General features: G+C 45.4%; 1 protein-coding gene across 1 annotated transcript; it reads right to left on the bottom strand.

Moving 5' to 3' along the window:
• Nucleotides 1–18,700: 18,700 nt before the first annotated feature.
• On the bottom strand, nt 18,701–71,316 carry SMOX (spermine oxidase). Its single transcript, XM_058024709.1, has 7 exons — nt 71,211–71,316; nt 45,047–45,281; nt 39,476–39,702; nt 30,506–30,679; nt 26,980–27,679; nt 20,569–20,729; nt 18,701–19,195 (listed from the first exon to the last, which is right to left on the bottom strand). The coding sequence occupies exons 2-7, from the start codon at nt 45,252–45,254 to the stop codon at nt 19,058–19,060; spliced, it is 1,608 nt and encodes a 535-aa protein (XP_057880692.1). The 5' UTR covers nt 45,255–45,281; nt 71,211–71,316; the 3' UTR covers nt 18,701–19,057.
• Between the last annotated feature and the right edge of the window lie 773 nt (nt 71,317–72,089).

Genomic DNA, 72,089 nt, shown 5'->3' with positions numbered 1-72,089 from the left:
CAAAGGTTTGTGCAATTTTCTGGGACCCCCATCGGTGGAAGTAATGATGAATCTGACTCCATGTTCTTAGAAGGCCAATTTATTATTTTATGATACTATATTATATAAAAGAATACTATACTAAACCATACTAAAGAATACAAAAAGGATACAGACAGAAGGCTAAAAAGATAATAATGAAAACATACTCTTTCCAGAGTCCTGACACAGCTTGGTATTGACTGGGCATTAAATAGAAACGATTCACATGAAACCAATCAAACAATCACCTGTGGGTGAACAATCTCCAACCACATTCCACATGAGCACAACACAGGGGAAGCAAATGAGATAAGAATTGTTTTCCTTTTCTCTGAGGCTTCTCAGCTTCCCAGGAGAAGACCCTGGGCAAAGGGATTTTTCAGAAAATGCGAATGTGACAAAGGTTCCATTTTTTCTTTCCCCTTTCAGACCTCTAAGGGTCCCTCCCTGGGGACTCACAACACACAGAGAGACATCAAGGTCACTGACAAGAAGGTTTGGGGTTTTTTTTGGTACCTTCTGTGAGACTCAGCTCATGGATTAAAACCTCTCCATTCCAATGAGGTGTCTGTGAATGAGACATTGTAAATTCCATTGGAGAAAAAAATAATTTATTCTGGATTGAATATGAGCATTTCATGCCATTTGAGCCATTCTAGGTTATCCAAGACATCTGCACATGTCAGGAAATAGGACAGAAAACCTGATGTGCAAAAGTGGCTCAGGATCATGGCAGAAGGACCTGGGCTGGGAGCTGGGTAAGTAAATGTTGGGGAAAGAACAGAGAGCAACTGAAAGTCTGATCCCTCCTTTTCTCTTGGGAAGAGGACACAGGATATTCACTGTGGTTGAATGTATCCCCAAAAGTCAGTTCAGGATGGACACCCCCACCACCAGCCCCTGTGACATCCCAGGACACAGAGTCCTGCCAAGAGGCCAGGAAGGATAAATCAGAGACTGTAAATGACATTGAGGGCCCAGGAGGCCATTAAAAATAAAGGTTTATAGCAAAAATGTTCAGTTCTGTTCAGTTCAATAAACCAAACTTGCCCAGATTTAAAGATTTCCTGTGTGCAATGCGGGTGGGTCGCAGATGTCCTGGGGTTTGAGGGAAGGGTGTAGGCATCAAAAAGAGGTTTTATGCACTTTCTCAGAGCATTATCTGGCATTTATTGTGCCCGGATCTCCAATTTAACTTTTTATAATACAACCTCCAGCAGGACATTTTTTGGAGGTTGCTGGACTTTCTTCACTCCTCTCTTTTGCCTTCAAAACTGAGGCAATGAGGGCTCAGCCCATTTTAGTCCAGCTCACCATTGCTAAAACCCTCACTAAAAGAAAGCATTTGGGATTTTCACAAAAAAATCAAGGTCTGATCCAGCTCCTGTGCTGGAAATTTACTCTTCTTTCCTCCATAGCTGCTTTCAAGATGAAAAAAAAAAAAGAAAAATAATTTAAAATAATTAAAAATCATAAAAAATCATAAAAATCATAAAAAGGAAAAAATATATCCCTAAGGGCTATAGATGATTGATAAATCTCACTGAAATGTGACCATATTTAAGTGGCAGCAGCACTGCCTGCTCAAACCTCTCTGTTCTCCCCTGGCAGATCCATGGCTGCTTTAAAACCTGGCAGAGCAAGGGGTGGATCAGGAATTTGAGTTCAGCTGTGGCAGGAGAGTGGTTTTGGAAAGAGAAAATCCCAAATCTTAGCCCGATCCCTGGCCAGGAGGCTTCAGCTGGAATTATTAGGAGAGGAACACCATGGTCTTTTTCCTTGTCAATGGAGACTTCCCATTCCCAAAGCTCGGAGCAGGTGTTTGAAACACAAAACTCATAGAAACACATGAAAACACCCCCAAAAGCCCCAAACCCAGCAGAGAATGGTTTTCCAACAGGAACAAAAAACCAAAATTCACTTAGGCCGAGGTATCCCAAAAGCTCTTCCTCATTTGCAAGCTGGAAATTGGAATTTCTCCACACATCTCCTTGGGAGAAGGGAACCCCCCTCCTTGGGCAGCCCTGTTTTTCTCACAGCAAGGTGGTTTTATGGGTTTCAGAGGTTTGCTGCCCTGACAGCACAGTTGTTAATATGTGAGTAAATTGCCATTGTTTTATGTGTGTTTATTACTGCAGATGATTCACTGGGCAAATCCAATTTCACTTTGATTGCTGTGGGGCTCTCATTTCTCAGCTCTTTCAGAGCTTCCAGCTTAAATGCTGCTTCTAAAAGCTTCAGGGGGCAGGGGAGGGGGGTTGACAGGGTATAAATGTGATTTTATATAGGTGTATATTCATATATTTGTATTAATAGATATGTCTGTTCAGATCTGCACATTAACACAGATAAATATGTGTAGAATTTATCCTTCCAACATTTTTTCTGTGTTCTCTTTGCCAAAGCACTCATGGGCCTGGGTCCCATGTGCTCCTCAGACCACCCAAAATTCCATATGTTCACTGCTGAATCACCACAGAAGTGATGCAGAAATCAATAATGAATGTTCTGATATTCCGCTGCTGAAACCACTCGCCCTGCTGGGATGTGGGGATGGGGATTCTCCATCCCTGGACTCCAGGCAAATATTTATCACAGTATTTTTTTTATTTATTTATCATTTATTTTTCAGCTAGGATGGGGTTTGAGGTTTCTGAGGCTCCTGTGAGCTGCATAATTCCATGTTCTGTGCTGTTCCATGTGTTTGTTCTCACCTTTATGTTTTAAGGAGCTTGTTAAAAAGAGGGAGAGCAACTTTTTATATGCAGTGACAGGACGATGGGAAATAGCATTAAGCTGAAAAAGGGCAGGTTTTGATTGAATATTAGGAAGAAATTCTTCCCTGTGAGGATGCTGAGCCCTGGCACAGGATTTCCAGAGAAACTGTGGCTGCCCCTGGATCCCTGGAAGTGTCCAAGGCCAGGTTGGACAGGGCTTTATTCTTCACAGCACACTCCCAAGGAGTTAGAAACTGAAGGTTTTGTTTCAATTTTTGTGCCTTGGCCATCTATTTCTGGTTGCACAACAGGTATTTATCCCACCTCCAGCTTTTCAAACTGAGCAAAGATGAATAATTGTGCCAACAAATTGCCTGTGAAAAGGAATAAACACACCCCTGCTGATTAATGTACCAGGAGACATGATTTAACTTTGGTATTCAGTCTCCACTTTCTCCAATCAGCCTCTAAATTATAATTTTTGCTCTGGCACCGAGCTGTTCCTGAGAGTCTCACAGGCTCCAACTGATCTTGGGAAGCAGGATTCTGTCATTCAGCAGGCAAAGGAATAGAAAATCCACTTTTCTAGAAGGGAGATAGGAAAAAAAAAATTAAAAAATAATTAAAGATTTTAAAGTAATAAAATTCTAATTAAAATTTAAAGCAAAATTGACACGGGGAATTATTAACAAACAGAGCAAATCTTCTCAAAAATGTGAGGGCAGGGAGGTTGAAATGCAAAACTTGGGAGAAAAGAGAGAATTCTTTTGCAATGCATGATCTGCTTGAGGGAAAAGTAATGGGGTTAATGTAAAAATTTGTTCTCCTGCCCTGCTTATAAAGGAGGTCAGGCTCAATTATCAAAATGTGCTGTCTGCCCTTTAAAATAAAAGTTTTTCTGCCTGACTTGGCAAGTGCTGCTGAGCTTAAAGTATTGTCCAGAGATTGCACCTGTTTTGCAAAGAAGAAAATGATGTGCTGAGGGATCTGCCATGGCCCAAAGGAGCCTGAAGGGAAAGGTAAGGACTCCTCCTCTCCCTCTCCCTCTCCTCTTTTTCCAGAAATGTATTAAATTTTTACTTTATTTTTAGCACTTTATTTAATTTTTACTTTATTTTTTTATTTAATTTTTACTTTCTTTAAATTTATTTAATTTTTACCTAGTTTTTAGTAGTGGCCTTTTCCCATCATCAGAAGGGCCTTTGCATTACATTTTTCTACCAAGGGCCCCCTCAGCAATTTTTGCTGCTGGATATTGGCCAGATCAGTTTAATTTTTTACCCTTTTCACGTAGGTATTTATTTTTGAGGGATTTATTAGCAGAGAGGAGAGCCTGACGGACAGCCTGAGAAGTTTCTCTCACTCCAAGCTCTCTTTAAGAAATTGGATTTTGGCACTCAGGACATGCAAAGAAGGGGTCACCAATGGGCTTCAAATCACTGGGTATTTCTAATTCCTTTTTCATCCCACATCTGCTTTCAGGATCCAAGCTCTCCTGTGGCAATAATTGTTTCCCATCTGCTGTCCATGGATGTGTGTAATTAATCCACAAATTATAAACCATCATGTCCAGCCCCACAATCCCTTTTCCAATGAAGGAATCCTGTCCCAGAATCCCAGAGTTGTTTGTGTTGGGAGGGACCTTAAAAATCACTTCATTCCACCCCCTTGCCATGGGCAGGGACATTTTCCCTGTGCCAGGATGCTCCAAGTCCTGTCCAAGCTGGCCTGGAGCACCCTCAGGGATGCAGATCCCAGCCTACCTGAGCAGGAGGTTTTTCCAGACCTCTCCATTCCCTCCTTCCCTTGACTTTTTCTAGGTCTGTTCCCTCATTTTTAGGAGCACATGGCCGAAGATAACCTGGCTATTTCAGCAGCAGCTCCTCCAGGGATGTCACTACATCCACAACACCATCATGATATTTTTCTCTATTCACAATGATATTTTTCTTTATTCACAATTCCTTTCCAAGCAGTCCCTACCATTTTTTGACCACAGAGCTGAGGTTCCCATTCCAGCAGCCCTTCCCTGGGTGCTGCTGCCTTCTCCTGAGTGCTCGACCACCTCAGCATTGAATTCACCACCTGCTGATCCAACAATGAGACATCTCTAACGCAAATGTTCACAATGAGCATTAGCTTTGCCCTGAATAACAAAGCATTGTCACCAAACTTCATTATTCACATTTTTCCCAGGTCTTTTTGGAACACAGCAACAATTGTGGGATCTAATAAACTTTGTCCAGTGTCAGATATTACTTTAATCATACCTTTTTCTTCTTCTTCTCTTTTTATTCCCCCTGTTATCTAATATTTATTCCACCTTTTACCTTATCCTATTACAGCTTAGAGGGAAGGGAACTTTTTCAGGATAAACTGCTGAATGTAGAAACACAAATAAATCTTTACAAAAGAAGTCAATACTGACTATATGGGGAAAAAAGTGGAAGAGGAATGGGTAATAGAGAGGAAATAATATCACAGGAGAGGAATTTCAAAGACCATCAGGATTTGGATACTTTGGATACTTTCTACAGTATATCTCACATTCCAAATTCTCTAAATCAAATACATTTTTTCATTGGTGCAATGGCAATTAAACAGCAAAATCCAATGTGACAGGCAAGTGCAAAGTAAAAGAGTTTGTTTGTTCAGTTATTTTAAACAAGAAAATGGTGTTTGTGTCAATATATTTCTGAAATACATTGACACAAACACCATTTTCTTGTTTAAAATGAACAGGACTGAAATACACTGAAATACCACTGGCAACACAAGAAAAAAAAAGTCACAGGCAGACAGAATGAACAGACTTGAACAGAACAGAACTATAGACATGAACATACACAACTCAGAATTAGTTTATATATTTTAATAATGTAAGTGAATAGGGAAAATAAAACAACCAAAATCCATAATTACATTAGGTTAGAAATATCCAACAGAGCTCAAAAATATTCCGAACCCTAGGCTTCTACAAGAGGTAATATCTAATGGAGGGATAAAGTATCAAAATAACTGGAAAAGGATTATGAAATATCATTAAATGAAATTGGAATCTCTTGGCCAAGCACAGAACAAAAGGAGGAAAAGGCTCCCAGCTCTGGAGCTCATTCTGAGGCAGGTTGAAAGAGAATCTGGGTGAACCTCTTGCTTTGAAAGTCTCAGATCAAACAAAACAACCTGAATATCAGCATGAGTTGAAAAGAAAAGGGGACAAAAAATGAAAGGGAAAGAAAAAAGACCTTAGTGTTTGCATAGGCCATAAAAAATTAATCAATGAAAAGTTAAAGCATTATTATGCTTCCCCATCCAGGAGAGATATCTGGATTTCCATCCCTGTGGCATTCACATTTTCTGGAAAATCCCTTCACCCAGGGTTTTTCTCCTGAGAAGCTGAGAAGACTCGGAGAAAAGGAAAACAATTCTTATCTCATTTGCTTCTCCTGTGTTGTGCTCATGTGGAATGCGTTTGGAGATTGTTCACCCATAGGTGATTGTTCCATTGGATTCTGCTGGGAGTTGTTTTCACTCTTTGGCCAATCAGGGCCAAGCTGTGTCAAGGCTCTGGAAAGAGTCAGGAGTTTTCATTATTATCTTTTTAGCATTCTGTAAGTATCTTTTCTGTATTCTTTAGTACGATAATATAATATAATATAATATAATATAATATAATATAATATAATATAATATAATATAATATAATATAATCATAAATTATCCCTCTGAGAACATGGAGTCAGATTCATCATTCCTTCCTTCATCTGGGGGGAACACAAATACAATACATCCTGGAGATCAGCAGCTCTCCAGGAGATTTCCCTGGCATAGGGACAGTTTGGATAAGGATGCCACTTTGCTGGAAGGTGACCTGGACAAGGGAGCCCAGAGGCCACAGTGATGGCCAGGAGTTTGGAGGATGCATTCAAGGAGATGCAGAGGGAGCTGGGATTATCCACTCCACAGAAAAGAAGGTTTTAGGTGGATATCTGGCTGCACTGCTACAGTGGGGGTGCAGAGACAGAGCCAGGCTCCCCTCAAAGCTGATGGGATCAACATCCACCAAGGGGAATTCCAAATAAACAAATAAAAACTATTTCCTCTGAGTGCAGTGCAGCCCTGGGCCAGGGATCCAGAAGGACTTCGCAGCTACACCTTGGAGACACCTGAAACTACCCAGAACAAGAGACCCTGGGCAACTTGATCCTGGCTCAGTGTTGGGCAAAGAACTGAATTAGACACCTCCAATGTCATTAATTCCTCAGTGCTACAATCCTTTGGAAAACAGATCCCATCTGTGTGAGGCCTCCAGTTTTAGGAAATGGATTTTTCTGTGGGCCATCTCCTCCATCTTTAGGAGATGGGTTTTTCTGAAGGCCATCTCCTCAGCTTTAGGAGATGGGTTTTTCTCTAGGCCATCTCCTCCAGCTTCAGGAGATGAGTTTTTCTGTAGGCCACTTTTTGTCTTGGGTGAAATTCCTCTTAGTCCAGAGTGAGAAATACCAACTCTTCTTCCATGAGGTGCAGAGGGCAGAGCTTTACATTTTCTCCTGGAGAGAAACAACCAGATTTGAGGCTCTGAGGAGCCTCAGAAGCAGCAGCTCCTATCAGGCCTCAGAGCAGCTGCACTCCTCAAACAGCCGGACTTGGCTGGGCACAGTTTTAAAGACACATCATTGAGAAACACTGGCTGCCATCCAGGATATTAAAAAGATAATAAATAAAAAATAAAGAAGTAAAAGTGCTCTTCTGCCCTGCTGGTTTTGATTTGTTTACAAGCAGGGGGAGAAGGCAGTCCCTGTTGTTTGATTTCAGATGTGCTCTGGAGGTCGGCACGCCCTGCGCCCCAGCAGTGCTCATAAATCAGGGATGACCTAAGTTTTCACCACCCAAATTTGCTCTGGCTGGTCAGAGCTTTTTGTTACATCTTTCCCATCTTCAGAAGGGTCAACAACAGAAAGGGCACCAAGGTCGAGTGGTGTGTTTCCAAGGAAAACCCTCCCACCCTGAAATCCCAATATTTACGTTTAAGTCTCACCAAGGTGGGTGCCAGGAGAGAGGAGAGGAGTCCATGGAGTTAGTGTCACCACATGGATGACATCAAGCTCGCATTTCGAAATCAGCCTCAGCAGGGTATGGGGCCATTTGAGGGCACAAAGAGCATTTAACAAGGAAATGGATAAAGTTAACCAAAAATGCGGCTGGATTTTTCTCGCTTTCTCCAGAAAAACAACAAAATAAAACAACAACAAAAAAGTGTGTAAATATCATCAGCTAGGAAAAAAATGCTGGTGACTGGAAGTGAAATTTGCCATTGAAAGTGGAAAATAAATGTGGTGCACTCAGAAGCATCTAGACTTACAGACTGAGTCATTTTTATGCTAATACCTCCTCACCGCCTCCCCAGTGAATATGAAAAATGGTTTTATTTATTGTAATTGATGTTTATGATAAAAGCATTTCCATATCCTCTATGTACATACACAGTTACTCAGAAAGAAAATTTATTTTTTCTCCCCTTTTTGTTTTTGTTTTCCATAAATTCTTCCTTGTTTTCTCTTTGGAAAGTGTGGCTTTCATGCAAAGCAAACAGCAATATGTGCTCAGGTGTGTGAAGGCAGAGTTGACTCACACGGGGACTACACCTCCATCTCCCCTGTCCCTGGTCACCTGTGGCACCAATTGACTCTCACTGATGCACAATTTCATTTTTCATGTCCTTCTCCTCCTCTTTATCCTCCTCCTTAATGACTCCGAACTAAGAAGAAAATTGTTCCAGGTTCTGGAGGGCTCTGATCTCAGAGAGTTGCAATTCAACAGAGGCCCAAAATGCAGCACTGAGCTGCAGAAAAATCACCTCCAAAGGAAATAAATAAAAATCTGACAGTTGTTCTGATGTCTGGGAGGGCTGGTTGTGAGCATTCCCATATCAGAGCCCACTGATCCTGATCTCTCCCAGTGTTTGGTGTCTCAGTTGTGGCTGGCTCAGATCTCTCTAATTAGGAGTTTTGATCCACACCAGCCACACATTTCCTTCTCTCTCCACCTCCTTCCAAAACCTTGGTGGTGCTCACAACACTCTCCATTCATGCAGGGATTGGGAAATCCCACTCCCAAATTTCTTCCTCAGTATCCAATTTATCACTCATCTCCACAACAGAGCAACCATCCCTCCTCCACTCTCACACTAATGAGCTGGAAATCATTAAAATTTGCATGATTTGTGGTCTCCTTGCATCCAGAATTCCACAGTTTTTACCCTGGCACTGAGGTGGAATGCAGCCAGAGGATAAAGCAGAGCTAAGGATTGTAAAGATATCTTGTGTTTCCTGGCACTGAAGGACCTGCTGGAGAGCTCATGTGGCATGGACATCACAAAATCCCACCAGATTAAACCAGAGGCACCACAGAGGGGCCAGTTCCCTGCCAGGTACATCAGAGGGATTTCAACATTTTGATTGCATCCCACACAGAATCACAGAATATCTCCATTTGGAAGGGCTCCAGAATGATCATCGAGCCCAGCTCCCTGCCCAAACCCATCAGTGAAAAAAGCTGAATAATCACATGTGAAGGGACAAAATTGAGAGCAGATTCACCAGAAACTGCCTATGTCAGGAAAAAGAGAAAAAATCCAGCAAAGAATATCTTTGCCCTTCCATGAATGATTCAAACTATGCAGAGAAGCTGCCAAATGTTTCATATGGCTGATGCTACCAGGGGTTTTGACTGCCTGGAAAAGGGCCAGTGCTATGATTAAGCATCTAAAACTTGTGTTTGGTCAGAGCAGCAGCACTTGTGGCTCTCAAAAGCAAACAGCCTCTACCAGGCAGGCATGGGGCTCCAGAGGGGCTGACACCACCCACGTCCCCCTGGCCTTTGGAGATGACAGCCACTGGGAGGAAGGGATGCGAAATTAAAAAAGAAAAAACAATCTTTTTGACAGTGGGAGCAGGGGCTGTCATTCCATGGACCAGGAGGTGCTGCATTATTGAAGTAGTTAAAGGGAGCTTGTGAAAAAAATGAGAAGTTTTTTAAACAGACAGTGATAGAACAATAGGGATGGTATAAAAGTAAAAGAGGAGAGAATTAAATTCGATGTTAAGAGGGAATTGTTCCCTGTGAGGTTTGGCAGGCCCTGGCACAGGGTGCCCAGAGCAGCTGTGGCTGCCCCTGGATCCCTGGAAGTGCTCAAGGCCAGGTTGGACAGGGCTTGGAGCCACGTGGGCTAATGGAAAGTGTCCCTGCTCATGGCAGGGGGTTGGACTTGATGGGCTTTGAGGTCCCTTCCAACCCAAGCCCTTCTGTGATTCTTTGAAAATTTCTCACTGAAATGTGGAACAAGAACATCTGCCCAGTGAAAAATTGCATTTCTTCCTGGTGGTATTTCCATCCAGCAGCTCATGTGCCTGCCACTGTCTTCAGAGCCCCTGCCTCATGGAGATATCTCTTCCAAAATCCCTCTAAATTACCTTGTCATTTGCTCTCTCTTTCTCCTTACATTCAGTGGAACTCCTGCCTGTGCTCCCTGGGAGGACAGGGAGAGTGGGTTGGCATATCCATTGTGACCCAAATCCTCCAGGAAAAGGAAACCTTTCCCAGCCCAGGATGAGTTGAGGTGGATCCATGTCCCAGATTGCAGGGCAATGTGTGTATTCCATTCCCATCTGTCAGAGATGGGGCAGTTTTCTTCTGTTCATTGGGCGGTTGTCTTTATCTCTCCCACAACCAATCCTCCCTCCAGGAGATCTCTGCTGTTCATGGGCCATTAATTATTAATTATCTTCTGTTAATGGGCTAGTGAGTGTCCCTGCAGGGCTGATCCAATTCCACCATCCCATGGGGAGATGCTCCGCCCAGGGGAGGAGCCAAGCATTCCTACCTGGATCCAATCTGAGGTTTGGGACACCCCAGCAGCCTTTGCCCCCTGCATTGCCAGAGGAGCAGCTTTCTGCTGCCCTGCATGGCCAGAGGGAGCCCAGGCCCATCTGCAGCAGCCCTGGAGCTGCAGAGGAAAACTCCCACCTTGTGCAGGATCCCTGCTGCAGCAGAGCCACAGCTGGCACTGCAGGAGGGCTGAGCCCCCATGGGATGGGGCTGGGACACCGCCCTGGCACACAGGGGGCAGGGCATGGTCTGACTCTGGCAGTGTTGTTTTGTATTATTGCATTTTTATTTTATTTTTATTTTCTTCCCTAATAAAGAACTGTTATTCCTGCTCCTATATCTTTTCCTGAAAGCCCCTTAATTTCAAAATTATAATAATTTAGAGGGAAAGGGTTGGCATTTCCCATTTCAGGGAGGCTCCTGCCTTCCTTTGCAGACACCTCTCTTTTCAAATCAAAAACCATTTCTTTAGTCAAGAGGAACATGTCGAATGTCCCAGCTGTCCCCAGAGCAGGGGTGAGCAGTGCTGAGCCTCCTCAGCAAGGCTCCTTCTCTCCCACTCCTGCATTTCCCAGTGGAAATGTTTGTCCTGGAGCATCAGGCGTGGCTGCAGTGACGTGACTGCATAGCAAGGAGATGACACCGAGCACGGGCTGGGGCACGGGAGGAGCTGCAGGGCTGTGGGAAGGGACCCTGCTGCAGGCTCAGGACAGGACTGGCCTGGGAACTCCAGGTCATGTGGGCACTCTGAAAAGTTTACAGCAGGGGCAGCTCAAGAGAGCCCTGGCAGTGATATATTTATATTTTATATTTTATATATTCTATATTTGTATTGATATATTTATATTTTTGTTTACATTGATATGTATATTCATAATTTATTTATCGTTTATATTTATATTTTATATTTATATATTTATATCATTATATATTTATACATAAATATGTAAACTATATTTTAGCTATTTATATTTATGTGGCTATACATTTAAATATATAAATATAAACACTATTTTAGCTGTTTATATTTATATGTGCATTTGTGTGTGTATATAAAAATCTTATATTAAAATTTTGTTCTACTGAAATTTTGCATCAAATTCGACATATAATCTTTAAAATGTGTCTATATTTTAGATCAAAATATATTTATATATTTATAAATTATAAATTATTTATGTATTTATAAATATATACAATAATTATTTTTATATTTATATATTTTAGAATATGCATATATTTATATATAACTGTATCTTATTATAATATAATATAATATAATATAATATAATATAATATAATATAATATAATATTATATTATATTATATTATGTTATGTTATGTTATGTTATGTTATGTTATGTTATGTTATATTATGTTATGTTATGTTATGTTATGTTATGTTATGTTATGTTATGTTATATTATATTATATTACATTATATTATATTATATTATATTATATTATATTATATTTTAAAATAAATAAAGGATAGGACTGTATATATACATGAGGAGTGTATTTATATATATGTTTTTATATATTTATATATTTTCCAAAGAAAATTTACATCAAATTCTACATATAATCCTTAAAATATGTCCATATTTTGGATCAAAATATATTTATATATTAAAAATATATAAAGAATATGAGTGTATATAGTCATCAGGAGTGTATTTATATATATGTTTATATATATTTTTTTAATATTCTATAGAAATTTTACATCAAATTCTACATGTGTGTATATATATGTGTGTGTGTATAATAATCTTATATCAGAGTTTTATTCAATAGAAATTTTACATCAAATTCTACCTATAAGCCTTAAAATATGTCCATATTTTAGATCAAAATATATTTATATATTAAAAATATACAAAGAATTTGAGGCTGCCACAGCTCCTGGAGAGTTTGGGCAGCACTGCCAGGGATGCCCAGGGTGGGATTGCTGGGGGGGTGTGTGCAGGGACAAGAGCTGGATCAATGATCCTCCTTGTGTGTCCCAGCTCAGGATATTCCACAATTCCTGGCTTTTGCAGGAACCCTTTGCTCCTACCACACAGGAGCAAAAATTCAAACTTTGTCATCACAAAAATTCAACCCATTGGCCCAGGGAACAGGAGTGGGGCCAGGAACAAGCAAAGATTGCTGCCTGTATTTACCAGCACAAGCACATCCAGGGGTCACCAAGATGGTCTGAGAATATCAGGTCAGGAAGGAAGCATCCACTTGGATTTTGAAGCAGGAAAGAAGCATCCATTGGGACTTTGAAGCATCCATTGGGACTTTGAAGCGAGTTACCTGCAAGCAGGGATATTCGGGGTTTGCAGCTGTGCTGCAAATGAAGCGAGGCAGGGCAGGGAAGGGAAGTTTGATTTGCTGTCCCTGTGCTGGAGTTTCCTGGAGATTTACAGCCCTCAGCTGGTGACTCGGAGCACAGCCCCGCTGTTTTCCGCGTTCTCATCTCAGCATGGGTGAGAGCCCTCTCTCCTGGCTAAGCCAGCATCTGCACCCATCCACATCACCCACGACAGCCCATAATCCTCCCCTGAGCGTCCCAAATCCCCTCCCAGTTCCTGGCATCTGCCAGCTCAGCCCTCACCCCTTGCCCAGCCAAACATGACATGTTTAGGTCCACTGTTTTATTTTTATTTTGATCTCTCTCCTTATAAATCAGCTTCTCCAGCCCCTGCCTCTGCTGTTGTCTTTTCTCTTGGCAGTGCTCAGTTGCCAAATGCCTGACAAATGGCCCTCAGGCAGCCACCCTGGCCATGAGAAAAGAGACACTGTTCCTCCTTCTCCAAGCATAATTCCCCCTTTTTTTCTTATATTTTTGCTGTTCTCCCACTCATGTCACTCATCTTACAGGCGCTCACAGCAAACCACCCACTGTGAACCCACCAGGATAACTGGGGCTGGGAAATCTCTGCCTGTGCTTCACAGAAGGATTTTGTAGGGAGTTTTGCATTGGATCAGGTTGTGGCTGCTATCAGATTTATCAGGTTGTAGCTGCTATCAGAGCCCTTTGTTTGGAAAAGTTCGACACCAGTTTCTCACCCCTTGTGGTTTGTCCTGTGGAAGGTTGTCGAGTCTTAACTTCTTTGTTGCCAGGGTTGGGATTAAATGTGTGAGATGGGATTTCTTGTTTGGACTCAGATCTTTATTTGTTCTTATCTATGTCACAGTCTCACAAACCCTGAGTTCTGCAGCACTTCAACAAACTAAAAATGGAGCCCCATCTCTCTCTCTACAAGGCCTTTTAAGGATAAAATGTTCCATTAAGAAATGACACCTAAATTATTTTTAGTTTGAAACTAATAACCAACCACCCATGCCCTACAATGTGGACTTTTTTATCCAAAACACCCAAACCCATGGAGAACAAGGTGAAGAAGGACCAGGACCAGCCTCTGCCCTAAAACCTCCATCTTGCTTTATATATATATTATATATATATATATATATATATATATAAAGCATCTTGATATATATATATATATATATATATATATATATATATATATATATATATATATTAGTAGATTCTAGAACTTTAAACTCTTAAGTTCCCCACCCTGTGATATCACACACTTCTATTCAAACTCCACACCCACAATCCCGGTTCTATAATTTAATTTTGGAATCCTTCTCCACAACCTCAGGTTAAATTCAGTGTTCTCCTGGGGGTCAGAGTCTGTCAGCACAGAAAGTCTGAAATTGTCAGCATCCAGGGTCCCAACAGGAGGGGTCCATGCTCATGGCAGGGGGTGGAATGAGATGAGCCTTAAGGTCCCTCCCAACCCAAAACATTCCATGATTCTATATCCCCCCTCCACATCACAGCAGGATCTCACACAGAACCTGATTAATCAGTTATTTCTCCAAAAGAACACCCGAATGCCCTGGGGGATTCCTGAGCCAGCCAGACACCAAGCCCTGGGCTCTGGGTGTCCCAGGGGGCTGCAGGGTGGCCAAAACCTCACACACGTGGGCTCTGAGAGCTGGGAGATGTCACAGACATCTTTTATGAAAAATCCTTTCCTTAGGATTTTTCCTCCTGAGAAGCTGGGAGGCCTCAGGAACAAAATGACAACGATAATTATCTGCTGCCGTGGAATGCAACAGGTGATTGGCCCATGTTGGATGTTTCTAATTAATGGCCAATTACAGTGAGATGGCTTGGACAGAGAGCTGAGCCAAAAACCTTTGTTATCAGTCTTTCTTTTTCTATTCTTATCTAGCCTTCTGATGAAATCCTTTCTTCTATAATTTTGGTATAGTTTTAATATAATATATATCATAAAATAACAAATGAGCCTTCTGAAACATGGAGTCAGACCCTTGTCCCTTCCCTCATCCTAAGACCCCTGTGAACACCACCACAGGGAGATCATCCAGCTTCTTCCATCCACCTTCCACAGCTCCTGCCAGCCCTGCAGGGATTTCTCAGGCACTCCAGGAATGGAAACAGAACCCACTGATAAAGGATCATATCTGTGCTCACCCCTCTGGGCTCCCACTGCTCTTCCCTCACATCCTCCTGCCTCAGTTTGCAGGTATTTCCTGGGAATAGTCCAATTCTTACAATTTCTAGAAAATATTTTAGTGCCACGAGATGGCAGCACAAAATCACCTTTCCCGGGGTGTGCTCAGCTTGCAGAAGCTGCTCCAAACCCTGCACCATGGAGAACTCAGTGGTCTCACCCCAGGGGCCACTCCAGGAGGAGAAAATATCCAAGTGCAGAGCCAGAACCCACCTTTTCCATCCCTTGAACCACCTGCAGATCCAGCACCCACTCACTGCCAGTCCTGCTGTTCCACTGGGTTTGTCTCAGCATCTCCCAGTGGCTCCCAGTCTCCTTTTCTGCTCTGGGTCTGGGTTTGCAAATAAATCAGCACCAGGGGAATTCCCTGGCCACTAAGCCCCATCCTTTACCTTATAATCAGAATCCCCTGAATATAAAATCAGAATCAGGGGATCCTGATTATAAAATAAAGCCTGGCTGGCTGGTGCCCACTTGCACGGTTCAGAGCCCAGTGAGGATCCTGGGACACTCCTGTCAGGGGGAAAGGGTCAAACCCTGCAAAATCCTGCTGGAGCCCTTAAATCTGCTGCTGCAGAATCCTCATGGTGCCCTCTGTGCATGGACAGCCAAGATCACTTTGTGCCACCAACCAGGCTGGTCGAGCCCAGCTCAACCTTAATTCCGTGATTCTGGGATTGGCCACACGGTGACACTAACGGGGGTCTCTGCTCTCCACGGATTTGGGCAAGGAGGGGCGTGAAGGCAGAAGCCAGGACCTGCCCCGCGATTCCACCACTCTCCTGGTGGAATGAGGGCTCTGAGCATCTACTTCAGCTTTTTAGAAAAACCTCTTTTTTAAAGCATTTCTTGCTGTCACCCTGATTTTTTAAGTTTTTCTAAGCCTTCTGAGGTTTGCATTCTTGTAACGAACTATCTCGCACAGTTTATGTAAATAATTCATTGTTTTGCAGTGTTTTAGAAAGGAGGAGAAATTTGATAGACTGTTGGTTTGTCCAGGGTCATGGGAGAGGTGGCACTGTCACCCTCCAATCCACTGTCACTTTTGGAAATCTATAAATGTTGGAGTCAGAAATTAAAACTTCTCTTTTTGCCTTGGAAGAGCTGCGTGTCCGTGTTGTGTTGTTTTGTGTCCTATAGTGGCATCTTGCTAGGGAGTTCAAGGAGCAGAACCACAGAATCGTTTAGTTTGGGAAATTCTGAGACCATTGAGTTCAACCGTTCCCCCAGCACTGCCAACACCACCACTGACCGTGTCCCCAAGTGCCACATTCACATGGCTTCTAAATCCCTCCAGGGACAGAGACACCACTCTGGGCAGCTATGCCAGGGCTGGAGAACCCTTTCCATGATGACATTTTCCTTAATAATTTTCTAAGTAAAATTTTGTGGACTATTTTTTTCCTGCATCACCCAGGAAAGGGACAGCCAGGGACAGTCATGCCCATTTCTCCCTGGCATCATCACCCACGGGAGTTTGGATCCCCACCTCTGCCAGCACCCTGCTGCCCTCCCCACACAGCCATCCAGGAGGAGCAATCCCTAATTAATTCTGAGTAATTAGGTGACTCTTACCTTCCCAGCACCCACCAACCTTCATCACTGAGCTCTTGGAATGAAGATGTCACAGGTCTTGAATGAGGAGCAGTGTGGAGGGTCACAGAGCCCCGTGATGACAGCACCTCTCCTTGTCACATGCTCAGGGTGGCCTCTGCTGCTAATTTTAAATCCCTCTGAGTAAACAGCTGCTAAATTTAGTGTCTCTGGAACATGAGCATCATTTTCAAGGCTGGACTGCTGGTGAGTGATGGCAGCAGAGAGAGGGGGATTGGCCTGACCCAGATCCCTGCTCAGCACAGCCAGACACCATCATCCTTCTGTCTGCACAGAGCAGATAAAGGAGCTCTCAAACCCTGGCCATCAACACAGCAGCTTTCCTTGGATGTCCTGTGATAAAGAAGCCACAGGAATCACAGAATCATTTAGGTCAGAAAAGACATCCCAGGTCATCAAGTCCAGCTTTGACTGATCCCCACCTGGTCACCCAGCCCAGAGCACTGAGTGCTCCTTGGGGACTCCACCACCTCCCTGGGCAGCCCCTACCGTGTCTGACCATCCTTTCACTGAGAATTTCTTCCTAAATTTCTTCACTGAAGAGAAAAAGCAACTCCTTGTTTGTTCCTGTGTCATAGCCTCACATGCCCAAAGGATTTGGTTTTCTCCTCAGATTCCACTTTGCAACAGATCTGGCTGCTGGGAAATCAGCTCTGGTTCCTTGAGCCTGAGTTCTGAGGGATTGAAGCTGGGCTGAGTTTTTATCTTTCTTCAGTCAAGTGTGCTGCACTCTCCTCCCTCAGCCCAACTCCTTCTCAACTCAGTAACAGCATGAAAAGAGATAAAAATGGTAGAAAAACAGCCATAAATTCAACATACCACCATCCTTCCCAGCTCTCCAGCAGCCAGGAAGGCATCCCACCTCCACACTACAGCAGGGAATCAGCAGAGCTCAGCCGAACTTGGAGAGAACCAGACAGAGCTGGTGCCTCCTCTGCAGACATTTATCTTGGGATGCACTGACTCACCCTCTGGAGGGGGATTTTTCCCTCTCTCTGTCCCTTTTCCTCCCCTCTGTGACTAATTTATCAGCACAGCTCCCACCCCACACACGCACAGAGGGAGGGGAGGCTTCACATGGGGCAGCAGATGCTGAAGCAGACACATCCCTCACTCCTCACATGCAGCTCTGGCCAGCAGCCAGCCAGATGGAGAAATGGAATGCAGGGAGATAAGGCAGTGGCTGAACGCCCATGGTCTTCACCCTGAAAACTTTTATTTTTGGAAACTGTTTAGATATCTTTAAACTGTGCTGATGGCTACATTGTGTGTTCACTTGACTTTAAAGAAGCACATGATTTATCTCACTGAGGAAGTTAAAAAAAAAAAAAGGTTTTTTCTCATTCCTGATGGTAATTTCCACATGATGCAGACAAAACCTTGGGAGTCACAAACACCTGGACTTAGTGACTAAGTGACATCTAACATCTGGACTTAGTGACACACATCTGCACAGTCCAGGGGCTGCTTGGATGGGGTCAGTGCTCCTGTTACACAAGCATAAGGAAACAAAAGAATACCCTGAGTTGGGAGGGACCCACAAGAATCATCAAATCCCACTTCTGGCCCTGCACAGAGCATCCCAAGAATCCCACCCTGTGCTGAGAGCATTGTCCAAACACTCCGTGAGCTCTGGCAGCCTTGGGGCAGTGACCACACTGACCACAGCACTGTCAGCTCTGCCCCAACCAGACCCTTTTTGGTCAGGATTGCAATGCTGGCAGAGGAAATCTCCAGCATGGATACATTATTATACAAACACCATTTCTGTAATGTGTTTCTGACCTATTTTCAACCCGTTTTCCTCCCACTCCAAATTTTATAGGAAGAGAAAAAAAAATCCTATTTTTGTAATGTTGAATAAAAGAGTTGGAAGTTACCAAGTGGAGTGTCCAGGAAGTACCACAGCACTCAGTCTTTTTATTACAACATTTATTTTAGTATAGAAGGCACTTACAATACAGAAAGAAAAAAGAAACAAAAGGAACATGATAGGCACCAAAAGTGAAATTAGAATTAAAATGACAGAGAAACAGTTTACCAGACCAAAAGGAGCACCCTTCCCTGTTAACAATACAGCACATGGAAATGAAGCTATTGATGACTAACTTTTTTTTTTTAACAATTAGAGCTTTTTATTTTTTAATTTCTTTTTAATAGAAAAGATAAAAGGCTGTTCTACTGCGAACTGAAATAAAAGAGAACCTCCTCCAGAGAGCTGCAGGAGGATGTGGGAGGTGGTGGTGGTGGTGGTCAGGCAGGGCTCCCTCAGGGTGGGCACTGCAGCAGGTCCTGGTACATCTCGATGAGCCGAGCAGCCTCCCTCTGCCCCGAGAGCACAGCACCGTGCGTGGTGGAGTAATACTTCCTGTGGGTGGCCTCCCCTGAGAACATCACCTGCATGGGCTGCAGGGCACAGCACAGGGGCACACATCAGCACAGATTCACGGGGGGCAGCTGGGAGCATCACAGGAGACAAACTTTCTGTGCCCTCCCACACTGGATGGTTCGGGTTGGAAGGGACCTCAAAGATCACCCAGTGCCACCCCCCTTTCTCTACCCCAGATTGCTCCACCTTTCTCTGCCCCAGATTGCTCCACCTTTCTCTACCCCAGATTGCTCCACCTTTCTCTGCCCCAGATTGCTCCACCTTTCTCTTCCCCAGATTACTCCAAGCCTCTCCAACCTGGCCTGGGGCACTTTCAGGGATCCAGGAGCTTTCATCTGTTTTGGAGGGCTGGTTCTCAAAACCTCTACAAGATGCCAGCTCCAGAAACCTTCACAAACCTGCAGGAGGCACAGAGCACCTGCTCGGTACCTTCTCCTCCCTTTGCTCCCCTAAATTACACTTCAGCCTTTGAGGCATTAAGGGAATTTTTCTACAGGACAGCAGCTTCAGAAGAATAACAGCCATGTCTCAAAACCCACAGCATTGTATCTCTTATACCAATAGTGAGGTGCTTGCTAGAACTGCAACTCAGATTTGAGGCAGGAATTTCTGGGAGGTTTTCCCTGGGAACTACACAGAAAGATTCCTCCTAAAGCTCCTGCTGGGTTTTCTTAAGTAGATTTCTGCACTGAATAAAATTATTTCTGCTGGGGCCAAGCTCTGGTGGAGGAAATGCACTGGGCAGCTGCTTGAATTTTGCATTTTCATCAGCCTTTGGATTTGGACACATAACCCTGAGTGATGGGGTGAGTTTGGCTTAATGTGATCCTGAGCTGTGTAACCGCCTCCATGTGTGCTCCAGCTCTCCTTGCTAAATTCAGAAAGCCAAAGCAGTGCCTGGGGAGAAAACTCATCATGCCCTGCCAAGGACTGGGCCTCCCTCACTGTGCACTGCCAGCACAGAAAGATTTCCTAATATGCACCCCCAACATATTCAGACTTAGACATTAGCAGGGTAATAATAATAATAATATTTGAAACAAATTAGCATGAGCTTTCCTGAGGAATTCTGAACTGGACAATAGGGCTGATGGTCATTAAATGACAACATCACAATTCCAAAAGTCACACACGTGAGCAGCTCTTGATAAGTTCAGGGAGAGATGAGGGAATCCCTGAGACATTGGTATTCCAAATGTTAAAGAGGTAAAATCCTACACACATCATTTGTCCATAGAGGCATCATTTGTACAAAAGAAAAGAAAAAAGGGGGAAATACACTACTGGAGGCAAAAGCAGGGATTTTCTCTTCCCACCTCCCTCCCCAAAAAGCCACTGCCCAGTGTCCCATCAGTTTTACTGCCCCAGCCCTGCTCTGGGCCATACTCACAGGAGATTTGGAGCTCTCAGCATAAGGCAGTGGCTTTGCCAGCTTCTCCACGTCGGCCCCACTGGACCCAACCTGGGTGTAGGAGTAGGATCCACGGAAGTGGGGATTGCTGCCCCAGGAGGACCGCAGGATCCGGCGAGGTTTCGGAATGTTTGGATTCCCTGCGTGGAAAGGGGAAGGCAGAAAGTCAGACTGTGCCCAAGAGGGAAGAGGGCAGCGCCTGAGCAAGGTGTGGGTGACAGGGATTCCATCTTATTTATTCAACATCCAGCCTAGCACAGGCCCCAAACCAGATCTCTCTTCCATCACTGAGTTCTAGCTATTTAACTAAGAGAAATTGCCTCTCTTTTTATCTCAGCTCTTCCATTTTCCAGGGTGTTGGGGGAGTCCCCACCCCTGGAGGTGTCCAAGGAACAACTGGATGAGGCACTAAGTGCCCTGGCCTGCTTGATAAGGTGAGGAATTGGTCACAGGTTGGACCCCGTGACCTTGGAGGTTTTTTCCTACTTAAACGATTCTCTGGTTTGTTTTGGAATGGTGCATTAAAATGTTTAGGTTCCTAAAACACTGGGGAGCTTCAGGGAGCCTTGGAGACAGCCTGGTTTGGAAATACAAAGCATCTTCTGGTCACATTTGCAGTGAATAGACTGGTGGTAATCAAGCATATGATTGATCTCATCAAAATTTAGCTATTAAATTGAGTGCCCTGTCTAAATTGGATGTTTAGGTAGCCTTGTGAGAGAGGAGTGCCCCCAAAAAGAAAAGAAGGCAAATCTTCCTTATGTGGGGGCATTGAAAAACCTGTCAGGAAATTCTCAAAATCTGTATTAACTGGGGCCTGGTGGTAATCAAGCATGTGATTGATCTCACCAAAATTTAGGTATTGAATTGGGTGCCCTGTCTAAATTGGATATTTAGGTAGCCTTGTGAGAGAGGAGTGCCTCCAAAGAGGAAAGAATACAAATCTTTGTTGTGAGGGGGCATTGAAAAACCTGTCAGGAAGTTCTTAAAACCTGTATTAACTCATTCCAATAGCTTCCCATACAGCTGGCCCTCTAAATGAAGCTAAAATCCAGGAGACTCTCTTTATTTAATGAACAAGGCATGGAAAGAAGGCCTTTGAGGCTGGAAGCAGGATTTCTAGATTGCTGTAGGATTTCCACTGCTAAGAGGATGTAGGAGCTAGAGGTGAAGAATGCACCAAGACAGGGTCATCAGCCATTGTCCCCATCCCAAAGACTTTGGAGAACATGAGGTCCAGGATTGCAGCCACCAGCTGGTGGCACAAGAGCCTCAGGTACAAGCAGGGAGAGTCACACTTTGGAGATCTCTTGCTGGGCTGGTTTTGGACCACCTCAGTGCCACTGCTTTTGTTTGAGTCCCATGATCATATCTGGCATGGCAGGAGAGGAACAGAGAGACATGGAGAATTCCAGTGAAGAGAAATTCCCTCTGCAGGAGCCAAGATCCACCCTTGAGGCAACATCACATACCCAGGCAAGGTTCAGCTACCTGAACTTTGAGTTGAATCTAAACCTTCCACAGCAAGGGGACTGGAACTGGATGATCATAAAGGTCCCTTCCTACCCAAACCATTCTATGATTCTTCATGGAAAGGGCTGTCCAGCCCTGGCACAGCTGCCCAGGACAGTGATATAGTCCCCATTCCTGGAGAGATTTAAAAGCCATGTGGATGTGGCACCTGGGGACATGGTCAGTGGTGGCCTTGGCAGTGGTGGGGGAATGGTTGGGATGGATGATTTTAAAGAGCTTTTCCAACTCAAGTAATTCTGTGATTCCAGAAGATAGTCGGCATAAAAGGCAGGAGTTTTGAGATGTTTACATCCTATGCCTGCTTCAGACCCTGACTCTGTGACAACTCAAGATGTTCATCCGCCATGAGACAACTCAAATTCCTCCACTTTTTTGATCCCAGTTTAGAGGGAGACACCCAAATGTAAACCCTGGCTGGGTACTGTATTATTTAGCTCTCATAAACTATTATTTAGCTGTGCCTTCAATTCCCTAAAATCAAGAGCAGGTCCTGGTTCAGCTTCTGCTTTCAGGAGTATCCTGTCAGCCAGAGCTATGGAATAAGGGGATGGAACAAAGCAGAGGATGGCCTGCCCAGAATACTCTGTGAGCACTTTAAAACCAGGCCCCAGATCAAAATATAGCACAGACTAGCAAATAAATATATCCCACAAACAAAACACATCCTACAAAGCAATGTTGTTTCAGGAGTAAGAGCTTTGCATAACAAAGGCCTCTAAAATATGTTCCTGCAAGACTCTTCAAAGCAGAAATGCCTGGAAGTGGAAAGCCCAAGGGAGTCTGAGATCTGGGAGCTCTCAGATGTGTCAAGGAAATAAGTGATCATGTTTTATTTTAGAGTGCTGTGGAAAGCCCAGGAGAACACACCATGGAAGCTGCCAGAGAACTATCCCCAAGCAGGGCCAAGGCAGCCACCCATCCCACTGCACTGCACAAAAACAGCACACAAGGAGTTTTCAAACAAAAGGAGCCTCTGCAGCGGCCTGGTGGTGCCTCTTCCAGAGCTGGTGCACGTTTCCATACCCACATCCATCCACATGAGCTCCTTCCAAGATCTCCAGAACATCAGGCCACCTTAGCAAGACCCAACTGTGCCCCTGCAATTCTGCAATTCTGCACCTTTTAATGCAAGCAGCTGTTTCTAAGAGGAAAATCAGGAGACCCAGAGGGGGTTTGGTTGAAGGTCAGACAGGAGCACGCAGCACAAGCCCTGATTCTGAGCTGTTGTTTGAAGACAGAAACTACAAAGTCTGAGAGCCACAGTCCTTCAAGCAACATCCCTCACTGGACTTTCTCATTCTGCTTTTGAACAGGGTAAACAGCCTTTGTCTGCAGATAAAAGTAACAACACAGATGTGGAAACTTCTCAGTTTCCACCATCCAAAGAGATTAAATGGCTAAAGAAAGGATGCTGGCCTTCACTAAAAAAGGAAGGCACATATCTTCATGCCACAGATTTCCACTTTTGAAGCTATGCAAGACAACTCCCTGGGCCTCACACAATCCCATTTTTCTTCAGCTCCTGGGAGGTGTGGATACAGAGGTTTGCTGGTTATAGGGCTGACTGAATTACCATAAAATCAACTCACCAATCTAAATTAAGGCACCCAAATTTATTTGCCTACCTGAGAGCAGGGTGTAAGATTCCACCAAGGGAGATCTGTGGTACTGCCCCTATACCAGTGACTACAACCACCAGAGTGGCTACCCCAGACACCCACATGGGACTGGGAGATGTAATGCAGAACCTGAAACAGATCTGTTCCCCCCCTGGAGGTCAGGGAGGAAAACTCAGGGCATCTCCAGCTGCAGCCTGCCAGGCTCCAGTGATCCCTTCAGCAGGGAGCCTCTGGCTTCCTACTCTGGGAGCTAATCCAACAAAGAAGGCAGAGCAAGGCTCCTAATTGCTCAGAGGTATTCCATTTAATCAGATTGGGAGGACACTGCTTTTCACCATCCAGTTGTGAAAAGCAGTAATTGCTGGTGGTTCTTAGGTTAGAACAATCCTCAGCGCTTTTCACAGCAAAGCCAGATAATCCCCAACGCCGACCTGAGAGTAAAATTCAAGGTCAGTTCTCAGAGAGACTCTCAGTGTGAGCCTAAAAGAATGGATTTCACTTAAAAGATGGATTTCACTGGTATAACATACTCTGAAGCCAAAGAAAAGGCCACCAAGAGCAACAGACTGGGAAAACACAGTGAAAGATGGGAACCTAGCTGGTAATGCATGAATTCTTTCTCAGAGGAGTAAGAGCATGGGGCATTTCATACCCAGCACATGAAAGGCAAAGGGAACATTAAAAGGCTCACAGTATCTGCTTCATTACTGAATATAAGGCTCCCTCTCTACTCAGCAGAGAAAAGCTGCTTCAGAAGATGTCACAGAGCACCAGGTGAGCAAGATCTGAGCTGCCTCATGGAAGATCCAGGCTTTCCACAGAGGTGAGGATCCTGGCAGGAGTAGTCTCCTACCTTGGTTAGCTGACCTGTGTGAGCTTGAGTGGTGGGAAAGGCTTTCAGAGCTGGGTTTGGTGGTGCTAACTGGACCAGAGGAGTGCAGCCATGCTCAGAAGTGGCTGTAGGTGTGTCACGGGCTGCTGGTCTAACCCCTCTCACACTCCCCCTGAAACAGATCAGCAGGGAAGAAGGGAGCTGCACAGAGAGCTGAGCACACTTCTGTTATTTCAGCCAGCCTGGCACCTGGCCCAGATCTGCCCTGAGGTATTGCTCCTTCTGGGAACCTCTGGGAAACAGGAGCAAGGGAAACTGGATAAACTCAGCTCCCTTAGCCAGGGAATCCTGCAAGAGAATGAAAAGTGAAAAGGTTTTCTACCAACAAGGGGATTGGGGGCAGAAAGTGGAACAGGTCATGCTGGGTAATGGGTGCTCCAAGAACAGGTTTTGTTCTCCTCACACAGTTTTGAGCAGCTGCAAGGCCACTTCTCAGCTGATGCACAAAATGCTCAGTGCAGGGCAAGGCCCTGGTAAATGCAGTCTGGAATTCTCCAAGGAGAGCTAACCTGGGATTAGCTGTGTGGAAGAGCCTGATGGACAGTGACCAGGTGCAGCATCAGCTGGAACAGCAACTGCAGCACGGACCCAGGGCCCAGAGCCACATATTTCCATGCTGGGAGGAGAGGAACATCCAACACACGTAAACAGTCACTGGGAAAAAGCTCAAGAAGGAAGAGGGAGAGCAAACTCCCACGTGCCAAACTACAACAGACCCAAACAGCCAAATTCCCACTGATGAACTGAAGTGGGTTTTGGAATTTTATTTTATTTTTTTAAATAGACCTTAAGCAAGAAAAGCTCCAACAAACAAGGTTGTTTGTGCATTCGGCACTGCAAACTTGGCCTGTGAGAGAAGAGACTCCTTCTAAGCCTGGGTAGAGCAGCAGTTCCCTGCTTGGGTCAGGGGAAAGATGGCACATGGGGACTGATGTGACATGGGGACACCCAACATCCCTGAACACCACCAGCTCAGGAGGCACAGCTGAAACAAGGATGAAAGCTTGGGCACTGAATTAGAGATTTTGAATCCAGAGTCTCTACCCTACAGCTCCTGCAGAGAGTGGTAAAACCTATTTTGGCTGTAGTCAGTAATGCAGGAAGTCCTCAGATTCCAGGGTCCTTTCAAGAAAAGGGTTCTTCACCCAGAGGTGCTGGAACAGGCTCCCCAAGGAACGGTCACAGCACCAAGCTCAAGAAGCATTTGGACAATGCTCTGAGGCACAGAGGGATTGTTGGAGTGTCCTGAGCAGGGCCAGCAGCTGGACAGGATGATCCTGATGGGCCCCTTCCAACTCAGGATATTCTGTGATTCTGTGACTCTCTGGATATCCATGTTGCTGGTAGCAAATGGTCAGAAAGGACTGGGGAGAGGTGCACTTGGGAAGGCAAATGTCTCCAGTTAGCTGGAGCTCCATGGACAAGAGGTAAGGTTGGAAACCCCGAGTGCTGAGACTAGGCCAAAACCAGTTGGCAGGAAGATATAAATCATTTAATCACAGAAGCGATGCTCCTCTTATAACTGCCTGCAATTCTGTATCAATTCAAAACCCTTATTTCAAAACTGCTATCAAGTCCACCACTATTTCTTTCAGTGTTACTGCCTTACACCTGCACTTGCACAGTGTCTCCCGTCAGAGGATGTCCAAGACTCTCAGATACAAAAATCCCTTTTCTTGGGAAGGTGTGTGACCTCTAGAGAAGTGACTGTGGACACTTCCAGCATCCAGCCCAGCATCCAAGTACTATTGCATTAGGTGATTTTATTTGGATTTTCTCATTGTAATACACCTAAGATTTGCCTCAGTCCAACTGCTCCCTTAAAGTGATGTGCAATCACAGAACATGAAATCTGTGAAGTCCAGAAAGGTTTCAGTGATGCACCCAGAAAATGCAAACTCTCAAGATCAATGAATTTTTTGAAATTTAGGTCTTGGAGATTATTTCCATCAATCTGATACTGAATGCAAGTCAGGGGTGTGATTCAACCACATCTCAGCTGATCTAAACAGGTTCAGTTTCTGAAGGGGCCCTGCTGCTCTCCACAGCTGAGATCAGCCCTCAGAGCCCAACAGCTTCAGCTGCTGAAGAGTTATTTGTGATTCAACAAAGCAGAGGATGTGGAATCCTCCAGCACTTCTGCCCATCGCTTCCTGAGCTGGTTTATCAGCCCCCCTGTATAAATAGCTCTCAGGCACACCCAAGCAGGAGCTATGCTGGAAGCACACGCACATTCAAAGGGACACAAAATGCCAAAGAACTAAAAATGACTTTAAAGCATTTCCTTCCTCGTGGTTATTTGAATCCCCAGCCCCACGCTCCCTCTCCCACCAGAGCACAGCTGACCTGTAAATTTACGTAGCATTTCGGTGCAGGTTTCTGCCACAGTTTCATCATCACACTTCTCCATAATCAAAGCCTCTTCTCCACAGATCCAGCCACTGAGGACATGGCCATACCTCTCAGGTGGGTACAGCACATCAAAGCTGCAGATCTTCTTGTACCACAGCTCCTCAGGGTAAGTCAAGCTCTCGCTCTCCGCCTCGTCTTCCCAGACAAACTGGATGCTGTTGCACTCAGAGCTCCAGAAAGGCTCTTCAAACTCCAGGAAGATCTTGTCAGTGGTATTGATCCCCAGTTTCTCAATGGCCATCACCTTCTCCTCAGGCAGGCGGGGATGGAACAGGCTCTCGTGGCGCTTCTTCAAGACTCCCAGGGACACAGTCACAATGACGTGGTCGGCTGGGATGAACTCACAGTCCTCGCACTCTACGAAGACATTGGAGCCCTTGTTCTCCTCGGGGAGGTCACTGTTGTGGTCAGCCACCCTCTCAATCTCCTGGCTGACCGACTGGTTCCAGTGGATGCACTTGACCGGCTTGCGGAGCTGAATGACAGACTTGGGAATGGAGCGGGCCAGGATCTCCACGATTTTAATGAAACCACAAGGAATGACATGATGAGCCCCGGGGATTTCGGTCCATTCCCCAAATTCACTCAGCGACACTTCATCCATGCTGTGGGAGCTGCTCTCACAACTCTCTACCTAAGGAAAAGCAACACAAAAGCAACATTGCCACAGAGCAACTCCTTCAGCCACGGCACAGCTCTGCAAGGGCACAGAGGAGCTGCATGAGATGACTGAATTCCACTCATGAAAGCACTGAATTCCACTCTGAAAACAGGTTAGTTTTGCTAGTAAAGAAGTGCTTGGCCATAGGATCTGACAAAAATCACTCCTCAGCCTTTCTTGCAACCAGAGAAACCATTTTGTCATGGTAAAGAGTTGGAGTTGCATCATCCAGAGTTCAGAGACCAGAGGGCTGGAGCCCCTCTGATCTGAAGAAAAATTGAGAGCAGAGGCTGTTCATCCTAGAGAAGAGAAAGCTCTGGCAAGACCTCCTGACCCCTTTCAATACCTAAAGGTGCTACAAAAGAGCGGGAGAGGGACTTTGGACAAGGCCACGGAGTGACAGGAGAAAGAGTAATGGCTTTAAACTGATGGGCAACTTAAATTAGATATGAGGAATAAATTCTTCCTTGTAAGGGTGGTAAGGCCCTGGCACAGGGTGCCCAGAGAAGCTGTGGCTGCCACAGCCCTGGAAGTGTTTTCAAGGCAGGCTGGACAGGAATTGGAACAACCTGGGATAGTGGAAGGTGCCCTGCCCACAGCAGGGGATGGAACTGAATGGTCCCTTCCAACCTAAACCATTCTGTGAATCTGTAATTCCATTATGTCTTTGCTTCTGCACAATTCTGGGTTAAAGTTCTGGTTTTTATCCTTTAAACCCTTTGCAGTGGCCAGGACCTGCTGCCTGGTGCTCCTACAGCAGAACCTGGAGTTGTGTTAATCAGATGCTCATTCCAAGGCTAATAAATGTTCCCGCGAGGAGCCACAAAAAACTTCTGGCAGCTCTTTGTGCTGTCTGCAGCTTTCAGCATGCTGTCAAACAGTCAGCAATCAGCCAGCTAACAATCTGCCAGAGGTGAGAGGACCCAGCACAGGAGGAACCGAAGGAGACGGAAAAGGGAAATGCCAAGATGCGAGCCACGTGTGTTTGATGTGATTACCAAAGCTTTAGATCCATTAACCTGTTGGTTAATGTTTGTAGGAGTATTAAGCATAGCTGTAGCTCCCAACAATCCCTGGAACAAAGGCAGGATGTTTGGCCTGTCTTGTGATAAGCTTCTAATGATAATCCTGATGCACGGGACACGGTGATCTTAAAATCTTCACATCACCGGAGTCACAATCACTCGCACACTGTAATTCTCTAAGCATTTTAAGGAATATTACAATTCCTTGCCTCAACTTTGACCCATTTTCCAGACTTTTCCACACTTTAATGACTGTGCTTGGAAGCCTGACAAGCCTAGACCGTCTCCCTGTGGAACACCCTGGTGCAGGGCAGGAATCTGTGCTGGGACAAAGCCAGTAAGTCAGGGTTGTACCAGCAGCTCCCAGGCTGCTCCTATGCCTGCAGGGACCAACAGGTGCCTTCCCTGTCCTGGTCACTACCTGATGATTCCAGTGGGGACTGAGTGAAGACCCATCTTTGGACTCCGCTGTAGTTCCACCTACCCAAGCACTTCCCAGACCTCCCCCAGGGTGACAACACAAAACCCGTGGCACACAGCAGGATCCTCACCCTGCCTGGATGCTCCAACAGCACACTCCTCATTATGAAGTTAAACACTGGTGGCTGTTTGTTTGATTCTTTCAGCCATGAAGGCAAAATGCCAGGGGGGAAAAACAAGCAACTAGAAAGACTCTAACCCAAGACAGGTTAATCCCCACTCTGTCATCTGATAGTCTAAAAGTATGAGAAGCTTTGTTGTTCTCAGTTATTTGCATGAGAAGGGATTTGCAAGACTTGCAGAAACAGCTCTGACTGTGGCAGCCTGGAGCAAGCACAGGAAAAACCACCAGGAAACCCAGATCTGTATCCAATGACTTAACCCTGTCTGCATGGGTGCTGCTATTTGGGTAACACTATAAATAACTGAGCTTTACACAGCAGCTGTGGAGACACCCTGTGAGAAGAGGTTTTGGGTGAGGATGCTGAGATATCAGGCTCAGGACACCAGGGTTCAAACCTCAGCTTTATGTCAAATCTCCTGTGAGACTCTTTAGGTCTTTATTCCTCTTTGGTTTAGCTTCCCACCTGAAAACAGTGAACTCATTACAAAGTGCTGCTTGCCTCCCCTGCCTCATTTCAGAAGCTTTTAAGTCATCCTAATTGAAATAAAAATTACTGATACACTTTACTCGTGGAGTGCTTGATGCAGCATTAAGTCCTCATCCCACAGAGAACTCATTTAGCCAAGGCACCAAGGAGATAAAAAGAACTATGGAAGCCACGTGGAAAGCTGGTTTTATACACTCTGTCTTGGATTTTATTGCTTTACCTTCAAAATGCTTTCTGGGGATTTCTTCAGCAAATTACTAGCATCAAAGTTACATTTCTTCTGGTCTCTGAGAGGTAAAAAAACACTCAGGCAGGATCAGGGGACGCAGGTGGAAGTCACAAGATAAAACACTACTAAAAGAACCTGACAATAGAGTAGCTTCAGGTGGCAAAAAAAAACCTAAATCACACCAGAAAATTTAACAAGGCCTAGGAAACCCTCTTCTATTAAAACAACTGGGGTTTTAAGGTAAGAAAAAAAAAGAGTAAAGGCATTATTCCTTGCAGCCCACTGTCCTTAGATCTGCATCAGGAGGGAAAGTTGTCAATAGAAACACAAACTGCAAGAGAGCGCAGAAAGCAATTTCCAGGGCTGGGCAGGGCTCAGCCAGGTGCCTGAGGTTGAGGATTTGTTTGCTCCCAGTTTACAGCAAAACAAAACACCCAGCGATGAGCACACCTACCTTCAGGTACTGCTGGATCATGGCCAGTTTCAGCCTCTTGACGGCCTCCGTGTCATCCGGGTCGGCCTTGACGCGTTTGCGCACGACGTCCCGCGTGAAAACGCCCACGCTGTTCTGGCTCTCAGCATTGACTGGTTTACCTCGTTGGAAGAACTCCTGAGTCAGGTTATAGACCTGCCAGAGACAGGACACAAGGATGGCATCATCCAGCAGGATGCTCCTTCAGCTGTCCCATCCCAGCACATTCATCTTCTCCTCCCGGCAGAAGCCACCTCTGATAAAAAGCACCGGCTCTTCTCCCACCTCTGTGTCCCAGCTTGATACCAGCCCTTCCACCCTCTCCATTATTTAGAAGGAATCCACCAGAGTGGGTGAATTCAGTTTCACAGTCGTTTTTCTGTTGTTCCATTTATGGGGATTTTTGAAGGAATTTTGAATGAGTTAGAGATGGGATTTTGGAGTTTTTTTAGATGATGTGATTTATTTTTCTTATTTTCTGCATAGACAGGAAGGGTGAGCTTGGCTCACATCTTTTTTGTATGGTCTAGTTGTAAGTCCTTTTAAGGATTTATTGATTAATAAAACACTGTTAATAGGATATTTATGTTTTTGACTTAACCCTTAAATATTTAGTTTTATGGACTTATGCTACAGTGTAAGCTTTCTTAGTTAATTATGTTATGATACGTAAGTAGTACTGTATTCTGTATACTGTAAGTAGTACTGCAGTACTGTATTCTAAACTTGTTTACCTTTGTAACTACTTTTATTTTTTTCTATATCTTAAATTCTAAAACTCTAAACTTTCCTCTTTTTAACTTACCATGTTTCTGCTTTGAACTATAAATCCATATTCTCACTTCCAGTACTTTAGTTTGGAAGCCTTTTCCAAGGTCTCAGATCAAATCCTGTGTTCAATTCTAAGCTTTGGCTTCCAGGCCCAAAGTTCTCAGAATTCCCTGCATTTTGGATTCCAACATCCCATGAAATCAGGAAGCAACAAACAGCAAAGGAATTCTATATGCACACACTTTTTACTTGAGCACAGGATGGGCAGAAATCCATGGAAAACAGTGACATGTCTAGTTCCCCTCACCAGGAGCCACAGTAAAAATCCCTTGTAACAAATTGCTCTTCTTTTTTAACCCCAGTTTTCCATACAAGCTACATAAAGGCAAGGAAACAACATCCACCTCAGCCCTCTGCTTGTGGCTGTCTGGAAAAACTTATATTTCTATCTACAATATTGCCAGAAGAGCCTGAAATTGCATCATGGTTCTTCCTTTCTACAGAAAAAAAACCCCCAAAACTCAAGAGGAATCTTTTATCACAGGAAAGCTTTCAAAAGATGCCTCTCATAAATGCAGCACATCCCATTAATGATTTGTTTGTCCAGAATGTGTTCCCTTCTCATTCACATCATGCCACAGGGTGAACAATACTCTTACATCTCTGTTTGGGGAGTTTTTCCTGTCAAAGATGGTTTGATTACAGCTTATGATCATTTTTTGGAGACAGATGATTTAGATATGTCAAGAAGTTGAAAGCTACAGTAAATATCTGGTACAAAGCTGGTAAAAAACTGGCAGCCTTGCCTTCCAAAAGCTCCTGGAGCTTCCCATTCCCTGCTGATAGGGATAATCCACTATGGTTTATTTTCTTCTCACTCCCATTTTCCCCAAGAGCTTGATTTTATCTTGGGTTTTAGGAATAAAGTGAAATTGAGGAGGCAAAATAGAGGGAAGAGGAGGAAAAGGAGAAGGATAAACACATTGCAGTGGTAGGAGTGAGAAAGAGAAGGTCTGTGAGCAAATGGAGGAAGGTGAGCTGACAGGGATGAGGAGGAAACTGAGGAAAATAAGTGAAAAAATGACAAAAAAAGGGGGGTTAAAATAAATTATAAAAATAGAGAAGAAAGAATCACAAGGAAAATGAGTGGGACTGGTAAAGACAGAAGAGAATTGCAGACACTGCCTGGGACAGGACCATTCCAAGGAGACTCCCAGACAAGAAAGGTGGGGCCCAACGTCCTGTATGGAACAAAGGCTCCCAGCAAAGGAAACTTTGGCAGCTCCAGCATCCCCTGGTTCTCAGGTCCCTGGATTTCTGAGGCCACAAGCACTTGCAGCAGGTCTGGGCTGCACAGACCTTGCGTCAGCACAATCAGCTCGGCTTTCATAAGCTGATTGAGCTCAGTAAGCAGATCACAAACTCACAGGACAAGCAAAGCCCTGCTAAAACCCAGCCACCACTTGGCCCACAGGAGAAGTGAGCCTGACTCTGTTTTTGTTAACCATTCTATTATTCTTCACTGCCCCACAGGGAGCAGAGCAGGAAGGCACAAGTTCTCTGCGCTGTAACCATCAAGGAAAGTCTTTCCTGGAGGTGCCATCCCATTGATCAGACAGCAGGTAAGTTAAATCACACCAGGATTTCTTATTTCTCCTGTTATTTTCTTCCTTTTCAAGTTCAAGAAGTATTTGGACAACATCCCCAGACACAAGGTGTGACTTTGGGGGTTCTCCTGTGCAGACCCAGGAGCTGAACTTGATGATCCTCCTAAGTCACTTCCAACTCAGGATATTTTGATTTTTGGGGATGCTGAACCATCTGAGGAAGAACAGGAGGCAAAGCTGTTGTAGGCAAGAAGCAAAAGGAGAAACAACAGCAGGTCCTACATTGAGAGATATATGGTCAGAATAAATGAATGAAAAAGATGCTTGAAATGTGTGTTTTAATGAACATGAGCAGCAAACACATCCTGTGTAAGAAACTATGGAAAAGCTTCACTAGGACACCTCATTTAAGGTAGATTTCCAATGAAGCAGGAGCAAAATTGTGCTGTCTGGAGTTGGAATTATCCAGGCTTTCCCTCCCCAGATGAGGAAAGCGTTGTCATTCCTATGGGAGCACCCCTGGAGTCACTGGGAACAGGCACTTGTGATATCTGAAAACCCATACTCCTCCAATCATTTCAGCAATTCAGCAGCAGGGTTCCTGAGAGAGTAGAAATGGGCTTTCCCTCAAAAATCCTGGGAAAAGATAACAACAAGGATGACCTGAAAGATTTTGATATTCTAGTTAACCCTATAAAATCTCCCTGCATCCAAACCAGAGCTCCATGTCCAGCAAGGAGAGCTACACCACAGACAGTCCAGCCAACCTTTGCTTTTCTATTATCACACACCTGATACAAGCAGGGAGCAAAATCAAAGGATAAACTGCATCAACTGCCCTCTCTTACCACTGGCAATCTCACATCCCAGCAGGACAACCTAAACATTTCTCACTCTAAAGTTCCCCTGAGCAGGGACAGAACAAGTGGCACTGGAAGCCTGACTGAAAAAACAGAAGTAAAAAACCAGAAATCTCAAGTAACCATTCATTCTAAGCATTCTTCCTTCCCTCATTCTGAAAGCTTATACACAATCCTCCAGGGAATTCACAGAATCATGGAATGGTTTGGGCTGGAAGGGACCTTAAAGCCATCCAGTGCCACCCTCTGCCATGTTCAGGGACACTTTCCATGATCCCAGGGTGCTCCAAGCCCCATCCAACCTGGCCTTGGACACTTCCAGGGATCCAGGGGCAGCCACAGCTTCTCTGGGAAATCCATTCCAGGGCCTCACCACCCTCACAGGGAACAATTCCTTCCCAAAATCCCATCCATCCCTGCCCTCTGGCAGTGGGAAGCCATTCCCCTTGTCCTGTCCCTCCATCCTTTGTCCAAAGTCCCCCTCCAGCTCTCCTGGAGCCCCTTCAGGCCCTGGAAGATGCTGGAAGGTCTCCCTGGTTGTCATGCTGAACAACCCCAGCTCCCTGGGTTTGCAAGACAGAAGGGGTTGAAGGTAAGAAATTAAAACAAGTTAATTGAATGTCCACAGTCCTAGAACAGTTTCACTTCAGCTTCCATCTTCTGTCTTCTTTCTGACCAGCTTTGGGGCATCCCACAAGCAGGGTCTGTGCAGGGAACGTGGATTCCAGCAGGGATGTCCCCTCTGTCACCTACAGGCTTCCTCCTCCATGTGTTTATTTACTACCTACGTGCTCCTCCACCACAGGAAAAAGCAGTTGCTTAGGAAGAACAAAGCTAAATAAAGAAGTTTCTCCTCACTGAAGGAGGTCAGGAAAGCACATCCCCATCCACACTCCTTCCTGTCAGCGCCGCTGACGATGCCCAGCATTGTCTTTTGCTCACTTGGCTTAAAAACTGCTGTGACTTAATCCCTGTCCAGTGAAAAGCCCTGATGGAGATAGGGCTGTGCTGTTCCCAGGCCAGACATCTGTCAGTGCAATAGAGGCAGGGAGGGAACGGTGACTCTCGGTGGCCCTTTGGTCCTGCTGTCCATGATAACTGCGAGGCAAGGCACTGGAGCTTAATTGGGGATGGCAGGAAGCCCAGCACGGGGTGGGGGTGTGGAGGATGAAAAACGCTGTCATTCTTTGGCTGCATCCCTCCCCCAGAAGCTGTTGCAGCACACAGGAGAAAGCTGACAGATAACAAGGCCATTAATTAGCTGATTGTTAAAGGGAGGGTTCCAGGGAAGCAGCTCTTTAGGGACCACATCCTTGCTGAAAAGCTGTAAATGGAAAAGCTGAAAAGAAGTATAAGCAGGCACTTCTCCTAAATCAGGCTGGTGATGCACTGTGATTTTTCAGCTGCATTTAACCTGTCCAGCACACCACTTCCCACTTCTCACTAATACCTGGGAATCAGCTTTAAACACATCTCTAGAAAGGGAAATGAGGACTTAGCAGGGACAGAAGAACAACTCTGAGATAAATTGTCCCTGATCACATTTTCTGAGTAGTTAATCACACACACAGACCCCAAAGATGCAGACATTACCCTCAGAGGTCCCACTCTGGTCATTTTCCTGAGAGTCATACAGATGTAGTATAAGCAAGAAGAGCCAAAATCCTCTCCCAGCCTCAGGATTTCCCTCAGTTATCCTCGAAGGAATTGAGAGGAAGGTGGGAAGATGACAAATACATGATGTGGGCATCACAACCTGGGGAAACTCTTTCCTTTTGGAGACTGACCAAACGGAGTGACAATGACCCTGAGCAATGCCAGCCCCACACAGCACACCATCTCAGGAGGACAATCCTAAAAGTCCTGCCCTGTCTCAGGGTGCTTCCCTTGGCCATGTGTGGTTGGGAATCCAGGTGGATGCTCTGCAGGACTGGAGACTTTCCTTGAAGGCATTGCCCTCTTTCCACGAGAAGAATTCAGGTCACCTTGGTCACAAGTTCATGACAGATCCTGACTGAGCCCAGTGAAGGGCAACAGCCTCTCCCAAGGAACTTTCTGCTGGAGAAATGAAGAGCTGAGCAGCCCTCAAGCAGTCCGACTGCTCCACTTCCTCGTAACCAAATAAAGGCTCCTGTGAGACATCCCTACAGCTATTAAAAATTCAGGCTACTGCAAACAAAAATGCAGCAAAACTTGTATTGAGGTAGAAGAAGGCAGCCAAAAAAGATTGGATAAGTGCCTGGAAAAAGCCTAAGGACTTTCCAGATGAATTAGTGAGGCAAAGCTCTGGAGGTACAGGGGTGCTTTATCTTTCACTCCAGGAAAATTCAGCACAAAGAGACCTTGCCTTGCTAAAATGCAGTTTCAGAGACTCCACATGGCCCAGTGAAACTCAAGGGAGACGCCCTGCACTTTGAATTCCCTAGAATTTGGTGTCCAAATGACAAGGTAAATGGGGTTAGAGAGACCCAGCTGGAGGAGAAGAACTGAAGGCACAATCTGGAGCCCCAGCAGCAGCTGCAGGCAAAGCCAGGCAGGGTGCGAGTGAGGGGGAGGGTGACAAATTTAGCCCTGCTCATTCAGGGATACTTTTTCCACTGTTCATGCCAGTCCTGCATCCCTGATTAGGCTTTGCATCCATCACGGGTTGCTGGCTGTTTTGTGGGGGGGTTCTTTCTTTTCAGCTCAGGACAGGGCGTGTCACAGCCTTTGCTATCTCAGTCTCTGAAGGGATGAGATGACATGATGGAGGGATTGTAATAAAAACCTGAGGAAGGCCTGGGAGCTCCTGTGAGACAAAGGAAGATCCTGACCCTCAGGATTTTGTGATCTGAAAGATGAATTTTTATCCTGGATAACTTCAAAATCAATCAACTTTAACAAAATCAATCAACTTTAACAAAACCAATCATAAAACCTGCCTCCCAAAAAAAACCCCAAAAACTAGAGATGCAGAACTGAAAATTCTTGCTGTTCCTCCCCAGCACCGCATGTTAAAGCAACAGAACTTTGACCAAAAAAAAATATTAAATAATCTCTAATGAACATGCAAAAAAACCCTCATAAAATCACAGAATGGTTGGGTTGGAAGGGACATGGAGGATTGCATTGGTCCAACTGCCCTGCAATGGACAGGGACATCTTCCATTAAACCAAGTTGATCCAAGCCACATCCAACCTGACCTTGGACACTTCCAGGGATCTGAGAGTCTCACAGCTTTCTCTGGGGAGCCTGTGCCAGGTTCTCACCCCTCTCACAGTAAGGCTGGGGAAGTGTGGGACACCCCAAAACACAAACCAGAAACCCCCTGCCACACTCAGCATGCGTGGAACACCCTCTGCACTTTATGCCAGAGGAAAATGTCCCCAAAGCCACAGGCCTGCTCCTGGCTGCCCTCCCTCCAGGGCACTTGTATTGCTTACAGCCATTTAAACTGGGTGTTTTTATGAGCTTGCCTGAATTCCCACTTTTCCTAGGTAGGGCAGGGAATAAAAAAACACAGCTAAATGCCTCAAATCAGCACAGATCCTCCAGCCTGGCACCCCGAAGAGGCTGAGACGAGCAGCTCAACAAAACCATGAGCTGCTCCTGCAAGAAATTCCAGCAGGCTTTGGAGGAAGGCAGGGAAAGCCCCTCCCAGCAAGAGCAATTAAGGGGCTGGCTGAGGTCCCCTGCTTGCCTCCAGCTGTCCCTTAAGTATTTTTTATCACCACGAGTGGCTGCAGACATTTTTACAAGCCATAAATGCGAAAGCCTTTTCTGTCTCCTAGTGATAAAGATATCCTGTGGCAATGATAAGCTAATTAGGTGTTGTGTAAAGAAGATTAACTTTTAATGTGCTGTTCTCTCATGTCACTGGCTGCCCCTTTCTCTCCCCTTTAAAAGAAAGGGTAGATTTACCAAATTAATCATTTCTAAAGCACTGGTACCTTGTTATGGCCTTTATCTTACTGGGTTTATCTCAAAGCTAAGTGGCTCTCATCTCTGTATTCCCTTCTCATTCTGGACTCTGCCCTCCCTTTGCTGGAGATTTTCCTATCATCTTCCAGACAGGATGATCACCAAGCCCTGCATGCAGTTTGGCAGAGTTCCATTTACATAAATAATGCTGCTCACTGCAGTATTTTCATTTACTCTTTCTAGCCCCAGTTGCCGTTAATCTTCCTCCACACACATCTCACCTGTCTTTTTTTTTTTCCCGCCTGGAAAAAAAGTCTCACTTGTTTTTTTTTAACCCAGTAAAATGAAAAATTGTTCAGATGAATTATATCCACCTGCATTTGTCCAAGACGTTGTCCACAGGTTGACAAATCCTTCCCAAAATGAAATTTCTTTGAAATTCCTACTACTCCTCTCTGAAACTGAAATGATTTTGTGCCATCCCAGCACTGATTCCAGTTCAGAAACACAGGACAGTGCCAAAAACATTTTCAAATGAAAAAAATATCCTTTTTCTGCTCCCCACCCAATTCTTGATAATTCTCTACAGGCTACAGTGACTTTTCTAATGCTCCCAGACATATTTTTAAACAAAGTATGCAAGAGTAACCTGAATCCTGTGAGTGCTCAGCCAAGAGTCAAATACTGAAGTTTGCTGTCAGATGAAAATCTGAAGGTTTTAGGCACGGTTACAGCCTGATGAAAATATTCATGTTTTGTTCCATTTTCCACAGCCCACTGAGAGATCACATTACCTGGAGGGCCAGACAGTCTGCACTGACCCGTCTAAATGTACTTCACAAGCAGCATTAAAAAAATGTGGGGAATAATTATAATTAACTTTGGCAAGCAAAAGAGTTTAAATAACCTTCAACTGAAGTCCATGCCGGTTTAATCTCCCAGAAAAGATATTCCTTTCCTTTTGATGCAAAAAAACTTTCAATTCCTACAAAACTGCACTCACTTTGGCACACCACACAGCATTTCATAGTATTTATAACCAATAAAAAGTGACAGGGATACAATATTTAGCTGGTTGTTGCTAAGGTTTTGCATTCTGCTTTGTTTAGCAATTTGATCCCTCCATGTCACAGACATATTTGATGAAAAATCCTTTAATTAAGATCTTTTCTCCTGAGAAGCTGAGAAGCTCCAGCTTCTCCATGTTTTGATGCTTTAGAATGTGATTTATAGAATTGTTTACCCAGCATGTGAAATTGTTTTTACTTGATGACCAATGACAGCCACCTGTGTCGAGGCTGTGAGCAGTCACAAGATTTTATTATCATTCCATTCCTTTCCTTCCTAGCCTTCTGATGAAATCCTTTCTTCTGTTCTTTTAGTATAGTTTTAATGTATCATTTTCTTTTAATATCATATATATCATAAGATAATAAATCAGCCTTCTGAAACAGTGTCAAGATTCTCATCTCTTCCCTTGTCCTGGGACGCTAGCGAACACCACCACAGCTCCACTACTCTTTTAATTAAGTGCAGGATTAATTACTGGATCTCCCCAGAAATAGTTGCTGGAAGTGATTAAAATGATTACAAACATGGAAACATGGAAAGATTGTTATTCCTCACCACAGAGAGTTAATCCCACATCAGAGAAATACGATACAGTGAAGCAGATGAGAGAAACCTTAGCACTGATTTTTTTTTTTCCCCCGATTTCTACCTTTGTCCTGGAATGTTCTAACCGGGAACTGAGACCAAAGAGTCTCAATGTTCCAGGCAAATCTAGCACTTGCCAAAGCAGCTGGACACCAACCTCGTTGTATAAATCACTGAATTCTTCAACCACATCTTTCGGGATCCTCTGCCCGCTGTTGGTGAGGTGATAAGCCACCCCATTCTTGGAGTAAAGGCTGATCCGCCCAACGCTCCTCTCGCTGTCTGTGGTCTCTTCCAGCAAACCATTGTCTTCTGCTAGATGATAGACTGGGTTTCCATGTGAACCATGAATCCACGTAGCTCCCAGCTCAAAAGTGGCATGCCCTGCAGGAGAGGAAGCCAAGCAAACTGGTTATGGAAGCCTGTTTTCCTGGGAGCTTCTCGCAAAATGTGCAAAAGCAGAATTGCCCAAGGACGGCATATGTTTGAACATCCCTTAAGGGAGTTTTTCTGTGTTAGACACAATGCCAGCATTCTTCAAATTGGTCCTTTGGGATACAGGTTTGGGTATTGCCCAGAAGGATGGGATGTTGCAATAAAGATCCCTCACACTGAGACACCTCTGATACTTAAGGAGAAATTCAGCCCTTCTCAGTTCCCAGCTCTCACCATGTAGGAAAGCGTGGATTGCAACATTGGCGTGAGCACTGAACCTCGTCCTGTGACTCAAGTGGTTGTTATTTACAAATACACCTCAGATTAACTGCAATAAAACATGCATTTCCATTCCCCAAATGAGTAAACAGACAGTAATTTATTACTATGCCTTTGGATATTTCTGTATTAGCTTCTTTAAAAAGAGGCACTGTCAGGCTAAACACCAAAAGCATTTTGTTTTCATCACCTGTACTCTCTCTGCTTGAAAAACACAAAGAGTTTGGTCAGGCCCACTCTCCCCATCCCTTACAACCATCAGGATTTGCACGAGGGCTTTGTCCCCCCCAAATCCAGCACTGCCAGACTGGGCTGAGAGCACAGGGGGATGCTCAGCAGCTGAAAGGAGGTGCTAAAAAAAGGCTTGGGTCATGTATCCCCCTATATTTTAACTTTGATTCTCAGAAGGCCAAAGCTAGTTTAAAGTCTGACAGAGCTGGGCATCTCCCAGCACCCCTGCAGCAGTGTGGGAATGCCTGATTAAGCAGGATAATTAATAGGATCCTGCTTGCTGAAGAAAGGATGGTGCAGTTCCCAGCTATCATTTGCTGTTTAACATGTAAATGTATGCTCAGACAGAGAGGCACTGCAGCACTGAGCTGTGCTGCAGTCAGGTTTCAAGGGTGAGAGCTCCAAGGAAGGCTGTTCCCTGGCTGAGCCCCTGCCTCTGAGGGAAGCTCCACAGATCTCATTTTCCAAGCAGCCCCTTTGTCAGCGAGAGCTGTGCTGACTGCCCTTCAAAAGCTGCACTACAGCAGGAGGTTTGGTTTTTACACCTGCTCCAGAGAGCAACACAACACACAGACCTGAACACTTCAGGTGCCACTGACTCCAACACACCCCAGAGCACCCAGCCAGGTGGAAATGACTGAACACTGGCAGCCAAAGGTAGAGAGCTCATCAATATTGCAAGTGGCAGCCCCCTGGTTAATGCAATCCTCCTGCAACTCAGGCTGAGCCAAGCAACAGCAGGAATGCTCCTGCCTCCTGCTCTAGGGCAGGAGTTTGGTCTCTGCTGCACAGCAATCCTGATTTTTGCAAAGAAAACAAATTGCCAGCAGGTCCTGCTTGCTGCCTTAGTGCTTGGTGACAGTGATGGTGTGCTCCAAGCTCTCCTGTTGAGCTGTGTGGAACATAATCAAATAGCAACAAATTAAAAACTCATTCTTGCCTGTAATATTCGTGCTCACTATCATCACTACCACATAAGCCAGGTTTTACCAGGTGTAAGTTAAACAATTAGTTATTTTAAAGTGTAAAATTAAATAAAATTCTTTTAAACAGAGACAGCCAATTTACTTTCAGAGCCTTAAAGGATTTTAGGTTTAATATTAATCTACTTGAAATGCATCATCCCATACAACAAAACAAAAAGCCCAGAGAAACACACAGATTGTGCATCAAGCCTCCTGGATAGGGACGGCAACTTTCACATTTCCCTTTGCAGCCCTGGCTATTTTTTGGGTATCCTGTTGTGAGATAGCTGCAGTGGATAGAGATGTAATAGGTCATGTGCAGGAAACATAGTGCACAAACACACAAACCCTCTACCTCACCTGTGCTAGAATCAAACCTCTGAATATCCAGATTACTCCCCTGGGTGGAAAAGCTGCACAGTCTGTGCACTTGAGGGAAAATACTGTCCCCTGCAAGATGGGGCTCACTGAGGGGGAAGGATTCAGATATAACCCTGAGAAGGTGCCACAATGCCACAGAATGGTTTGGGGTTTTGAAGGGACCATAAAGATCATCCCATTCCCACCCCTGCCATGGGCAAGGACATCTTCCACTAAACTAAACTGATCCAAACTCCATCCAACCTGGCTTTGGACACTTCCAGGGATCCAGGGGCAGCCCCAGATTCTATGGGGAGCCTGTGTCAGGGCCTCCCCACCCTCACAACAGGAAAGAATTTCTTCCTAATTAGTAGGTCTGCTGAAATTTAAATCAGATCTTTAGGCAAGTGTGCAGACAGGAGAGGCCAGAGCCAGAACACAGATCCACCTTGGCAGAGAACTGCAGCCCACACCCACACAGGGCAACCTTGAGAGCTGGCATATGAGGAGATAAGACAAAGATAAGAAAAGACAGTTTGGAATTTTAAAACATTAACAAAAGACTAAGACTTTGGATGCCAGCCTCTGCTCTGCAACTAACAGCTACATCTACAAACTCTTGAGATTGCCTCCAGACTGAAACACCTGCTCTCCTCTCCTGTTAATTAAGAGGTGTTAATGAGGAGGAGGTGGATTCCCAGAGAAGATGTTACTGGCGAAGGTGGGCAAAGATGAGAGATTCAGGCTCGGTACTAAAACACCAGAACTATTTCACAGGTGCACTGGCAGAATGATCTGTGGCTCCCCAAAGATTCCAGCTCTTTCACACTTCCCTCCTCTCACAGGCATCACATCCAGGATATTTTTAATGCAGCGGATTGTGTGTAAAGGACACACTTCCCATCCTAACCTCTATGCCAAGTCTCAGCAGAATGTAAAGTGCCCTACTCAAACCTCTAGAGATTAGATTTTTCCAACTGCCTTTCCATTGGTTTCCCTTCTGCAAGTTCACAGGAGGCTGCTGTTTATTTACTGTGGTGAGTTTACCAAGCAAAACACAGTAAGTGATGTAAGCACCTAACAAATAAAAATAAAGCAGGGTAGCAAGAGGGAAAAGGCAACATCCAGAGTGGGATCAGAACTAGAATTAGTTAATTGAAATCAGGAAAGCAATTCAGGAAAAGCAGAGAGCTTTATGCCTTCTGCAGAGAAGAAACAGGCAATGTCCCTCTGGATACCAGGAACAGCTTCAGTGACTCCTGTGCTACAAAGGACAATGTTTGTTCCAGGAGCTTTGCCTGTAGAGATTTTTAAATTGACCTGGCATTCAAATATTCAGTCTGCACCTTTATTACACACAAAGAAAGGAGACTGCAGAGGTAGGAAAGCTGAAAATCAGGATAAAGGGATACACTGAAGATGTTTTTCCAGCAGCCTGATTCCCAGTGGGTAGCGCCCTAGACAGTAAATTAGTTCTAGGGAAATGAATGGGGTTGTTTGTGAAGCAGAACAGCTCGGGGTTTCCCCTTTCCAAGGGCTTTAAGCCCTGAGAAACAACCCTTCAACAGCCTGGAGATTTACTGGCTGCTCCTGGGAACGAGTCAAGCTGGAAAACCTGGGTGGAAAGAGTCTGGGTACAGTTACTCAGTCACAGACCTGTTACACAGAGCTCTTCCTGTGAAAGAGAAAACAATCACCCAAATCATTTATTTCATGGAAACACAGGTTTGGAGCAGCCCTGGGTCACAACTGGTCACAACTGAGAACCACCCATCCACCTTGAGAGGCACCCAAGGGTTTAAATATTTACTCTCCTGACACCACCACACCTCAAACCATTTTGCACATGCATATAACCCCATTTCCAAAGTTCATCAGACCTCATGGCCACACAAACCCCACCATCAGCCCTCTGCAGGTGCTGATGCCATTTCCAGGTGTCTCACTGTCCCTTCGTGGTTGCCTTAAACAGCTGGAACAGAGGCTAGACAGAGTTAAGGGGAATAAAAGGATATTTATTGAAGGGCCTTCAAAGGCCACACCCTGGCAGTACCAGAGCCACAGCTTTGGCTCTGCCTGGATGGCTCCAAGATGGAAGCAAAAAGAGGGCTTGGTCACAAGATCTCACATTTTTATAAGTTTTGGTCCTTTAGCATATTGGAGCTAATAATCCCATTACAGCCCCAGCCCATGAAGTCCCATCCTTCTCATTTTTTCTCTCTTCAGTCCATGTTGTTTATACTGTTGTCCCTGAGATCTGGATCCAGGTGCCTTTGGGTCCCCCAGCTAGAGAAGGCATTGTTGTGTCTCCCTACTCTGTGAAGAGAGTTCACCATCTCCTTATATGAAACCCAGACCTGTCAGAACCCAGGACATTCCTCTGACTGCCCTGGAGGACTCCAGACCCTGGCAGGGGGCTCAGAGACCTTGGCACAGAGTCACAAACACCTGTGCCTTTGGTCTTAGCCCATGGAAACAATTATCAACTTTGTGTGAAGAGTTACAAGCCACAGGGGTTTGAGTAGAATGATAGTGAATTTATCACAGGGTGGAAAAGCAGAATTTTGGTGTGTCGCAGGCATCTTCTATGAAAAATCCTTTTTTTAGGATTTCTCCTCTTGAGAAGCTGAGAGGCTTCAAGAAAAAAATGTAAACATAGATTATTTGCTGCTATGGAATGCAACAACTAGGTTTTTTATTAGCTTATGTTAGTTGTTTCTGATTAATGGCTAATCACAGCCCAGCTACCTCAGACAAAGAGTCTGAGCCACAAGCCTTTGTTATCATTCTTTCCTATTCTATTCTTAGCTAGCCTTCTGATAAAATCCTTTCTTCTATTCTTTTAGTACAGTTGTAATATAATATATATCATAAAATAATAAATCAAGCCTTCTGAAACATAAAGTCAAATCCTTGTCTCCTCCCTCATCCTAAAAGCCCTGTGAACACCATCACATTGGGGTTTTTAGAATGGGGGTTCAAGAGGAAAGATGAAGGTATCTGAGCATGTCCTGTCTTTCTTCTTTTTCTTGTCCTTCATCTTCTGCTGTGATGGTGACACTTTTGGATTGGTTTACAGTAGAGACAAACTGTCTAACATAGGTGATAGGTATTGGAAAATTATTGTAAATAAAGTGCACATAGTTTTAAGTATAAAAAGATAACACCACCCCGAGGGCGGTCAGTGTGCCTCATCCCGACCTGCTGGACAGACCTCAGCAGGTCAGAGAAAGAATGAAATAGGTAAGAGCAAATAAACAACCCTGAAAAGCAGAACTGACAAATCCAGACTTCTTCTTCGAATGTGGGGCTGGGAAAAAAAGACTTTTAATACCTCAGGAGCCGTTCCAGCAACAACAAACCCAACACAGACCCACACACCAAAGCTGCCTGAAATCAAAAAGACGAACAAAGCCATAAAACCCCAGAAATCTGAAAGGCAAGGTGCCTCCTCTCACCGAGTCGGACGCTCTGCACGCGGCCCCCGATGCGGTCGGTCGCCTCGAGGACTGTTACATCCGTGAATCCGCCTTCCAGGAGCGCCTTGGCTGCCGACAGGCCCGCGAGCCCAGCACCGATCACGACTATTCGAGGCTGTCGCTTTCTCCGTAGGCCACTACTAAGAGGATCATCCGTGCTGTCTGCAGATATTTCACAACTTTGCATGCCGTCCAAGCTCTCTTTCTAAGGAACCTGTAGGAGGAAGGGAATAGCTGTGTTCAGATCCAGCTTATCCCCTGCAGTTAAAAGATCAAAAATGAAGAAGTCCAGCAGAAAAGACTTGGTGAGTTAGACCCAGCCTTCAACATGAGATGCACAGAAAGGACAACTGAGGTCAAGATGGGATGCAAAACAACTTTTTAGCCTAGAGCACCAAGAACTTCAGAAATCTCCACCCTTTCGTGCCATGTAGACTGTTTCCAAACAAGTCAAAGGACTTTCAAACGCCCATCTTTTTATATAGCCTCCAAAAGTGGTAATTTTGTGGTGAAGGCTTTTAAAAGAAAGAGAACCACGTCCTCAGTGCTGACAAGCTCTACAACCCAGCAATGAAGCTCCACTTTGCCACTGTGGCAACCACAAAGCCTGAGTTTCAGATGCCCTAAGTAGGGGAGGAGGTAAGGAGGATTTAGCTCAAAGCAAGGACATTGGATCCCAAGCCAGCCATTACAGAAATGGGACAGACAGGAGAATGTTTCAAATGATGGAAGTCAAAAAGGGCCACTCCAAAATTTCACAAAATGCAGCCCCTGGAGCCAACACTGCCCTGCCAACACTGCCTGCCCATCAGGCTCAGCTTCAGGCTTAGATGAGAGGTTCAAATCCACACCAGTCCTGACTAGTCCAAATCTACCCAAATCTCCACCTACCAATATATTCAACTGCTCCTGCAAGCAGGACCCTGTTTTCCTTGGCAAACTCCTAGAAGACACCTTTTTACTGCTATCTACCTTTATTTCTCAGGTCCCATCACATCATTTCAGTAGGTGGGACCATGGCCTGAGCCCATGGTTATGGTTCAACCCCGGAGGAGGGATTTCCAGTGCAGGATGTCTTTATTCACAAAAGCCAGCACGTATTTACCTGGTTCTGGGTGGTTCACACCTGCCCTCAGGAGCACAAAGAACAGGGTGCAGAGATCCCTACCCCTCCAGACCTGAGCTGACATGAGTCCCAACTTGCAGAGGATAAACACACAGCCCAGGATTTATCAGGCCTGGAATCAGCTGATGCCCAGTATTTTGGATAAATCACAAACAGAATCCCTTGCCTCCCCCTCCTCCCTCCCCAAACAGAGATATCCAAGGAGCTCACAGTGTGCTGCCTCTACCTGTTGCCAAGCTGCTGGATATCCATTCTGAGTTCTTCCTCAGTTCTCCCAACACTTGGCCACTGACAAAGATTCCTACTCCTCTCTTCCGTCACCAGAAGGGTCGACTTAAAACACTGCTGGCCTACTGCAGTACATGATCACAGGAACTAATGAAGCAGTTTCATTTGGAGAGTTCCTTTTTCTCCAGGATTTTAGAGAATTTATGTTTGTTGACCAAGCAATATCCACTGTCTGTAAGGGAGCTGACACCAGACTGCAGTTGGCAGGGATTTGGGCAGTGCCATGAAGAGGAGAATGGTCCCACTGGAGCTCTGACAACTCTTTTGAAAATGTTTGGTTTCAACTGAAACAGCTTCAGCTCAATCCACCCTTCTGTGGACTCACCTGCAAGAGGGATTTGCACAGTGTGTGCAAACTCTGATTCTGCCACTGCAGCTTGTCCCAGCCGGCCCTGCATCAGCTCCAACTGCCACTGCAGCACCTTCCAACGGCCACAGCCCAACAGAAGGTAGATCACAGAATTCTCAAGGATGGGACCTTCCAGCTCATCCCATTCCAACCCCTCCCATGGGCAGGGACACCTTCCACTAGCCCAGGGTGCTCCAAGCCCCATCCAACCTGGCCTTTGGACACATCCAGGGATCCAGGGGCAGCCACAGCTTCTCTGGGCTGTGCCAGGGCCTCTCCACCCTCACAGGGAAGACTTTCACCCTAATGTCCAATCTAAACCTCCCTCTAGTATTAAACTGTTCCCTCCTTGTCCTGTCACTGTCTGCCTGTGTAAAAAGTCACTCTCTGTCTTTTGTAAGCCCCCCTTAGGCTCTGGAAGGGGCTCTGAGCTCTCCCTGGATTTTTCCCTTCTCCAGGTGAACATTCCCAGCTCTCCCAGCCTGGCTCCATCCCTCGAGCATCTCCATGGCCTCCTCCAGACTCTCTCCAGCAGCTCCAGGTCCTGCTGCTGTTGGGGGTCCCAGCACTGCAGGTGGGGTCTCACTAGGGCAGAAGAGAAGGGGAGAATTCCCTCCCACAGACATTGTACAACCCTCTCCCCTTCTCATTCTCCTGGTAACACTTTGGTCCAAGTATTTTCATTGCCACAGTATAGGAACATCTTTTCTGCCATCTATATTCAGTAGAAATTGAAAGGTTTTAGCTCAGTTCTTTAAGCACATCTTCCCTCATCCTGGCTTTGGCAAGCTGCTGTGAATTCTTCACATGAAACCTCCAAGAAAATGTTTTCCCTCCTGTTTCAGCATTTAAATACTGGAATAGGTGACCTAGGTGTCTAGACAGATGAGAAAATAGCAGTGTATTCTGTGTGTACAGAACCCTGATTTGGATACCACCCTTAATTAGCCAACAACCTGTACCATATGATCAGCAGGGAAAGGCAATTAAAATTCAGCAAAAGCTTGAGCTTTCCAACCAGGATCCACATTCCACAGTGGAATGAACAGGTGATATAAATATAGAAAGCCCTCACTACACGTTATTTCAGTATCAAGTATTCCCTTTGGTAGGCTCATGAGTGAGACAAGCACACAAAACAGAATTTACAGAATGACCAGGTTGGAAGAGACCTTCAAGATCATCGAGTCCAACCCAGCCCCAGCACCTCAACTAAACCCTGGCACCCAGTGCCACATCCAGGCTTTGTTAAACACACTCAGGGATGGGGACTCAACCACCTCCCTGGGCAGAAAATTCCACAGCTTTATCACTCTTTCCATAAAAAACTTTTTCCTAGTATCCAACCTATATTTCCCTTGGTGCAGCTTGAGACTGTATCCTCTTGTTCTGTCACCCTTTGTGTGCAGTGCCCTCCCTTCAGCACTTGCCAAGCCACCAAGCAGGGCTCTCAAGCCAGTGGATATTTCCAGGTCCTCTGACACAAAGACAGTTTGGCTTTTTACTTCTTCTTGATTGCCAAAAAGGCTTGTTTCTCTTTTATTTTGTTTTTTTTTTTCTTTTCTCTTTTCATCACAGGGGTAAGAAGTGTGTTGGCTGTTGTACTGTGAATCTCTCTCAGACTGTAATTTTACTTGGTGTCCATCTAAGAGCAAGGATAGCACTAAATCACAGTTTCACTCAAAGTAAAATTCTTTGCTTTGTCTTGCTTATGGTGTTCCTGTGAGACAGCCAAGAAGCACTGGTTACCCACAAGAAGAAAACATCCAAATACACATCTTCCTTTTGTCGAAAACATACAGCTTCAATCATCTTAGCTCTTGTGCTTGTAAATGCCTCACTCAGGATATTTTAATCAATTGTACTTCCAGACTTGCCCCTTTTTCTCAGTCTCTATCACCATTCTATCCCTGACTGCATAGGAGAAAGTATCCTCCATTCATCCCCTCCTCTCACTCCTGTCCATTTCCTTCGTTCAAAAAAAACCCCAAATGAACACCTTGAAAAAAAATGCCTAAAACCAACCCCTTCCCAAAAAAAAAAAAAACAAAAAAACACACAAAAATCCTGAACATAACTGCTGTTTTCCAGCAGACAAATCTTTGCAAAAATACATCTTCTGAGATGGCCATCCTTCTACCAAGCCAGAATCATGGGTTTCCACTACTGGTATTTGTACTCACTACAAGTTCACTGCGGTGACAACTTCATGATTTTCTTTTTTCCCATTATTTTGCAGGTCACAAGGAAGAAAAGGAAGAAGCCAAAGAATTAAGGCAGTTCACAACTGCCCTCCTTACTACAACAATACTCAGGCAATTCTTCTAGGACCCCTCAGAAAAAGGTCGCTATGGCTCCAACTATTTAAAAATAGAAAACCAAAATAAACAAAAGCATTTCTCAAGGAAATCTGCTATTCTTAGCTCACCCAACTTCTCCTGTGGCAGTATTGTTGTAGCCCTGCTGATACAAAGACCTGGGCAAGGCAATGCTCGGAAAACAAGGCTTGTGTGCTTGAAGGCTTGGCTGAAGGTTGGTCAGGATTTGGGGGTTTGTTTGGGGTTTTCCACCAGGATTGGTTAATCTTTAAAAAGTGACCTTCCTTCAGAGTGTGTATCACACAGCAGGTTGTCATTTACCCATGAGCTGGGACTGCTGGCACTCCCAGACCAAATTCATGGTCATCCCAGAGGGACCCATCTCAGCCCCGTCACTGTTTCAGGTGATCAGCTGGCATTTGCTGCCCACTTCATTTTCAGGGCATGGAGAAAAGGAGAGATCCATCCTGCTGATCCCTGGCATTCCTGTCTCAGGGTGGCTGAGCTGGAAGGGAGCTTACAGACAGTTTTAAAAGGTCACCTGACCTTTCTGAGTGCTCTGAAATTGTGTTGAATCAACACAGCCTTCACATTAACAAGTGTAACAGCCAGTCTGGAGGGTGAGAAATGCACCATCAACACAAACAAATTCCCTGCTGACTGCACAGACCAGCAGAAAAAATTACCAGAATCACTTTATTCCCTTTAGGTTTTTATTTGATGAGAATTCAGCATCATCCCTAATCAGAAAGCTAAGCAATGATATTGCATGTGTTTGAAAGGAGCTTGGATAAAAGCAACAAGAGTCAGCTGAAAACCTAAGTGGAAGCACAAGAAATTAACACACTACTATTTCCTCATTATTTTAAGTGCAGCTATTCAAAATACTATCAACACATGAAGGGGCACTGCACACACATGTGTTTATAATACAGGTTTGTCATCACAGCCTGAAAGTGTTTGCAGAGAAAATCTGACACCAAATTAATTCAATCTAAGCAGACACAAAGTGAGATTGAGAAACTAAGAGCAGAAGCCAGAGAAAAAATCACAACAAAAATAAAATAACTAATTTTAACAATGACACTAATCAGCTGTTGAAATACTTTCCTCTAAAGACAGAGAGGATACTGGCTGAAGCTTTCAACTCAGGATTCAATCTGTCATAAACATTTACACTCCAGTCCCAGCAGAAGACGCAACTGTGGTGCTGGGAATTATCCTGCTAATTCACTGGAGATGGCCAGGTTTGAATTGCAAAACAAAATTTTGTGGCCTTTGCACCTTGGGAATCTACCATGATGAAAACAGTAAAAAAAAAAAAAAATTAAAAAGTAATAATACCAGCAAACTTTTTGATCCAGAGTTTCAAAAGCCTTTTTTCAATAGATGTAATAACCTCTATTATTTCATCAGCTGCATAAGGAGAAGTGTTTATCTGAAAGCTCTGTTAGCTGAGTCTGAAAGCAAAAGCTCCACGAAAGAGCTTTTGAAAGAGAAAGAGAAAGGTGAAAGAGAAAGAGAAAGGTGACTTAGCAGATGTAAAGGCACTGCAGTTGTTAGGCCATTAACTCATTACACAGCCCAACACTCCTTGTGCTGAGCATGGCTGTAGTGCATAACCCTCACCTAAGTAACTACAATAACAAAATTTCCAGTCATCATCTCTAATGCACCTTTTTTCCTAAGCTGAGGGAGAAGTGCTTGGAAGGATTATTCTGCTTGGAGCAATTTTATCTCCTTTAACACCTTTGCAGGTTTCAGACTCAGGCCGCTCCCTGAGCACAGGTCAGGACACATCGTATCTCTGAGCAGATACAGAAGGGGAAGGGATTTCTGGGCTGGCTCCAGCACAGCCTGTCAGTGCCTCCTGATGCTGTGAGTTGTGGTTCTCCACAGCTCCTGGCACAACAAAACAAGCATTTTGTAACTTCTCCCTCCTTCCCCCTTTCATCAGCCTTCTCAAACACAAGCACATTAAACCTTGCTGCCTGTTATTTCAAGATGCTCTTTCCAAGCTCTCCATGCTGCAAACATGTCAAACTGGAAGATGTCTCTTTTTCCCTTCTCCCTCCTTTTTAACCCAATAGGCTGCACACCAAACTCACAATCCTTTTCAAAACCACCACTTACACCCTTTCAGGAGTGCTATTAATTGATCCCAAGTCCTCCACATCAGTCAGACATGGGATGACACCAGATGTTCCAAGCTGCCTCTGTGCAATCAGCAGCCTGAGCCAGCTGTGTCTGCAGCTCCACGGGAGCTTTACTGCACTGGAAGCACAGAAATGAACACAGTTCTCCTTGAACACAGTGTTTTTCAGTGCTTAGAACAAAAGACACATGCAAAACCCCTGTTTGTCCTATCAGTGAGACACCATCCTATCACCTCTTCCTGCCTGAGCAGAGCAAAGAGCCTTGCAGATGCTGCAGGTGAGGCTGAGTGAGCAACCCTGCCTGGTCTCAAGGAGGGTTTGTGGGGAACATCTCCATCATCTCTGCAGCATCCTCTCTGCTGCATCCCACACCATTTATCCTCCATGCCTCATCTCTGCCCACCAGCCCTCAGGATGGAAGGATGACCAGGCTCATCCCTGTCAGCATGGTGGGACAAGGGACACAGACTCCCAAAAACAAGCCAGCACTCCTGTGCCAGCAAGCAGCTTGGGTCCTGCCTTGTATTTCCACAGGCAGAATCTGAAATGAAGTGGTTTGATTTCCAGAGAGCTGCTGGAATTTATAGGGGTGGTTGTGAGACAAAAACAAGTTGGAACTGAAGATAAATGCTACCATCCACCACAATTTATCCCTGTAAAAGCCCAAGCCATCCAGCATGGCTCAAGGCACTGAAAATACTGATCTTACATCAGCATCACCAGCTCCATTTACAAATTACTGACCCAGCCCAGTGACTGACACACAGGGAGCTCAGGCTGGATCAGACATCAAGGAAGGAAAGGCATTAATGACACACCACGTGTACTCTTGGACAGCAGCGTGCCAAAACGCTTCCCGTGTTTCCCACACACCAAACCTGCAGCTTGCTCCCAAACCTCCTCAGCACTGTTTTTTTGAAGACTTTCAGGCTGGTTCTGTGCTCTTCTTCCTCTGGACACATCCCAAAGGAGACAGGGAAACACAGTATTAACCTTTGCCTGTCCAAACTTAGGTCTTCTTTACTCTGAGAAGTTGACCTTACCACGCCTTAACTCCATTTACCCCCTCACTTGCAGGAATTTCCCTTCCCCTCATCTCAGGAGAGACAAGGAAGAGAAGCTGTGCTTCTTCAGAGCACACAAAACAAATAAACTCTGTAAACTGCTCCAAAAGTTATGAAAGAGAAGAAGCCCAAAGCTGGTGGATATTAAAGCTGAGGCCATCACACCTTATGCAGAATGCAGGCTGCCACCAGAGCACCACACTGTGGTCCTGCACTGGTGGCCCAGAAAGTGAAGCAGAAATGTTTGAGTTCTTCAACAACAACAAAAACAAATTGTTGTGAGAAATGGCATTTTTTTGCAAGTATGATCCAGGACATCCATCCCCTTTGCCTCCTTCCACAACACCATCATCCAGGAAAAATGCAGAAGGGAGGAAGAGAATAAACCACAGCACTCAGAGAACCACTCAGGCTGAAAAAGACCCTTAACCATGACATTTGACATTTTATAATTAACTCTCAATCAACAAAGATAGTGGAACAAGTTCCAGAATAAGATTTCCTGCTGCTTTGGAGGCACCAAGCACCTCTTTTGCCACTTGATTTTCCAGCAACACAGCGGTCCCAGAAACACTCACCCCAACAACTTCCAAAATCACCAACTGGGAAAATCTCTGCACTTTTCAAGGTCTGAAAGAGATTAATACAAAACAAAACCAAACCAAAAAAAAGGACACTGGATGGTGCTTTTGATCAGGAAACCACTGCACATTTTTACCACTGTGATCCAACTTGTTTTAATGCCTGCAAATATCCCTTGAGTCAAATGAACTTGTTCAAAGCTGATTCACACCAAGGCTACTTTTTAAATTGGGTAGTTGTTGACAAGTAGAATATATTTAACAAGCCCCAAGCGTCTTGGCATGCAGTATAAAGACTTCCTATTATGAGCTGGGGTTTTTTTTCTTTTTTAAAGGGAACATATGGGCAGAGCAGGTTGTCTGCCACGGGGCACTTCCTTACAGTGCTTGGCACTGCCAGAACTGCACAGATATCCAAAAAAATAAACCAAGGAACGTCACACCAAGAGCACAAGGAATGAATCACACCATTTAAAACTCGCTGATAAAATGCACCATTATGTGTTTTTCAAATCCTTCTCATCTGAGGAAAAAGAACTGAAAATAATTGTGTTCCTCCGGCTGAAGGGTACTGTGAGAACGTGGCAGGCTCTGCCAGCTCCCAGGGGCTGGGATGGGAGCTGCTCCCAGGAACACACCTTGGTGAGTGGGGCAGCATCTTGATTTACAGGGTGGGGTTAAAATGGAGGACTAGAGGATTCTCTCCACCATCACAAACCCCCTCTGGAAGCAGCCATCATCCCCAAGTGATTCCCAGAGAAATGGGCTGAGAATGTAGTCTGGGCTACAGAGCTCCTCCTGTCCCTGCATCCAGCATGAGAAAAACTGCAGTGCTGTGGTTCGTGTGCCTGAGGCTACAGTATTACACAGCTGAAAGGAGTTCCACTGCAGGGACAAAGAGAACAGCTCTGGCTTGTTCCTTGGGCAACACAGGAGCAAATCCAGCACAGGCACTGCTCTGCAAAGCCCCTGCAGACTGAACAAGAACGTGCTGTAGCTGGCACATCAGCATCCCCTTGTTTGGAAGGCTGCAGATAGGTAGAAGATGCATTCCACCTACACAGAATGCATCCCACAATATCCACCCATCACAGAGGCCACAACACTCCCCTGCTGTCAGGAGAAGCTGAAGAACAGGGGACACCAGTTGTACTCAACCTGCTGCAGTGAACAGGATATTCCCATCTCAGCCCTGGTGACAGAAATTTGTGATTTAGCCAAGAATTCCAAATTGCCTTTGGTCTCCAAATCCTCCTGAGCACCAGGGATCTAGCAACAGCTGGCCAGAATCTAAACCAGACCATCAAGGTGCAGTTTGGCTCTGTCAGCCGGATGAGACAAAGGGCTGATAGCTCAGGAACAACTCGGAGCTGTTGAACGAAACAGGACAAGCAACAACCAGCCCCAAACTGTCCTGTCTTTTCCTGTGTCTTTGCAAGATTGCTGGACCCTTAGTGGGAATTGATCCCTATTTCCAGCTCTGCCAACCCCTATTTCCAGCTCCTCAATCACACTGAGCATTGGGAGATATTGCCACTCCTACACTCCTGGCAGAAGCCAAGTTTGGTGTTTCAGGACTGTAAAAGGAAGGAAAGACAGACAGTAAACTACAGGGAGAAAAAAAAGGTTATAAGCTAAAAACACTGGCATAATTAATAGAACAATGCTGCAAACAAGTTTCCTGCAAAAGTCACATTCCAGCTTCCAAAACAAGCTGTACCCTATCCCGTGTGCACAACCTTGAGATCTTATCTCTTCCACCCTCCTTCTTTCTCCAATTGTTTGGAAATCTTAATTCATAAAACGAGCCTTAATTAAATAGGAAATATGCCTGTGTTTGCACAACTCAGAACACAATCATGTCTCAGTCAAATAAACACTGGTGTCCATATTACACTTGGGAATTTGCTGTGGTTTGGGGTTTTAAATTCATTGCAGCAAGCTTGGGAGCAAAATTTCAACAGGAATCTTTTCCTCTCCTCCCATCCTCTGTACCAGGAGGGTGAGACAGGGAACAAATCCCCGTGCAGAGAGGCTCAGTACGGGTTCCAGCTCCATGTGTACATGAGGATCATTTCAGGACACACCATATGAGACACGATAGCCAAAAGCAATTATTCTTCCTCACCACTTCTCAGAACCCAGACCTACCAAACTGCCCTGAAATAGCAGCACAGCTCTCGAAATAGCATTATTTCTTCTCTTTTTGAAAGCAACACCCACACTGAATCTTTGATTTTAAGCCATCCCCAAAGCAGTTACCACATCTTTACCATTCAAGCCACAGGGAAAATCATTAAATCCAACAGCAACACTATGTGAAGAGAAACCAGAATTAAAAAAAAGCCAACCACCACATGGATTTACTCCCACAGTAACTGGATCAACTTCAGCCTGGAACAGACTAGACGTGACTCCAGGAAAAATATGTCTCTCCAGGTGCAGCTGTATCAAAGAGACTTTCCCTGGGCTCGTGCTTTGCTGGAGCATTAAACAAACCACATGTTCCAGCTCTGAGGCAGCAGACACGTACCCAGGGCTGGCCTCGGCACGCTGCAATTCATGCAGCCTTCTCCATCCTGCTGTCTGCACACACACACCCCAGAGCAGCACAGAGCACAGGGAAGGGGAATTCAGGTTGGGGAGCAACTTCTTAGATCCTAAGGCCTGGTTCTGGCTGGCAGAGTGACTGTCTGGTCCCAAAAAGCTTCCCTTGAAGAGGACAGGAGTTTTTCCCCATGGGTTTGAGTATGACAATAAGAAATATTTCAGTATTAGAGATTGTCTGCACTCATCCCTGAGCAGCACAGAGCCCAGGGCAGGGGAATTCAGGTTGGAATTAAGTTCTTATATCCTAAGGCTTGGTTATGGCTGGCAGAGTGGCTGGCTGGTCCCAAAAAGCTTCCCTTGAGGAAGATGGGAATTTTCCCCATGGGTTTGAGTACGACGATAAGAAATACTTGAGTACAAAAGGAAAGAGAGTCTCCTCACTACAAACTGTGTGCACTCACCCCAGAGCAGCACAGAGCCCAAGGCAGGGCAATTCAGGTTGGGAATTAAGTTCTTATATCCTAAGGCTTGGTTATGGCTGGCAGAGTGACTGTCTGGTCCCAAAAAGCTTCCCTTGGAGAAGATGGGAATTTTTCCCCTTGGGTTTTAGTACAACAATAAGAAACATTTCAGTACAAAAGCAAAAAGCAAAAAGAGTCTCCTCACTACATCCTCACTACAGACTGTCTGCACTCAGGTCACCCAGAGATATCCAAAGGAAATCAGTATTGCCATGGAAAATCTTTTATACAGAACCACATCCCTGCTGTAAAGCGACAGGAACAACTCTCCCCGCTGAGTGATTTTCCTCCTGAGTGCAGAATGGAGCAGAGAGCAGAAACAGCTCATGAATCATGGAATCACAGAATAATTGGGGCTGCAAGGGATCTTTAAAGGTCAAACAACACCAAAGACAAGAAACAGAAGGGTGGGTGAGGAAAGAGATGAAAACACAACAATGACACCTTCACCTTTGTTCCCATCTTGTTGCAAACTTCAAAACAAAGCCCGAGGATGAAATTTTGTCTGGAGATTCCAACAGAAAACCTCCTCCAGTCGACTTCTTGTGCTTTGAGGTTTTAAGTGCCTTGCAGGTAAAGTGGAGCCTGGAGTGCTGTGGGATGCTCTCCAGTGATGGATTACCACTGCTGCAAGGTGCCTTTCATTTCTCCCCACACACCTGAACTCCAAATGTTTCTTTTCTGTGACAATCAAGACATTTTACCAAAACAAAGGGAAGTTTACTTTAGTATTGATCCTCTGCATAAATTGTGCCTCAAACAGCTTCACACAACTGAGATGATATGTTTCTCAGAAAGAGAGTAATTAACTACCACAGGCTGAGGAAAGAAAAAAAAAGATGTGTTTTAGATCTAAGACATTTTTCACAGAAGATTTGTCATATGGTAAACAGTAGAAACTGTGAATTGGGACACTTGTGATTTATCTCTGCTTCCACAGCCTTCCCATGTGACAGCAGTAAAAGAGTGACAATCCTTCCTATAACTTGCTCAAAATAAAGCACAATTCCAACGTGTTTAGGTGGGAGCTCATTTTATTCAGCACACCACGCTGGATCCTTTCAGTACCTCAGCTCCACCGAATGTAAAACAGCACAAGCACCTGGCTGTGCCAGAAAAGCACTTCCACTAATGCCCTCTGAATGAAAAGGCATCAGTGTGAGGTATTAAATCCCCACCAGGACAGAGCTATGTGCAAGTCAGATGAGATAACAAGCCAGTAAATTTCAAATCACCACTTGCATCCATCCCATAACTGCATGCTGAAATCCCTCCAGCTAGGCTGGCGTGTTGGCAGGAAAAAAATTGTCATTTCTAAATTTAGCAGACACCTCAATCATTGTGTGATGCTTCAAAAGCAATGGAGATGTAAAGTGGGATTTGTAGGACACCATTTAAACTGAAATGAGAGCTCCACTCACTAAGCAAAGGCTTTTCTTAATACCCTTCCTGTTTGGACAATTTGATCCACTCCTTTTTTTTCCTCTACAACCACAAAGGTCTGTCCTGCAGTGAATGGATAGGCTTTTTTCTGGGATAACTTCCAGGTTAAAGAGAAAGGATTTACACTTGAATGAAACATAGACACTGTATTTGGAAAATTTGTTTTGAAAACTTGGGAAGGAAGCAAAGCCTCCTTCATTTAAAAAGGGACTCAATTAACATTCTCCAACAAGTCTTCCTATCGAAAGGACAGTATTTGCAGGGGAACATGTGATCTGAAACTCGTTCTCCTCGCTCACAATGTTCCTTTCTGAAATACAGGGCACTGCTTTGGAGAGACACGAGCATCTTTGCACAGCTTTCCAAAGGAGCTGCCTGTCACAGGCCAGGCCTTGACTCCAGACATCAGATCTTCTGTGACTTAAGCTCAGGAAACTTAAAATAGTGCTTAACAACTCTAATGAAGACCTAGAGTGACACAATCCTCCTGTGGCTCCCTCTACAAGGACAGCTCATCCATGCTCAGCCACAAGGGTGAGATGAATCCACGGTGTCACAAATCTCACCTCCTCACTGTCCTGATAAAACACATTTTTAAAACTTTCTGCAAAGAGCACACTAGAGACCAACCAAGCAGGTGTTCTCCTTTTGATTCCTGCCTGTCTGGGTGTGGTTTGATCTTCAGCAGGCAGGGGCCAGACAAGACCACCCTAAGGGTTATCTTGGGTTTGAAAAACAATCCTGCGAGTGCTGGGCATGTCTAGAAATTGCCCATGCAGGAGGAAGAAAACAACCCATGCCATTATTTTTTTTTTTCAGATAAAGAGAGGGAAAAAATGCTACTGACAGTTTAATATGCACTTTTATTTCTAAATTCCCTTATCAACTGCATATGACAGAGCCTTCTTCACTCTTTAATAAGTACAGGTTGAAGTCAAGCCCGACTCGAAGTTGATGACGGATTGAGTCCACATCAATACCCAGCAGATTTGGATAGGAGATAAAGGCAATATTGGTGTGTGTAACTACAGAAAACATGCTATCAACACATCCAACACTTTGGGGAGACCATCTGTAGCAGCCCACTCTCCTTCATTTCTCTTGGATGCCTCCAATTGCAGCAGAAGGGAAGAGTTACCTGCAGCCACCCCCCAGCAGTGCCTCAGAGGGGCTACGTAAGCAAAACAAGGACACAAGCTCTCTCCAGAGCCTCTTCCAGGAATTTGGCTGCTGAGATGTGAGCTACCCTTTGGAAAAAAATACTGGTTTTCCCTGCTGATCATGCTTTTACTGCAGGCACTAGATCAGGTGTGGACAACCATAGAAAATCTTCTGTATTCAATGACTATTCTTTAGTTCCTCCATCTGGGAGTTTGTCTACACCAACACAGACCAAATACCCCATGGTGCCTTCCCTTCATCCAAAATAAAAGCAATTTAGGGTTCTGTTTTTAAATAACATCTTCCATGGGAAAATCAGCAGGCTTTAAATTCACAGTGCAGTGGAACAGTGTCCTCACACTTAACCCTTAGTACCAAGCACCCCACAAGTGCCTCACTCTTCACCCTTCTGGTCACACACACAGATGTCAGGACAGAGCAGCAGAGAATCCTCTGTGTACATCCCATTCAAACCAACCACGAGGTGCTCTGCACAGCTGGGGATGAGCTGCTCAGTGATAAACACACTTCATGGAGTTTACATTTGCTTAAGACACTTACAGATTAAGAGGTTGGCTCGTGTCTGTCCTGCCTGGCTACAGGCAGATGCTGGACAGCACAAGGTGAAGATACTTTTCCTATGAGGTTAAGCAAGAAATGAATGAAAAGCTGTAGGCATCTCACATAGGATGTAGGGCCAAAATTTGGGTTCAATTTGGGGTTTCTGTGAAAACACTCTACCAGTCCTAAGGGAATCCAGAAAAAAAAAAAAATGGAGAGGACACAGTTCACACAGTCACTTTCACATTACCTTGAGCTAAAGATCCCCTTGGCAGATGCATTTTTGCACCCAGAAATGTCCCTTGCAGATCCCTTCTCCTGAGAATAGAACAGGTGGTGACAACTCATGAAATGTGCTCATACCCACATCTACAAGAATCTGACATAGGTTTCATTGCACCTTTGGAAAGAGGCAACCCACTCCAAGAGTTTAAAACTGGGTAACTGCAGTGACTGTATTTTTTCAGGAAAGAAAGGGAAGAGGATTTAATATTCAAACAGCTTCTCCTCTCCATGTACAGAACTGTGGAAGCTTTCTGATCCTGTCCACTGTGCATCTGCATGTGCTGGAAACAAGCTTCAGTACCAGGAATGTGCTGCAAAGTCCAGTATCACACAAACACACAGGATGCTTCTCTCTGTCCTATCATATTGGATTTAAAAACAAGAATTAAGTTATACCACACATTTTATTAAAAAGAAATTAGAAAGGGATTTAACTACTAGCAAAACTGTGCTTTTGGAGGTAAAGTTGCCTGGCCAACGTGGGTGAAGTCTGAAAGTGCTGTAACACTGCTCTGGGACTCCAGCACTGATGTCAGTGCTGCAGACACACAGAGCCTCTGCCTCAGAAAGTTACTGGGACTGAAGTGATGGGGACACAGCCCCATATTTACACCTCTGCCCCTCTGTGCACCTTCTTGTGCCCATTTGTCACCGAGCCCATCTTCCCCTCCCTGCTCCAGAGCAGATTAAGCTTAATATACTTATGCAGTTGTGAAGTGTCCTGCCTATTATCCAATTAGGCAGCTAACGAGATCTGAGTAACAGCACGTAGGCACTGATAGCTGCTGCCTGATAGCAGCATAGATTAGACACGTTCTTTATGTTCCCAGCCCTTGCAGAAAAAGGCTCGGGATTCGTTCAAAGGCTGCTCCGAAGGCTGGGTTCAGGTAATTGTTTAATTTTGTTTGGGATCCATAAACACATCACGTTTGTTTCCTCTTGATCTCCTGGAGCTGTCATGGCACAACTGTCCCGTTACAGAACTCCTGATCAATCTGGTGTGACTTGTCCAGTTGAATTGTCAGCGTGGACAGGGGCAGGTCTCATCACCTCTGCGGTTCCTTCTAGCATCAGAAATCTAGGGAGCAATAAAGGATCTGTGCATCACCAGGAAAAAATGTACAGGACTGATAAGGAGATACAGAAATGCAATCTGTACTAGCTCTGATGCTGTTCCACATGACATTCCCATAAGATGCACCTAAGAAAACATTAATTAGATGTAATCAGCACAAAATGGCTGCATGACAACATCTTTCTCAGAGCACAATTATCAAGGGTTTGTTATCTAATTGGGAGGGCACTGGAAAGCGGGTCCAGCCAGGCATAAGAGCTGTGTAATATTTTCATTACCAGTTGGGATGACAGACTGGAATGTATGGCCATAAACCCAAGAGATGATTCAGCTGGGAGGATTTGCAAGCACCAAGGTGTACAGATTTCAATTTCTAAATTACCTTCATGCACTGATCCAATATCAACATCAGGTAATTAAGAAAGAGAAGCCCCTACAAATACAAAAACAGGGAGCAACTCCATTCAGAAAGACTTAAGAAAAGGCTCTAAGAGGGTCAAAGCAAAATGGTGACACTCAACAATGTTCCACAGGTGCATGAAGGAAAAGCACAAGGGACGAGGCATGGAAAGCACTCAGCTGTGCCTTGCAAAGTCCTGCCCTGAGCTGCTCACTCACTGATGCTTTTGGGAACAGCAGACCTGAGAGAACCTTGAGGAGAACAACAAAATTAAAAAAACACCAGGTGTGAGATTTAGCTGGATCCATTTAAACCAGAGATGTTCCTAAGAACAGACTAGTGCAGCCAAGCAAGCAGGACACAGCCTGAGGGGAGACCTCTCCTTCCAAATCCAGCAGGAAAACTCAGAGTTTGGTTCCCTTGACTTGAACCCTCTGGCTTTAATCTCTGTTATAAAACAAGATAACAGCCATCAATGTGGTGGAAAGAACAAGAGTCCAGGGCTTATCAACATAGAAAAACAGGGAGATACCAACTATATGGGTGAAACACACAGCTTTAACCTGACAGATAGGGATAAATGGGGTATGGGGTAGAAATTCTTCCCTGTGAGGGTGGGCAGGCCCTGGCAGAGGGTGTCCAGAGCAGCTGTGGCTGCCCCTGGATCCCTGGAAGGGTCCAAGGCCAGGCTGGACAGGGCTTGGAGCCACCTGGTATAATGGAAGTTGTGGGACTGGATGGCAATGGGTGGGACTGGATGATCTTTATGGTCCCTTCCAACCTGAACCATTCTGTGATTCCATGACTCTGTAGTTCAAATTTTCTTGCATCACTGAGCTGGAAAGGCAGCAGCCCACAGACTGGAACACCTGATGTGAGAAAGGAATGAAGGAACAGGGTTGTTGAACTTGGAGAAGAAATGGTGTTTAGTGGGGGATCCAGTTACTGTCTTTACTGAACTGAGGTTTACTGAGCAGATGGAGCCAGAGTGGATGGCAGAAACCAAAGGACAAGGAGCAATGGGAATTATTGACGGGAAGGGAAATACTGATCAGACAGGAGGAAAAGATTCGTCACCATGCGGGCACAAAACATCAACCTGCCACTCTTGACTAAAAAAAGTTCACAGGAAACCTACCTTTGATCCTGGCCCTGTCTGGAGCAGGAGGTCAGATGAGAGAGCTTCAAATCCCCCTGTGCCACTTCACTTACTCTTCAACTCTAAGAAATCTTTACAAAGGAACACTGGAAAAGGGATCTTGCCCAAGAGTCTACATCACTTTACACCTCTTCAGTGCTAGCAAGTACTTCAGACTCTAAAGCTGTCAATAAAATGCTTTCCACATGACTAAAGATCCCAGTGTCTGCAGCTGACAGAGGGAAAAAGTAAGGAATGAAACACCAGAGTTTTCACTGAAATTGGAAAGAGAACAAGAGAAACTGGGGACTCACAAGTTAACATACAAAGTTATGATTACACAAGTTATCATACAAAAACTCTGCAAGAACACTGAGGAATTCAAAGATACATACAGATAGCTCAAAAAAAAAAAAAAAAAACAAAACCAAAACAAAAAAAAAAAACACCAAAAAAAAAAAAAAAAAAAAAAACCAAAAAGCCAGACTGCTCCTCCCTACCTGCTCTTCCCACAGCAATAAACACAAGTCGATGCCAAAAGATGTTTCAGACCTGTCCAGACCAGCCTTCATTTTTGTGAGAGCTTCTTCAGCTGTCTCAGGACAAAGGCCCTCTGTGTGCAGACAAACCTTTCACACACACATCCTACTCTCTCCCACTGAAAGGTATGATAGAGGTGTTAATAGATCCAAAGAAAATGCCTGGAACAATACATACAGGCAGGTTTGGGGTTTTTTTCCAAAAAAAAAAAGTGAAAGTTTACCTTAGCAAACAATGCTTCTAGTGCTGGCTGATCTGTTTTCTGTCATGTTTTATATTTGAGTGCTACCTCTCAGAATAATCTTCCCATCCACGTTTTACCAGCTTTAGAAATGCATGAATAGCTGAGTCCTTCAGGGGAACACAGGGACAGCAGGTACAAAATCAGATGCACAGAGTGCAATCACGGCAGGGAGGGAGAAGGGAAGGTCACTCCTGAGCTGCAGCTGGCAGGTCAGAGCAGGAAAGCACAATGGCTGAGCTGTAAGCGAGTTAATCATGGGGAAAGCCTTGGTCAGGGCAGCTGGCAAGGACTTCCTTCACCTTAGAACAGCCAGGAATTGTTCTGGAACAGTCAGAGATCCAGAACACATCCCTGTGGAAAAGCAAGAAAAGCAAGTGCTCTGTTCTTATAGTTGGTAAAAAGACAAAGCCATAAAAAACCTTCATGACAAAACACTTCACCAGTGCTTTGTCCAAAACCAAAATGCATTAATCACACCCCAAAAGTCTACTTGAGAGTGACACAATGGTGTTTGCTGGCTCAGTACATGCAGGTATCAGACACAGCTCTCCAGGGAAGCTTTGACACTGCAGCTCAAGGGAGACACAGCCCAGAGATTCCCAAAGGCAGCTCCAAGGACTGAACAGCTCACTCTGTACAGTAACAAAAGGGCAAGAGGGCAGCAATTCTCAACTGCTGCACAGAAACCAAAGTCAGAAAGCAGGAAAGTCTTGGTAATGGCAAGAACAATGATGGGCTTTCTAGGATCACCCAGGGACGATGAGGAAAATCCATCACTGGAGGCTTTTAACAACTGCTTTGGACAAACATCTGCTGGGAAAGTTTGGATAGATCTGACCCAGCCTTGGGGCAGGAGGTCAGATTAGACAACTTAAGGTCCCTTCCTGCCCTGCAGCTCTTTGCTTGTAACAGAAACGTGACAACAGAACACGTCAGCAGCAGCCCCAAATCACACAGCTCCTCCTACTATTTCCATCATATATTGGAGACACACTGTAAGAGCCCATGTGCAGATGCTGCCTGTTCCCACATGGTACCTTCTCCCTCCATTCCTGGAGGAGCCATACAGGGAGAACACAAAGAGCTGGACTGACAGAACAGGCACAGGAAGAGGAGCTCCCCAGCACAGCCCTCTCACATCCCACAGCATGGGGACAGTCATCAACAGGATCCCATCCCCACTGTCCCTCCCATTTGTCCCTTCCCATCTCACCCTGCAGTCTGAGCAGTTCTCTCTTTCTTCTCTTTAGACTCTTCTTCTGTTCCTCCCTGGAACATTTTCATGTGTAAGATCTTTAGGACTGGATCCCTGCCCACCACAGCCCTGGATCCCACCCCAAGGGAATCAGGGAATAAAAAGATTAATGACCTGGTGCTTCACTCCAAAGCCCAGGGTCACACTCAGCCCTTTGTCTCAAAGGCCAAACAGAGACACCAGATGCCACTGTGACAATGGTGTGAGCTGCCCACGACTAAAAAGGACATTTAATTTAGTCTGCTGGGAGGACTTTATGCTCCTGCAAGCATTAATGAATGGCACGAAGCATCCCACGGGGTCAGAGCATCCAAGCAGCAGAGTAAAAACTCTGAAGTACCAATCTTTGTCTCAGAGTTAAAGCTCGACCTATCAAAGCAGTTTTGACAATTTTTGCTTCCTTGTGTGCTCTCCCACAATCCTCTTGGCTCATTCTTGAAAATCTAAACTTACAAACTTTGTCTATGGAACAACAAGGGAGGAAGGTGACAGAAGTGGTCCCAAAGAGAAATATTCATATATTTGAGAGTTTTTGTGAGCACATCCCAGCTATAACCACACACGTGTGTGTGTTTGTCAGTACACCCTGGCACATCTGAGGGCACAGTTATGCAATCCCAGAAAGCCAGATCCCAGTTTGCACTGTCCTTAAAGGACAGCCCTGACTGTATGGGTAGTGCTGACAGCATCAGTCACGGGACAGGCCAGGGATTGGATCCAACTAAAAAATAACCCCATAAAATAACAATCTTCTGCCAGGGTGTGTGGGCTCCCTGACCAAGATCTCACACCCACAGTCAAACAGAACATGCACAGGAATAGGATGACTCCTTTTCCTAGAAGTAGAATCTTAGATCTGTGTAAGTGACCCGTCAGCCTGTGCTGTGTCAGCTGGAAAATAGTTATGCAAGAGAGGAAACAAGCAGTGGGAGACAGGACAGCTCAGAGAAAACATCTCAGGGCAGCTCCACTCCTAAAGCCAGGCTCTTGCAAAACAACCCTGGTGCCAGCCTGCCAGGCTTTCCCAAAGGCTCTGGGAGCTTCAGGAGTTCAACCAAAGGATTACCAGGCACATCTTCCTGGCAGAGTCCGCTGGGATCACAACGGTGACTGATTTCAAAAGAGAAAATCCTGTTAGAAGAAGACTGGAGATCAAAGCAGGAGGTTACATCCATATCCTGGAACATGCATCCCATGGGACAGGAGAATTTTTAATTCAGTTTCAGACTAAATACTCATTCAATAGAAACAGGTGAGCATGCTTGAACACTGCACCTGTGCAACCTCTTTGGGAGAAAATCCATTCCTCACCTGCCCTGAAAAATTGATTTAACTGAAGCAACGCTTATAAAGGAAAAGAAACTCCTCCTTTCCTATGCAATTCCCAGTTTATGGATAGGCTAGGACTTTCTGCCTCACCTAGCACAAAGCATTTTCTGCCTACATCAGCTCCAAGGGAGCTTCAGTAAGTACTTCACAACACAAATGATCCAAAACCAACCTGATTTTTCTTCCTCCTTCTCAAAATGTGCCAACATCACCATATCCTGTCCAATGTTTCAGTCATTGCTAGCATGCCAGCAACCTACATTATTCCATGCCACTCAGCTCAATCTAGAAGAACACACTTGGGAAAATCTGGCATTATCAAGAATAATGAATGGTGAAGAAATGAATAACTAAGTATCCATTCTTCAACAGTTATCTACATCCATTTAGTTTTCTACATCATCAGCCAGGAAAACAAATATTTTCTTTATTTTTTAAAAGGTAGTTCCTGCCTTTGAACTCGGCAAGTACAGACGCACACACTAAAAGTGGAATTAAATGAACTTTTCAAGCCATTATTAGGCCCTTGAAAGACCTATTGGATAAAAGAAATAAAAGTCACCAAACCAAAAATTCCCTACAAGCTGGAATTGCCTGGGTTTACGTCAGTTCAGCTCTTTAGGGCCCTCCACAGCTGAGATTTCCTCATTCCTTTTCTGGCACTGTGGCCCCCAGTGCTCCCTCCATCCTTCTACTCCAGGAAGTGAGGGAAACGTGGTCTCACAGCACCATGTGGAAAACTGCCCCAAAGAGGGAATATCCAGCAACAGCCCTGTGTAAATCACTGCTCTGGGGGTGCAAAATCTGCCTCCCTCAGACCCAGCAAGCTGCCAGCCACCAGCACTTGGAATGAGAGAGCACCAACAATAAGTGCCTTGTTTAACTGAGACTTTAAAGCAGGGCCTGGAAGCAGAGAACTACCCGAGAATAGCTCAGGGATCAAACTCCAGCAGGAAAAGCAGGGAGGGGCTTTTTCACCCCTCTTGCATTACATTCCTGCTGCTGAGCTCATCACCTTCAGAACAACCCAGGCCTCTCTCAGAGCCAAACCATTCCTGCCGCATCCTTACAATTTCCCTTCCATCCCATCCTTGCAACCTCACAGCCCTGGCCCCAACATGTCACAAAACAAAACCTTCAAGCTGCCATTGAAAATAACACCAAAACTGCACTTAAAACCAAGGGCATGATTAAAAGTCACCAAACACCACCACATTCAGTGCATTTAAAGATTTCCAGAGGAAAAGGTCACTGGAATATAGAGCACATCTCCCAGAGCAAACGTCCTTGTCACGCTGCTGCTGGGTTCAGACAGAAATACATTGTTATAAAACCCTGTGTGCTGTGTTATCCACGGCTCGGGGCTGCTGAATCAATCACAGAATGGTCTGGGTTGGAAGAGAAATCAAAAATCATCCAGTCCCACCCCATGCCATGGGCAGGGACAGCTTCCACTAGCCCAGGTTGCTCCAAGCCCTGTCCAACCTGGCCTTGGACACTTTCAGGGATGGGGCAACTACAGCTTCTGTGCCAGGGCTTCACCACTGTCTGATTAAAGAATTCCTTCCTACTGTCTAATCTAAAAGTCCCCTCTGTCAGTGGGAAGCCATTCCCTCTTGTCCTGTCATTCCAGGCTCTTATCCAGAATCCCCCTCCAGCTCTTTAGGCATTGGAAGGTGGTCAAAGGCATCCCCCAGAGCTTTCTCTTCATGTGGACAGCTCTGCAGCCCTGCACTGTTCCTCCAGCCTGCTACCCTATCCCAGGGCCCCTCAAGGGCATTGCTTCTCATGGAAACACAAAAACAGGACCTCAAACGGAGGTTCCTCCAAAGCCACTCTCCACACACCACCTCCACCACACCTCCTCAGGTGCCACCACACTCGTGGTGGTAACTGGAGTCACCACAAAGATTTATTTTCCAAGTGGTTCGTATTCCCACCCACGGTATTTCTGGAATCTTTCGTTAACACAAGAAGACGCCACTGAAATTTTAGATTACAAAAAGGGAAAAAAAATAGGAAAGCTTTTCAACCAATTTCCACAGTGAGTTCTATAAACTCGAGATTTATTACAGTGCACACACCCACGTGCCCTCAACACGGAGCAAGGAATGCCCAGACACAGCAAAGGCAATGCAGCAACAGAGCCAATGAAAATGGGACACAAAATCAAGGTAGCTGAAAATGTTCATGTTCCTTCAACAGGAAGACAACAAAGATGGCTGTAACACAGTCTGGAAACACAATAAAGGTGGCTTTGAACTGTCACTTGTAAAACTATTTGTGTCTCAGGATGCCATAATTTGATGAATTGGTTGCTTTTGGGGTTTTTTATGGTTATGCTTTTATTCCCTATTCTCATGGTGGGTTACCATCTCTCTCTCACTTTACTGCTGTGCTTAGATCAGTTTTTGCATGCAAGCAGAGCAGGACAGATCCCCCAGCCACATCTTAAAGCCAGAGGTTTAGACTCTCCAGAGAAAGAAGAGTTCAAATCCATTCTTCACCCACATCAATTCCAAGAGGAGATCTTTACAGCCCTTTTATTTATTATTTACCATCTCTAACACAATGTTTTAGCTCACCAACAGAACTAAAAAAATAATTAGTTACTTAATTTCCATAGACTTGATTTCATTAACTTCTGGAGAGGACTAATGTTTGTGGCCAGTGGGAAAGGGTATTTCTACATTTTTCCATTTTCTGGTTTGTTAATTACAATTACTGAGAGAAGGAGACAGCGGTGAGATTTGTGAAACACAGCAGGCTGCATTTTTAATACTTTTGAAAAAAACCAAGAGAAAATAATATCTCTCTCTTTTGTATAACCCAATCATACAAAGTAATTCCACATACTTCAGAAGACAGCATCACAATTTTCCTTAGACACTCACTTGGGCCAGCAGGAATTTAGTTGGAGAACCTCAGATTTGATTAGAAGGGATTTTATTCTTCAGTGAGATGGCAGGAACAGAAAACATTAAATGACGGAAGTGGGGTTGAGAGGCAGGCAGACAGACTCCTGAGGCTGGTAATGAGATGCAGGAATACTCCTCCAAGCTTCTGAGGCAGAGATGGGCAGGGGTCCGACAGCTTTTGAGGATGGATGAGTGAGAAAAACCCAAATTACACTACTTGGCTAAGGTGGAGGTCAGTAAAAGCACCATCACACCTCTTGGGTGCTGTAGGGAGCCCAGAAATCATGTCTGCTGTTTGCAATGAATGTCAACAATTTGACAGAGTTCTCCAAACTCTACCTCAACCCCTCCAGTGCCACCAAGTCAACTGAGATTCCTCCACCCCAGAAAAGCAGTGAGTTTCAGAGACACCACAGCTGATTTGTGACACTTTGGTGGGAGAGACACAACAGGGAGAAAGCTCAGACCAGAGAGGGACAACCACGAGTGCCAGCAGCAGGGCTGAGGACACGGGAGCCCAGGACACGTGCAGAGTGTTTGCGGTGCTCCAGCGTTTCAGGGCAGCCTGGCACAAAGAGGAACAGCTCCAGAGCTGCTGTTCCACAGAGCCAAAGGATGCGGAGGAATAAATGACCACAAAACCCAGCATTTTTAGCATTTAAAGACCTCTACACCCCATTCCACACACAGCTTAGCCAAAATACCAGCTGCATGCTGCTCCAAACCCAAAGAAGTCCAGGTAAATGTTTGATCAGCCACACAGGCATGTGGATCCAAGCACTGAGTCAGACCCAAGCCTGATGGATTTTTTGCCAGCTCAGTAGTCATCCAAACAGGCTCCCTAGTCTGGCTACCCACTCCACAACAGTGGCATGAGGGAAAGGCAGTGCTCGTTTTTTTTAGAGGCAAAGCCAGCTGAAACCACAGAGCTTGCTACTCCCTAAAAACCACGGTACATCTGTTCCACAGCAGAGCCACAAAAGATTAGTAAGTGCTGGCCTAACAATCTGGAAAGGGAAAAGGAGCTAGGAGAGCAAAATGTTATCACTAAGTCAATAAAACAACATCTGTAAAGGACTGAGAACATAACAGCATTCTTGCACAACACACAGAAATGCTCCTGGGCTGATTTCTTGGTCTCCACGAAACCTGTCTGGTAACTCTGGGAACAGAACTGCCTCGTACAGGCTACGGGAAAAGTGGATCAACAGGGTGAGCTAAGGACAGGGCTCGAATTTGTTTGTGCAGGATCACAGAGTGGACGTGTGTTAGGCGATATATATGGTTTCACTTTTATGTAAAGCTCGTGTTTACATCTAATATATCAGGCAATTACAGCTGGTCCCAGAACTAGGTTTGAGACAGCATGTCTAGAATCCACGGAAAGCACTTTGTGGGATGAGCAGAGCAAGGATGCAGCAGAGTAGCTCTGTGTATGGGGTTGAGAATGTAAATAAAAGCTTTGTTTTGAGTTTCGGTAACTGACAACTGGCTTTGTGCATTTCACTACCCGGCATTTGTAACTAATCCCTCATCTACCACACTGATCTCAAAGATGCATAAATTGATGGCTTCGACTGAAAACGGCGGTGCGAGCCGCCAAGCCCCCGGTATTGTAACAGCTTTGTGTAAACATGAAAACAGCAGAAACACAAACAAGCCGGGAGCGAGCCTTCGCCGCTCGTCACTCGCATCCCCAGCACGGTGACTTCCCCACCGAACCTCTCTGCTCTCGGTGTCACGGCCGGGAACGCCGAGGCGGGGAACGCGGAGGCACGCGAGGACTCGTGTCACATGCGGGAGATTCACCGACATCAACACACGGCAGGGGGAGAAAACAAACACCCAAACCAGCTCAAAATCCCAACACAACCGCGCGTGCTCTGCCCTTAGCGAGAGAGCGATCCCTTCTCCCACGGTCCCCATAAAAAGCGGCAGGGATGGCACCTGCTCTGCACCTGGGCTGGGGCGTCGAGGGGAGGAATGAGGGTCAGCAAATTCCTGGGGTGATTTGGCGTGTGTGGGATGGGGCACAGCGAACGTCCCATGGAGTAGTTTGGGGGGGGTGAAATTGTGGGATGGGGCACAGGGAACGGCCCCTCAAGGCGGTGTGTGGGACGGGGCACAGGCTGGTTCCTCCGGAGTCATGTGTGGGACGGGGCACCGGGCTGAACCCTCAGGGGGCTGTTTGGGATGGGGCACCGGGCTGAACCCTCAGGGTGGTGTCTGGGATGGGGCACCGGGCTGAACCCTCAGGGGGCTGTTTGGGATGGGGCACAGGCTGGTTCCTCCGGGGTCGTGTGCGGGACGGGGCACCGGGCTGAACCCTCAGGGGGCTGTTTGGGACGGGGCACCGGGCTGAACCCTCAGGGTGGTGTCTGGGATAGGGCACAGGCTGGTTCCTCCAGGGTCGTGTGCGGGACGGGGCACCGGGCTGAAAACTGAGGGTGGTGTTTGGGATGGGGCACAGGGCTGAACCCTCTGGGCGATGTCAATATCTCCCCCATGTGTGGGACGGGGCACCGGGCTGAACCCTCAGGGTGCTCTTCGGGACGGGGCACCGGGAACGGCCCCTGGGGCAGGTGTGCGGGACGGGGCACCGGGAACAGCCCCTAGAGCGGCTCGGCGAGGAGGGCGTGTGGGACGGCTCCCGGCTCTGTGCCCCCAGACAAAGCCCCCCGCCCTCTCCCCGCCGCTGCCCGGGCGCTCCGTGCGGGGACGGAGCCGGGCAGCCCCGCCGAGGCGGCACCGGCCCTCCCGCCGCAGGTGCGGGCTGAGGGGGCCGAGGGGACCCTGCCAGGGGACGCTCCGAGGGGACCGGGGCCCTCGCCCGCCGCGTACCTCTCTGTGCGGTGCCGGAGGGGACTGTCGGGGTCGGGGCGCCCGCCCGGCTCTCGCCTCGCTGCCTCCCGCGGCTGAGCGGCTCCCGGCGCGGCTGAGCGGCGGCTGCGGGCACTGCGGGCCGAGAACCAGCGCCGGCCTGTTTTCCAGCCGCCTCCCCTGCGGCCCGCCCCGGCTCCGCCTCGAGCATCCCCCGCCTCCTCCTCCTCTTTCCCCTTCTCCGCCTCCGCCTCCTGCGCCGCCTCCTCCGCCCCGCTCCTGATCTTGAGCGACTTGAACGTGAAACTCTAAAGATATCAGCGCTTGCTTAGTGAAGCAAGCGTGTTAAAGCTAATTTTCTTCCTAATCGAGGTGGGTCTTTTTCACCTTTTGCGATTGCTGCTGTACTTCAAGGCTGCTTTGATACTCCCGCTCCGGGGCGTTCACCAAACTACAAAGCGGACTCAGTGTGGAAAATAGCTTCATTCCTGCACGAATTTTTTCCTATTCCTGTCCAGACAATGAAATTAATCTCATCGGAGTCCACTTCACAATTAAAGCCCAGCTGTGGTCCAGAAAAACACAGCCCTCCAAAGTCCTACCCGAACACCGTCACAATTTCTTATCTCTCACCATCTGGTTTCTGCCACTCACTGATACCAGTGTTCACGCAGTTGCACGGGGCAGTGTGATATACTGGAAAAAAAAAATAAAGTTATATAAAATCAAAAATAGGCGTAGCTTTAAACTTTTTTCAGCTTGAAGACCCCTAGAAGCTAGCAAAAGACCTTCTCATATTTATTTATTTATTTATTTATTTATAATATATATATTTTTATATAAACATTATAATATATAGTGCATATGCAATGTTAACATGTTTATACATAATACATATAT

The sequence above is a fragment of the Melospiza georgiana genome, chromosome 5, assembly GCF_028018845.1.
Source record: "Melospiza georgiana isolate bMelGeo1 chromosome 5, bMelGeo1.pri, whole genome shotgun sequence".
NCBI lineage: Eukaryota > Metazoa > Chordata > Aves > Passeriformes > Passerellidae > Melospiza > Melospiza georgiana.
Note: the sequence above shows the minus strand (reverse complement) of the source record. Positions and strands in the feature narration are given on the sequence as shown.

Excerpts from the sequence above, each read along its gene's own strand:
- SMOX (XM_058024709.1), bottom strand. The coding sequence starts at position 45,254 with ATGCAAAGTTGTGAAATATCTGCAGACAGCACGGATGATCCTCTTAGT. Across the intron at positions 39,703-45,046 it reads CGTGCAGAGCGTCCGACTCG|GGCATGCCACTTTTGAGCTG; the intron begins GTGAGAGGAGGC and ends CCTCTCCTGCAG. Across the intron at positions 30,680-39,475 it reads TCAGTGATTTATACAACGAG|GTCTATAACCTGACTCAGGA; the intron begins GTTGGTGTCCAG and ends TGTCTCTGGCAG.